At 45.4% G+C, this 67,633-nt stretch overlaps 1 protein-coding gene and 2 long non-coding RNA genes across 5 annotated transcripts; 1 reads left to right on the top strand and 2 right to left on the bottom strand.

The window, feature by feature from the left end:
* The first annotated feature begins 16,000 nt into the window (after positions 1-16,000).
* LOC135291788 (uncharacterized) lies at positions 16,001-25,203 on the top strand. The gene is made up of 3 exons (XR_010354493.1): positions 16,001-17,716; positions 18,879-19,561; positions 22,304-25,203. It is a non-coding gene; the product is annotated as an uncharacterized LOC135291788 (long non-coding RNA).
* A 585-nt stretch (positions 25,204-25,788) lies between these two features.
* On the bottom strand, positions 25,789-35,607 carry LOC135291789 (serine/threonine-protein kinase PAK 3-like). Of its 2 annotated transcripts, XM_064406050.1 has the most exons (13): positions 35,415-35,607; positions 34,482-34,519; positions 33,958-34,080; positions 33,318-33,440; positions 32,924-33,104; positions 31,906-31,969; positions 30,052-30,100; positions 28,795-28,907; positions 28,154-28,271; positions 27,416-27,515; positions 26,786-26,982; positions 26,098-26,235; positions 25,789-25,949 (listed from the first exon to the last, which is right to left on the bottom strand). In XM_064406050.1, exons 1-13 carry the CDS (start codon positions 35,488-35,490, stop codon positions 25,860-25,862), a joined length of 1,410 nt encoding a protein of 469 aa, XP_064262120.1. In that variant the 5' UTR covers positions 35,491-35,607; the 3' UTR covers positions 25,789-25,859. The 2 variants fall into 2 exon arrangements, with proteins under 2 accessions (XP_064262120.1, XP_064262119.1); XM_064406049.1 differs by lacking the exon at positions 35,415-35,607 and having other exon boundaries at positions 34,482-35,298.
* A 12,417-nt stretch (positions 35,608-48,024) lies between these two features.
* LOC135291787 (uncharacterized) lies at positions 48,025-61,746 on the bottom strand. Of its 2 annotated transcripts, XR_010354492.1 has the most exons (4): positions 61,211-61,746; positions 59,810-59,982; positions 54,337-54,398; positions 48,025-54,097 (listed from the first exon to the last, which is right to left on the bottom strand). It is a non-coding gene; the product is annotated as an uncharacterized LOC135291787 (long non-coding RNA). The 2 variants fall into 2 exon arrangements; XR_010354491.1 differs by having other exon boundaries at positions 59,810-61,742.
* Between the last annotated feature and the right edge of the window lie 5,887 nt (positions 61,747-67,633).

Below are 67,633 nucleotides of genomic sequence, written 5' to 3'. Positions count from 1 at the left end.
ATGAGAAAAAGAATGAGAAAAAGAAAAAGAAAGAAATGAGGAAAAAACACCAAAGCAATGCCCAAGCAGTTCTGCTTGCTTTTCTCTTTATTAACCAAGGCACATCAATTTTCCTCCATTCTGTAGTATCTTTTCCAAATCCTGCAGGTCTTCAAAACTTTCAGGCTTTCAAATCGTCTGTACATTTGGGTGGCCTGGAGAAGTTTAGGATGTGTTTTGCTCTGACTGCAGCTGGAATTGTATGCCAACCCTTGGCTGTTTCTTGGTGCTTTAACAAGTTGGTGAGCTTGCAGCCAGGTGCCTGGGCTGGGATCCACCGTGGGCAGTCGGCGCCGGTGCTGTGTTTCTGCAGCACAGGAGCAGGGCCATCCCTGGGCTGCACAGTTCTAATGGCAGTGAGGACTCCAGCTGCCCACCGTGTCCAGTGGCTGAGCTCAGCTGCAGAGGGACAGGATAAAACCCTCTTTTTGACCTCTGGTGGCGTGGGAAAAGTGAAGGAAATTTTCCTCTGGGTTGAACAAGAAACTCACAAAGTCTCTTTGGTCACCATCTGTTTCAGTGCCACCAGCACAGAGCTCTTACTATGGTGGCAGGCACTTTCATGGAGACTCCAAGGCCTCTTTCCATTGTTATTGCTGTCTATTTTAGATGGATTCTGCTTCTGCATTTTTTAAAAGAGGAGAAAAAAAAACCTTGATGATTTTTGTTTTATGGCAGCTGTGCTTAAGGGACCAATAAGCACTGCAGAGATTCTTTTCATGTAATAATCCTTGGAAATAGTATAGATAGAGCAAACCTCCCCTTCCAAATTGCCTGTCAGGTGTGTGTGAATCCTCAGAGAAACAAAACATGCTTTTGGTGATGTAGTTCCCACTGAGTAGGTCAGTCAATGAAATCAGCTGCCAAGGCAAGATCTGCTGAATGTTGGAAAAGCTGTGGCTGCATTGGGGTTTGGGTGTTTGGTTGGTAAAGGAAAGGCATCTCTGGGTCTCTGCCAGGGCAGAAACTGCCACTGAAGAACAGGGGTTAAACAGTGGGATCTGGGAGAGCAGTTACAGATGTGAAAGCAGCAGGTGGAGACTCGTGTTTCCTTTTCCCCAGCCTCGACTCGTGATAGCCAGACGAGGGATACCAAAGCTGCTGCAGCCCAACCTGTTTTCACCTTGGCTGTGTGACTTCCTGAGCTGCTGCCTGCAGACAGACAAGGAGCAGCGCTGGTCTGCCAAGGAGCTCCTGCAGGTAAAATGCAAAGGGGCTGCAGGTGAAACAGGGTGCGAGGGATGGGCTCCTCCTCCACGGAAGTCCAAGGGCATCAGATGAGCCCCCTTCCTCCTCACCTCCACTCTTGGTGCTCTTCAAATGAAAATGGCGAGGAGTCCTAGACTGGGCTGGGCTGGCAGGGCCCTGTAAAGGTCATCTGGTGCAAGTGTCCTGCAATGCGCAGGGACATCTTTAAAGAGATCAGGTTGCTCAGAGCCCCTTCCCACCTACCATGGAATGTTTGCCCCATCCCTGCCCAGGGATGGGGCACCTGCCATCTCTAAGGGCAACCTGTGTCAGGGTTGCATCATGTTCCAAGTAAACAAGATCTTCCTTAGACCTAATCTGACTCAATCCCCATTATATATTATAAATATTATCTCATGTCCTATTGCAACTGTTAAAAAAGGTGCCCCCTACTTCCTGAGAATCCCCTTTGAAATACTGGAACATAGCAATGAAGTCTCCCTGGGGCCTGTTCTCCTCTAGGCTGAATAACTCCAGGTGTCTCGGCTTGTCCTCAGAAGAGACGTGCTCTGTCCTCTGACTGCTTCTGTTGCCCTGTTTTGTAATTTGGTGGTGTGCTCCATTTTATCCAATGGCAAAAGAATTGAAGTAGAGCAATGCAGGGCACAGAGACATGCAAAGGTGATGCAGGAACCCAAGGAAGCCAGGCTGGCTGAGTGGTCAGAGATTTGGCTGTGGGCAGGAGGGGCTGTGGGGGGCTCACTGTGAGCCTCTGAGGGGCCCTGGTTTGTGCCCCCACCCCACCCTTCGAGGCTTCTGGCACGCAAACAGGGAGAGCTGAGAGGGACTTGTCCCAGCCCCATCTGCTGCCTGGCACGCTCAAGCAGACAGGAACTGCCCCAGGGTTACTGCCAGCTCGTGTGGCAGAGAGGGAAGTGCAGCAGCCAGTGCCACTGGGCTGTCCCTGCTGGGAAGGAAGGTGCCATCCAGCACAGGAGGGGCAGGGCATGGAAAGGTAGACACTGCTCTGTCTCCCTGTGGGAATCAGCACAGTGCCTGTCTTTCAAAGACAGGGACCAATGTGAGGCTTTGGAGTTTCCTGAAAAGAAGAAACTCCAAGGACAGAAAGCACAATTTCTAGAGCACTGGCAGGGCAAAAATCCCAGCAAGATGAAGACACCTGGTTAAATGGATGAGTGGGAGTCTGGGCCAGGTTTGCCTGTGATGGCAAGGTCCTGCACATAAAGATGGAGGTGCAGATGGTCCATCTTTCTGGATCTTTCTAGGAGCCCTGTGAATCCTGTGAAGCACTGAGCTCGGAAAGTCATGGTTCATTGATTTTTGTTGATTTTCTTTTTTCCTTTGGGCAGCATCCATTTGTAAGATTTGCTGAGCCTGTGTCCAGCCTGGTGCCACTGATTGTTTCAGTGAAGAAGAGGAATGACCAAAGAAACTGAAAATCACATCAGGACCATTTACTTCTCAACCGGCACAGGGCAGGATTGTAGGTTCGGACAAGGGTTAGGGTTAGGGTTAGAGTTGGGGTTAGGGTTAGGGTTGGGGTTAGGGTTAGGGTTGGGGTTAGGGTTAGGGTTGGGGTCAGGGTGAGGGTTAGGACTAGAGTTAGGACGAGGGTTAGGACTAGGATTAAGGTACAGGTTAGGGTTTAGGAGTAGGCTTAGGTTTCGGTTATGATTGTCTAATAGGCCTGCTGATTAGAAATTAATAAAGTTTCTGAAACCAAAACTCTCCCTGAAATTTCCTTCCTTCTCACTCTTTGAATAAGCTCTTGATTTCCTTGTAAATTTTCTTTTGTTTCTTAAAGGTGGAAGTCACCCATACAGTGTCTTTGCTATGGTGTCAAATTGGGGAATGCTCATCCTCATTTATGCTCTCCAGACCATGCTGCTTTTGGAATGTAACCCACTGGCTGGAAGGAGGCCCTTGGAGCTGCAGGAGGCAGCAGCCGGGCCCTGGGTGCCTCTTCCTGGCAGCGGGCGAATCCTCCGCTCTCAGAGCCCAGGTGGCAGCTGGCTGCTCCCGAGGGGAAGCGTAGCCGTGCTGGGCACAGCCCAGACGGGAGGCATTGGCCGTCTGGAGTCTGCCCAGGAGCAGAGGAAGGCCAGGGGCAGCCCAGGGCCGGTGGCCTGGCTGAGGATTCCTACTCTTGTGCTGGCTGCCCTGTGACTCCTGGCAAAGGGCAGCAGTGTGTGCAGCACTCTGGGCAGCGGCGCAGGGAGCCGGGCTGCTGGGCAGGCTGGAGCACAGGGCAGCGTCCTTCAGGCACGGCACTTCTGCCAGGGCAAGCCAGGCCAGCCTGAGGCACTGACAGCTTGGCAGCTCACATCTGCAGGAGCCAGTGCCTCCCACAGCTCTGCCAGGAAGCGCCTGCAGGCCTGCAGTTCTGCCCTGAGCCACAGCAAAGGTGTGAAATGCAGAGGGTTCTGCAGAAATATTCAGGCCCACCAGGCCAGCCTGCTTTGTGCTCTCTGGAGCACAGCAAGCACTGTGCAATGCAGCTCTGAGCTGCTCGGAGAGAGGTGTTAGAAATAAACAAACTCTTAGTTACCATTAAGTGGAGACAAAGTCATTAAAGCAAACAAGAACCTTCTTCTTAGTAAGGATTCAACTGAGCCCGCTGTGTATCTCTGTCTCCTGAGAGCTGAACATAGACACACACCAACACAATGCTGTTTTTCATTGCTTTTCACAGCCTTGGGTGATCCCTGTCCCCTTCCCCTTTGGCTGGGTGCTAGGCAAGTTACATTCTCTCCTGACAGCCTACTTTTCTGTCCCCTCTCCTCTTCTCCTACCTCTCTTTTATTCTGGTGTTCAACCCTGCCCCTTTTCCAACTCACAGCAACACCCAAGAAATGAACTGGAACAAATGCAAACCAGAACTAACACCACCTAGCACCAACAGCTTTCATTCTTTTTTCTAATAACCTTTTGGCTGCAGCAAAACATTATCTCCTAGCTCCCTGAGGGAATCACGAGCCTAATTTCAACATGTTTTTGGGATGATGATGCATCTTCAGTGAATAGGTTTTCTTTTGGGAAGTGTATAAGCACATGAGTTCAAGGCTGCAGGGCAAACCAGTTTTTGTTAGTTAGAAGTTTTCGTTATGACCTTCCCATGCATAGTTTTTTAACCTTTCTGTAATATCAAATGACCTCAGTTCTGTGATTATTACATCTGCAAAGGCCAAGAGTGTTGAAACACACAGCCCCTGGGGGAGGCATCAGGGTATTTATTGTAGCAGCTTCTCCCTGTAAATAACCCCCTGCCAGGCTCAATTTGAGAGAAATTCTCAAATAATAGCCAACCATCAGCTTCTTTTTGGGTGGGATGAGGAACACCCATTAGCCCACTCCAGCCCTGGAAATATTTCAATGCAATGAAGAAGCAGTGCCTACAGGAGAGAGACTCTTTGGCTCTGGGCTCTCTCTGGCACTTTCTGCTGCAAGGACATTCCCCTCTGGAGCATTCCTACCCACAGCAGCCCACAGGGGCTGGGAGGCAGAGGCACAGGCTGGGGGTGCTCCCCTCTGGCCAGCCCTGCGGGAAGTAGGCATGGGAAAGGCCCAAACCCAGCCAAGTGCTGCTTCTGGAGGTGCTGGGAGCAGCCAGGGAGGCGGCACCAAACAGACACATCTGAAGGTCTCTTCTGCCCCGGATGAATCCGGGACTCAGGAATTGCTCCGGGCCAGGTGCAGCACCTGGCGCTTGGCCTTGTGGGACCTCATGAAGCTGTCAGATGAGGTTGTCTCCCACTTCTCAAGCTTGTCCAGGTTCCTGTGCATGGCCATATCCTGCCATGGTGCCCCTGCCCGTCTCAGCTCCCCCATCCCCTGCAAACGTGCTGAGGGGGAGATTGATCCACTGCCTGTGCCATTGGGGAAGCCACAAAAGAGCCCCAGGGCCAAGGCAGAGCCCTGAGGGACACCCCCCATCCCCAGCCTGCAGCTGCACATGGAGCCACTGCCCACAAGTCCCTGGCTGTGTCCATCTGGCCAATGGCTGGTGCCCAGAGCAGCCCACTCTCCAAAGCCAGGGCTCTGCAGGGGGCACGTCAGGCTGTCAAGTGGGACCATGGCACAGTGGGCACACTGTGGGACTGCGGGAGGGGCCTGGGCACACCAAGGACTACAAGTGCCCAAGTCCGGGGGCTCCTCCATGCAGTTTCCAGTGGGCTCCGCTGCGGATGGGGCGCTGGGTGTGACCCTTTGTGACACAGGGCCCTTGATGATGCTGGACATGACGGTGCCCACAGACCATTGTGACATCAGAGGGCCCTTGATGATGTGGGACATGACAGTGCCCACAGACCATTGTGACATCAGAGGGCCCTTGATGATGCGGGACATGACGGTGCCCACAGACCATTGTGGCATCAGAGGGCCCTTGATGATGCAGGACATGACAGTGCCCACAGACCATTGTGACATCAGAGGGCCCCACCATAGCTGGGGGTATATAAGGGGTGCAGAGCCCTGGGGTGCCCAGTCCCGTGAGAGCCACTCTTGCAGAAGGAAGCGGCTCCCGGGATCTGTCCGTACTACAGGACTGCAGAGATGGAAGTGAACAAGATAAACCTCAACTGCTTCCCCTCACCCAGCCCCCTGCCCAGCTGGGGGCAAGACCAGGCCCTCAGCGGGCACCTGGTGGGGGCAGTGGGTGCCTCAGCCTGGCCACAGTCAGGCACTGAGGAGGAGGAGAAGCCCTTTGTCATCATGGAAGACGAGAACAAACCTGACACAGATGACAAGTGGGGAGACACTGGGGCTCGAGAGTATCGCCTTTGGGAAGGAGCGACAGGCTGTGAATTGTACCAGTTGGTACAAGTAATGGCAGCGAAGGCAGCGCCGCCACGCAGAGCTGGGAGTCCCCAAGAGTTGCACCAGTGGGAGGGGGCTGTGAGGGCGGCCTGGGGAGACAGGGCACAGCAAGAGCTGTACCAGCTGGCTCAGAGAGAGAGTGAGGACTGGACCTCAGATGGGGATGATGAAGACTGGGAACACTACCCCCAGACTGAGCTTTCCCAAGAATATCAAGGTGAGGCAGAGCCAGAGCTGTCCCAAGGAGAGGTCAGCAGCTCTTCCGAGTGGGAAGACTGTAGCGAGCCAGAGCTCAAAGCCCTCCAAGACGTTTCCACGGAGGAAGACAACAGCAGCGGCGCAGACCTCACCCAGGACAGCCATGAAAGCATGAGCAACTTTAGCTTCAGGCCCACTCCCTTCCTGAGGGAGGACTACGAGGACGACTGGGACGAAGTCAGCGTCCTCGAGCCGTACGAAGCAAAAGGCAGCGCCCAAAGGCTGTCAGCTTCTGAGGCAGACGAGCTGCCAGTGCCCCTCCCTCTGGAGGCCTGGGTTGAGAGCCAGGCACCGGAGTCACTCTGTGCCTCGCTTCCCTCCCTGTACAGCGAAGCCTCCGAGGGCCAGCAGGGCTCCGAGGCAGGGCCGCAGAGCCCGGAGCCTGCCCCGCTCAGCCCTCTCGAGGCCTCAGCTCCCCAGCCGGGAGCGCAGGCCCCCAGGCAGCAGCCGGCTGCCCTCAGCAAGCGGCCCGGCCGCCTCAGGCGGGCGCTGCGGGCGCTGCGGGCGCTGTTCCGCTGCCACTGCCTGGCGCCGCAGCCGCAGGAGTAGCGCCCGCGCCTGCCCAGCCCGGGGCTGCAGATGGCGGCTGGCCCGGGGCCCAGGGAGCCCTGGACATGGCCCCGCAGCCTCAGCTGCCCCAGCAGCCCTGGAGTGGCCCGGGGCCATCTCCCCAACACCCACAGTCACCACAGTGGCCAGCCCCACACAGCACGCGTGGGACACGACTGGAGCCAGGGCGCTCAGCAGTGAATCCCACAGAGTCATCAAGGTGGGAAGAGACCCTGATGGTCATCCAGGGCCACTGGCACCCTGGCAGCACCACCATCGCCGCAAAACCACGTCCCCAAGGGCCACATCTGCACAACTCTTCAACGCCTCAGAGACAGTGGCTCCTCCACCTCCCTGGGCAGCTTCTTCCAAAGCCCCTCTGTCAGAGAAAAATTGCTTCAGATATTGAATTGGAACCTCCCCTGGAAATCAATGGCCATTTCCTCTCACCCCGAAAGGACTCCATGCTGGTCTTTTGGGATTGTATCCCTGAAGAATGCCACAAACAAGAGATGTTGCTCCATGGATGTGACTGCAGGACTTGGACTGATACCATTATTCCCATTTAAGAAATAGTTTAAGAGTTTAATAAATAGTAGTAGTAAAAAAAAAAAAAAAAAGGATAAGAAGATGAAGAAGAAGTAGTAGTAGTAGATAAGAGGAAGACAAAGGAGCAGGATAAAAATAGTAAGTTTAATAAGAAGAATGAGAATAGGAATAAGAAGATGAAGATGAAAAAATAGTAATTAATATAAGAATATTAAAACATAAAATTATAGTAAGCATAAGAAGTGAATAAGATTAATTAGAATGAGAATAAGAAGAATATTATAAAGAAGATGAAGAAGAAGAAAGAAGAGTAGCATTTAAGAAGAAGGGGAAGAAGAAAGAAGGGAAAGAAGAAGGAATAGTAATAAGAATATTAAATAAAAATATACATCCGCACATCTTCTAGAATCTCAGAAGGCAGGAGAGGACTTCAAAAAGTATCTACTTCCAACTGATCATCTTTTCAGCTCTCGCTCTCCAAGACCTCTTTCTTATTTCTAGCTCCCTAACTCCCATTTCTTGTTCAATAAAATCCATGTCAAATAAAATCTGGTTTTGTTCTCCTATGGTCTCATTTGTGCCTTCACTGAGGGACAGACACCTCTCCCTCATGGCATCTTAACCCTGGATGGAACCACGGGCAGGGTCCCTTCCAGCCACAAGCCTTCCAGAATTCAGGGACTCCCTTCCCTTCTTCCCTCTGCTTCCAGCTGGAGAATGTGCAGCAAAGCCACCTTTCCTTTGCTGTCTGCTCTGGGAGCCCCCCTGCTGCTGGAGCTTGACTCTGCCAAAATGCACAGACCCACCTGGGGATGCTGCTGTCAGCCCCTATGCTCTGCAGAACCTCTTCTACCCATTTCAGGCTTCAATATTAAACACTAAGCAAAAGCAAATGTGTCAGATACTGCAAAGGCCATCTCTTGCAATTTCTCCTTGGCTGACGTTTGTGCAGGTGCTTCATCCTGGTGGAGGGGAGGCTGTTGCTGAGTATTCTTCCTCCTGAGCCCCTCAAGTGACAGGAATTTCAGTTGGGTTCACAGCTGTTCACAGCTACCAAATCGGCTGTCACAGACCTGACAAAGTATTGGGGCAGGACACAGCAAGTTTCACACAAAAGACATTACAATCTCACAACATAAGAAGCCACATATGGACAAAAAAAAAAAATAAAAATCAAATTTAAACACTGTAATGAGCTTTAAAATAACAAAGTTGCGACAGATGCTCATTTAATGAAATAGCAGCAATCTTGCACATTTTCAAGTGTCTATTTAATCATAACACAGGTTCATCCTCACCACCATCCACTAGATTTCCACAGACATATTGCAGCTTCCTGCAAACGTCATCTAATCACTTCCTCCTCAATTCCAATTAATTTCCCATAGCAAAGCACGAGGAAGCTGTGGCTGCTGCTTTGTTTGCTGAAGTTCAAATGTATCCAACTCTGCCCATGGTTACAGGTGTTGTTTGTCACTGAATTACAGAACCAGGGACTGGGTTAGGGGGACCTTAAAGCCCATCCCGTGCCACCCCTGTCATGGAAGGGACACCTTCCACTGTCCCAGGTTGCTCCAAGCCCCATCCAAACTGGCCTTGGACACTGCCAGGGATCCAGGGGTAGCCACAGCTTCTCTGGACAAAGCATAAGGAAAGTGGTTGTGCTTCTCCACAGATGTAAGTCAACCACAGTGGCAATAAAACCCTGGGCATAAGGATGTACTTAAAAACATCAGAGATGGTCCTTGTGCTTTTGTAGGTAAAAGAAATCAAATGTTATATGAAAACAGTTGAAGGAGTGTAGGGGGATGCCCCCAATGAGAGAGGGACAAACTAGCCTTTGTCCCCCAAAAAAGGAAGGAAGCCCAGAAGTTTCTCCCAACGATCAGGTGAAAAGACACCTTATAGGACCCCAGAGACTTCACTAAAACCTTGGGGTCACCTAATTGGATGGAAGCCAAAAGGTCCTGCCTGGGCCATAAGGTAGAAAAGGAGAGGACAAAGAAACCACGAGGCTTTTGTGAAGGTGTTTTTACCAGGGGCAAACCACTGTACCTGGATCGGGTTTTCTGTTTATTGTTTTTCCTTTTATTAAACCTTTTTGTTTCTAACACTGCAGCAGAAGCCATCCTGCTCATTATTTGCCTCCAAAGGTAATAGCTAAGCTATCCTTGGGTGTATTAAGTTCCCTTTTAAGGGCTCATAAAACCCTGGCCCGATAAAACAGAACTTAATAAACAGTCAGGACTTTAATGCGTTCAGAAAGGCCTTTCATGAATGTTAGGCAAGAGGACAGGAATTAGAAAATACCTTCAGCCAAGTAAAACTGGCTCCATTCACTGAAACGATAGTAACCATTGGCTTTTTGTTGCCTCTGTGCTCTTACAATACTGTCCAGAATGACCATGTTCAGAGAAAGTGAACACAGAGCGGGAGGGGGGGGGGAAAGAATTATTGACAGCAGTTCTACAACCCTCCTTTTACTTTGATGCTCTATTTAAATATTCTGGCTGTTTCAAGGGCTTGGTAAAACTGGCTTTTGTAGACTGAACACAAAAAACAAACAGGAGAAAAATGCAGCATTTTCCCTCCTCAGCCAGAATACAGTCAAAGCACAGTGGTTAAGCAAAAGCAGAGTAAGTTAATTACCAAGTATACAGCTGCTGCTACCTGGCAGAAAGCAAAGGAAAAAAAAAATCCTATCAGTCATCAAATGCAGTTCCTAAATCTGGAAAAGCCTTACAAAAATAAACTTCCACGAAGAAGGGACCAGCTTCAGAGGAAAAAAGAATGATGCAGATAATAAAGATCATTATTTCAGAACAAAAAACTATTTCCAGTTTGAAAGGAAAAACAATTGTTGGCAAGGCAACTACTAAATATGTCATCTAGTTAAAAACAGCTTCTCTTCTTGTGGTTTGTTGGGGCAGAATGAGCAAAGAGATCTTCTACCAGATTCTTTTTTGATGCCAAACACTGAAAGGGGGTGGGAAGGAGTCATTTCTAACCCCAATTTAGAACAACTTTATTCCTCTGCATGATCATCAGCACTTCTTATATCCACTGTCAACACATACAGAGGTCCAGATATTGACTAAGAACTCAGGGTAAGTTTTATGTCCTGCTTGAAACAGGGATGATAATCCTGACTCCCCAGTTTTGCAGACACACAGGGATATAAATACACAACTGTTGATGCTTTGGCAGAACTTCCATTTTGCAAAGCCCTTACTTGTGTAGTTTCTCATATATTTTAGAAAACAGCAAATGAGTCTCTAAATTACTAGTAGCAAAACAAGAGAATTTGTAGTAAGCATTGCTTGAAATTTTTATTTTTCAGTTTTGTGGCTAACTTTAAAGTTTCCCTGAGTTCTTTTGGGAGTTCTTTCTTGCACTCATGCATGGCTACTGCTGAAATTTTATTACATTGGCCAATACATTTCAAGATATTTAATTTTAAAATTAAATTTAAAAAGAGAGGAGCTGTAAACTTCAAATCAGTGAGCTGTTGGGGGAGAAGGGTGTTGTGAGCTTTCTGTGTGTTGGGTGCCAGAGGAAGCAAGTTCTGACCCACCTGTACTCACACGCTAAATGAGCACTGATTGACACAAGAGACACTGCTGCCCAGCCATTCCCCCACCAAACTCAGGAAGCCAAAACTGCATTTCCTTCAGTTCTCCAAATAGATTTTTTGATTCAAAATTCAAACAGCTTAATTAAAATTATTTTTGAGAAATGCATCAGCTTCACAATCTGATCCCATGAGCTGTTCCATTAGAAGCTGCAAAATATCCTGATCTCAGAAGTCTTTTTCAGCCTAAATTGTTGAGATCGGAAGAAGAAATGCGGCACTCAATATGAGTGATCAGCAAATCTCAAAACTTTATTGATAGGCACACACGTTTATATTGGTGTTAATGAGGCTAATACATATTGCAAAAGACAAGCTCAATATTGGTTAGTTACTTATCAGCTAACTACGCCTACCTTAGCATTCTTGTGGCTACTATGTTGCAGCTGTTCTCATCTTTTCTTCATATTTCTAACTAACGATACTCTCCCCCATCCTGATGTTGCACCAAGGGCACAGTGCCCTTGCCTGATTTAGACACTGACTGCTGGCTCCTATACCTGTCTCCTTCTTCCTTAACTAACGCTATTATGTCAGTGTGACCTTTGTCAGCTAGCTAACTGTCCACAAAATCCTCCACACTTCCCCTGTTTTTCTGTTGCACAAGCATGGTCTGATTAGATGTAGCAAATATCATCCGGAACATGGATGCCAGGGAGAAGAAAGAAGAAGGACAGGGCATGCCCAAATCCTTCCATCTTGGAACCCCTGACCCCCACATACAGAATTCCAAACCCCCTGTACAAGAATCAAAACCCCCCTGTACAGTGCTCCAAAATTTTTCCCTTCACCCTGTGATTGCTACTTAAATTTTGTGACCTGTAATTCTTCATATAAGGTTGGCAATTTGCTCCATGAATTAAGACTGAATTTCCACGGGTCTTTGCCTTCCTGCCAGGGTCTCTGAGCTCCTGTAAGAGCTTTGAGACATCCAGGGCATCCAGAGAGATGTCCTGGGTTCCGACAGCACGGGAGGCTGGCTCTGTCCAAGGGCCCATTCCACATTTCCTGCACTGCAGAACCACAAGGACTCCTGCCGCTGCCACTCCTCTGGCTCTGAGAGGAGCTAGAGCCGGCAAATAGTTCCGTGCAGAACCAAGTGCAAAGCTTTCTCTCCAAGTGGCGGCATTCATCCTGCCCCCTTTCTCAATTGTCTGGTGCCAAATAATGTCACTTGATGTTTCCCCTCCTTTGGCCTGCTGAGCTGGTCTCTCACCTCAACACTCCTTCCCTGAAACTTGGAGAAACGGGATGTTTCTCAGGGCAGCTGATGGGGACACACACACTGGGGCAGCCCACCAGCATTGCTGTAGTCAACAGGTCATGCAGAATTTCTAGGTCTCTCTTTCTGCTGCCTTGAAGAAGGCATTCCACTACTCTGGCATTCCTCTAAGGAAGGAACACCAAGAGAATTTCTTTTCCACACTAATAGCCTTCAGCTTGGTTTCAATACTTAGGTGCCAGATATGGCAAAACCCAGACACTTGTACTGCTTTCCTGCCTAAGGTTTAAGCAAAAGCAAATCTTGCTTCCTTCCCAGCCTGCATGTTACACCCACGCCAGCCACCTGCTGGGAAAACATCTGGAATGAGGCCCACTGCAAGGCAGATACTTTGTAGGCTCCAGATCCCACCTGCACTGGCTCCAGCAGGCAAGGGCAAGCTTTGGTCACTTCCCAGAAGCAGCCTGGCCATTCCCCCCTGCCTCGCCCCCTCGCCATCCTCTACAGCCCCTGCTGCCAAAGCCTTGCTAGGCAGAGCCATTTGCTGGGCTCGGTAAAAGAGTGACTTGGATTCTTCTTTGGTGCAAATACCAAAGCTGTGAGAAGTGAGAGGATCAGGTTCACAGCTGCTCTGCTTTAGCTGAGGACATTACTGGAGGCTCAGAGCCTGGTCCTTTAAAGCGAAACTGAATCTGAACTCCTGGTGTCTTTGTGGTGCATGTGGATATTTCTTTTCTAGAATCAGAGAGGTTAGAAAAGTCCTCCAGGGTGCTCAAGTCCATCTGTCCCCCAAAATGAAACAAAGTTATGTTGCTGGGCAACAAAAAGGCCTCAAGCCCCTACTTTTATCCCAGCAAGTACAGTGAGACAAGAGCACTCCTTTAGATCCAATGCATTGAATTCAGCAAAGCCTCCCCAGCCACTCCCAGCTGAGATGTTCAGGAATCAAAGGAGGAAGCTCCACCATGATTTCATTGGCAGTAATGGGGACACGCCTCTGGAAGTGCTGCCAGCTGAGCCAGGGGCTGGGCCTGGGGGGGACTCCTGTGCCCCCATTGCTCTCTCAGGGCAAATGCCGTGCGTGCAACACCAAGGAAATGTAACGAGCACTGCCTCAGGGATTTCATACAGACAAAAAGGCAAAATGGAACAAACTTTGGTTTAATGATAAACACAGATGATATCTCAACAAAGACAAAATATGGAAAGTTGAAGCATAGATACACCAATCCTGTTACATTTACTACTAAATCTAACACTACTAAACATCTTTCGTAATGCTATTGTATCTTAACTAATAAACAGCGAGATTCCTATCACGTAAAATAATAGAAGAAGAAACAATTCTAAAAACTTGAAAAACAATATTATTTCTATCTAGTCCTCTTGATCCCTAACTCTTGCTAGCCTAGGGCAAATGCAGGGCTAATTTGGCCTTTTCTTCTTGGGGAGAGGCTGTATATCCTTGCGTGGGCGATGTCTTCTCCTGTGCTTGTTCCTCCCCTTGATGGTTGCAAACTCCCTGGAAGACAGGAAACAAACCATCCATTGTTAACTCCATACACACCGAGCTCAAGTGTGTATGAAGTGCATACAAGTGTCGGGATCTCCATTTTTGAATGAATTTTTGTCTTTTCTGGCTGTGGCACATTTGTAAATCGATCAGCACCGTGAGTCTGATCTTGCTGGTTTCAACTCTTTGATATGTCTTCCTCCTTTTGCTTCATCCTAGGTTTAATTGGATCAGCAGCATCAAAGCAAGCTTTGATGCATGTGTTCCTGCTTGTATGAACTGTGTCTTGTTGGGGCATGGCAAGGTTTCACTGGGAATGCTGGGTTTGAACGAAGCTGTTTGGGTTCCAAGTGGGCTGTAAGCTTGAGCAGGGCTGCCAGGGGTGATCCTGCAAGTGGCCTCAGCTTGCCCTGTGGTGCCTTTGGAAAGGGTCAGCGTGCTTTAGGCCAAAGGGGCAGGTGGGAGCAGAAGGAGGAGGAGCTTGCGCACCATTGGCACTGCCCGCACGGAAAGGGGCCTCCCGCCGGCTGGGGCGGCTGGCGCGGTTGGCAGCAGGGACACTCCCCGCTGCCAGCCCGCTTGCGGCTTCTCTTCCCTGTCTCCCCTGTCTCCTTCCTGGGAGGCCTTTTGCTCCTCTTCCGTTTGCCCACAGTCTGAAAATCAAAGAATCCTTATCAGTGCTTCCTTCCTCTCAGAAAGCTGGAATTCACAGCGTCCACACCAAAATTCTATTGGCCTAAGCAAATTCTTCCAAACCCTGCGGAGCTGAGAAAAGGGCTGGATATGGCAGTGGGCTGCGGCAGGCTGCCAACCCAGCACTTGCAGGAAAATACTCCTCTTTACCACAGCTCTAAGGGGGTGGGATAAATACGTGGCTATCTCTAGTTGTACACGTCTTATTTCTACCTCTATGCCTAGCATCCTCTTATCTCTGGTTTTCCTCCTCACATGTCTAGGGCACGGCTTTTACATTCAGTCAAACTAGTGAAGACACATGGTTACCCATTTTCTGCTACCCAAAATAATCTCTCTCTCTCCCTCTCTCTGTCTCTCTCTGTGAAGCAAATTGCTCTTTGCCGGTAAGGAAAGTATTAAAGGTGCCATAGCAGCGGCAGCTCCTTCTTGGGGATACGCTGGGGTGCTACAAAAGATCTCTAAAATTCGGCAGCATCTCCATGAAGGCGGCCCGGATGGCTGATGTTATCAGGCAGAGGGGAATGAAAGGTCTGATTGGAATCTGAGGGTGCCAGCCCTTGACAAACCGATTTGTAGAGAGTCAAAGCCCATTTTGATGGTGCTGCTGCTTTGTTGGGTCAATGTTATGCTCCAGAATTCCGTATTTTAGGGCAGCAGCACAACAAAGCCTTGGGCAGCATCTGCTGCACCTTTCCCAGTACATGGGACTGTGATTGGTGTTACCAGTCACAGCTAGAAGATCTGCCTTCTGATTCCCCAGTAGGAGACAAGCCATACCAACTTGCAGAGCAAGCCAAATAATTGTTGATTAGACACTTCTTTTAGCATGGAGTTTTCTGCCCTTTTAGCTGTCCTGGCAATATAGGCCAAATCGGTTACTAGATTAAAAGGTTGTTGGAATTTTTTAAATGCTCTGACATCAGCAACCAACTCAGGAATTTGCGGAGTTCCTTCAACGACTTGAACATCCTACTCCCACTTCTGAGTTTTCGGATCCTTCCAAGTGATAACCAATTCGTTTGATTTTCCAGAGCCATCTGTAAAAACTGTGAGGGCTTTAAGAGGAACCTTACCTTTTAGAGAATTTGGGACGAGATGGAATGTATCTTTTAGTAGCTTGTGTTTTGGATAATGAATAGAGACTTGTTTGGGATAGCTGTCTAAAGCAAACTGAAGGTGTTCATTTGTCTGTAATAGGGATTCTAATTTGTGTAGCTGAAATGCTAGACAAATGTATGTTGGGTCACATGCTGCAGGGATTCGGAGGCGGTTCCTGCCTTAATGATTAATTGAGCTAAAAGCTCTTCAGGGATTGTAATAGTTTTTTTGGTGTGGCAAAAATACCCATTCTACAATTAACAATTGTTCTGTAGAAGACGGGTCCCACTGAAAAAGCAGTGCCTGGAAATGTGGGGATTTACCAAGAATAGCAAACTGGGAGGTTAGAGAGCGGTCAACGCGGTGTGCTTTTCGAAATGAGATAGCAGGTGCTACCTTTCGCAGCACGTCGTGGGCATCTGGAGTTAAGATGCGCTGGGAAGTCAGGTCATGGCTCCCCTTCAGTAGGCTGAACAAAGGGCACAGCTCTTCTCTCGTGAGTCCAAGCAGTGGTCGGATCCAGGTGATGGAGCCACACAACGGCTGTAAGTCCCTTAGCGTTTGAGCCTTATCTTTGATGGAGATACTTTGGGAAATAATGGCTGGCTCACTGATTAGGAATCCAAGGTATTTCCATGGGGAGGTCTACTGGGTTTTTCAGGAGCAATATCAAAACCTGCATCTTCAACTGCTGTCATAGTCTTTCTGATCACTGTGTTAAGGTAAGTCTTGGCTTGGGAGCAAATTAAAATGTCGTCCATATTTTGCCGAATTATAGCTTCAGGGAAGGCTTTCCTGATTGGAGATATAATCCCAGCCACAAACATTTGACATAAAGCAGGGGAAGTTTTCATTCCCTGTGGCAATGTGACCTAATGATATCTTTTAAAGGGTTCTTGACAGTTGATGATCGGTATGGAAAATGTGAATTTGGGAGTGCGGGACGGAGAGGGATGTTGAATAAGCAGACTTTGATATCAAGGATTGTGAGCTGCCAGTCCCTGGGAAGCACAGAAGGTGAGGGGAGGCCTGGTTGCAAGGGGCCCATGTCTTCTAAAACATCATTTACTTTCCAAAAGTCTTGTAATAACCTCCATCTGTCTTTGCCAGGTTTTTTATAAAAAGACAGGGGTCAGGGGCTAGTTGATGGTACAATGTGTCCTTTTAATAATTGTTCTCACACTAGGGCGTGGTGTGCTTCTAATTTGTCATTTGGAAGGCCCAATGATCCACCCACACAGGATCATACCCACAGGGAGGGATCATACCTTTTCCCACAGATGGACAACAGCCATATTGAGTGGTTTAGTTTTCATTTCTTTTTAATTCCCAAGTTTCATTTTTAACATTGTAATACAGCATCTCTATTCAAATCATTATACTCACCTTGGTTAATTAAATATTTATTAATTTATTTTCCCCCCATAATATCAGACAAAAGCATAGGACAAAAGCATAGGAAGAACAACAAGCAATTACAGAAATACAGTATCTTCCCTGAGAATCCCTTGGAAACCATGGTAAAACAATGGGAAGAATATCAACTTACTAAAGATAAAGACCCACAGCTCAAGATTGTAAATTGCATGTTTGAATGGCCAAAGAAGAAATTAAAACAAGGTCTGCGCTGGCTGAAGCATGGGTCTACCAGGATGTGGATTTGCAAAGTACTTTACAATTACGTCCAAAATAAATTAAATGCAGACTTGGATTGCAGTATGTGGAGGTCTGGTTTAAATATTAGAACAGCGAAAAGGAAGTAGAAACAGATAAAACAAACCAAATTCTCTCTGTAATGATCAATGATAAAGACACAACAAGGAAAACCAATCAACCAAGGTGGGACTCATTAAATTTCGTCCCCCCTACTGCACCTCCTAACGAACCAGCTGCAACTGCAGGTGAGTCATTGGAGGCTTCAACGACTCATGTAACTGAGAGGGCTGAAGAAGTTGAAAGTAGCAGTGGGACATCAGAAGAAAGGTATATTCTATCATCATCCTCCAGGCAAATTACAAATTCAGCCATGCAGGAAGTTCCATCCAATCAAGAAGGTCCAGGCTTCTTCACTTGAAGGAGAACCCTAGCAGTACAAAAATGTTCCTCCTGCTCCAGCAGTAAAGATAAAACAAAGGTGCCACCCCTCAGAGAGGTCCCAATGGGGGGGGGGGGGGGGGAGTGCACAAGGTGGAATAGGATATGGAAATGCACCCCTCACCTCTTCAGAAGTGAGGCATTTTAAAAAGGAAATGGAGATATCATTCAGTGACCCAGTAGGTTTGTCAGAAAAAGTTTACCAGTTCTTAGGCCCTAGGATTTACCCTAGGGGCAAATGAAATTCAAAAATGCAAACCCTTTTCTCTCCAGAGAAGAGAAAAGTTATTTAGACTGCAGGGATCAATATATGGGACAGAGAACATAATTTAGGAACAACTGGAGAGAAGAAATTACCGTTAACAGATGCAGAATGGAACCCTAACTCAGATGAGGGAAGAAAAAGTATAGCAGAATACAGCACCCAAATTGTAAGGGGAATAAAAGAGGCAGTCCCCAGAGTTAATAACATGAAGAAAGCCTTTGGTAGTGAACAAGAAAAAGATGAGAGCCCAACTGACTGTATAACTCGCCTAAAGAATAATATCCAATTATATTTAGAAAGAGATTTAGATAGTGAAGGAGGGAAGACAATGTTCTAGGTCCACTTTGTGTTACATTCTTGGCCTGACATAAAATGGAAATTAGAGAAATTAGATGGCCAGAAAGGAGTTTAGATGAGTTATTAGCTGAAGCACAGTAAGTTTATGCCAGGTGAAATGAAGAGAAAATGAAGACTAAAGCTAAGATGATGGCTGCTGTCCAAATTCCTAAACCAATTAGGCAGGATGGGGAGAATATTCAATTAAAGAAACCTATTTGCTTTTATTGTAAGAAAGAAGACCATATGCAATCCTGCTGTTTTAAGACATTGAGGGACTTAAGAGATTCTCCAAGTGGAGAATCAACCCTCAGAGAACTGAGGGGGTCAGGGGCGCTTCTTCTAGGGGCACAAAAACCACCTTCAAGAGCCCTTGATAAAATCAAGGATAGGACCCCTAGAACAATTAATGGAATTTTTAGTAGACACAGAAGCAGAGACAACTTGTGTAACTGAAAAACCAAATGCATGTGCCATAAGCAAAGACACATTCAGTATTTGTGCTGTTAAAGGGGAATCCTTCCCCATTCCCATCATTATGAATGTCACTATAAAGGGTAATGGACTAACCAAAAAGGGAGATTTGTTTTTCTACCTCCAGCAGGTAACAACTTACTTGGTCGGGATCTCCAGATACCTTTGAAAGTTGGAGTAGTTCCACAAGAAGGAAGGATGAAGGTCAAATTGTTTACTTTATCCACACAAGATGAACAGCTGATTATTCCCACAGTGTAGGCCCGAACAGGTAGCCAGGATAAAATGAACTTTACGCCCATTCTAATTAATCTCCTTCCAGGCATTAAACCAGCAAAAGTACCCCAGCACCCCCTTACAAAGACCAAAAGGTATGGGCTAAAACCCATAATAACTGAACTGTGACATGATAATATACTAGAGCCATGTACTTCCCCATACAACACCCCATTCTTGCTATTAAAAAGCCTGACAATAGCTACAGGCTAGTTCAAGACCTACGTGAAGTAAATAAAAGAGTGCAAGCTCTGTGCCTGTTAGTACAAAACCCTTACACCTTGTTAAGTTATCACCTATGCACTCTTGGTTCTCAGTAACTGACCTGGAGGATGCATTTTGGTCATGCCCTGTAGATTCTCCTTCTAGACACCTGTTTGCCTTCACCTGGGAAGATCCAGACACTGGAAGGAAACAGCAGCTCACCTGGACCTGGCGACTGCAAGGGTACATGGAGTCTCCCACACTCTTCGGTCAGGCCTTGAAGAGCCTGTTCATTTCCTTTTCTCCACCCTCAGGAATACAAGTAACACAGTATGTAGATGACATACTACTCTCCAGAGAGCAAGAATCCACTGTAAAATTAGGCAGCATTCAATTACTGAACCTTCTAGGAGAGAATGGACTAATAGTATCTAAATCCAAATTACAATTTGTTAAACCAGAAGTAAAATATTTCACACATGTAATTGGTCATGGTACCAGAAAACTGAGTACTGAAAGGATAGAAGGAATTTTAAATTTACAACCTCCACAAAAAAAGAGCGAGGTTAGACAATTATTAGGCTTAAGGAGGTATTGTAGAATATGGATTGATGAATACACACAAAGTGTCACAATTTTATATGAAAAATTAACTACATCAGAACCTATTAATTGGACCCAAGAGGATAATAAAAACTTAGACAATTTAAAGCAAAACATGATTCAGACCCCAGTTCTCTTTCTTCCTTCACTAGAAGAAGATTTTCACCTATATATTAAACCTATATAGGAATTACTTACGGGGTCTTGGCCCAAGAGTGGTCAGGATTTCATAAACCTGTAGCCTACTTGTCCATATTGATGGTCCCTGTGTCCCAAGGATGGCAAACATGCATCCAATCAATCGCTGCAGCAGCCATCCTAGTAACAGCCAGCCAAAAACTTATATTTGAGAGAAATCTGATAGAATACACACCACACACCATCCAAACCATTCTTAAACAACGAGCAGCCGAATGGCTAACAGACTCTCATATTACACAATATGGGAGCACCCTCATCCATTCCACAAATGTAACCCTGAAAACAACCACCCACACCAATCCCACACAGTTCCTATGTGGAATTCCCCAAAAACAAGATCTCATGCACAACTGCATAGTTTTTATAAACCCGCAAACAAAAATTCAAGAAGACCTCCTAGAGAGCCCATTAGATGAAGGAGAAATCCTGTTCATCGACGGATCATCTAGAGTAGTAAATGGAAAGAGGTGCTCTGGATACTCCATCAGAGATGGAAAAGAACTGTACAGGTTAGAAAAGGAAAACTACCACCTTCTTGGTCTACCCAGGTGTGTGAATTAGATGCTTTGGAAAAAGCATTGCACAGACTAGACAGAGCTATTGGAACCATTTATACTGACTCTAAATATGCATATGGAGTATTCCACACCTTCGGGAAAAGCTGGGCTGAAAGAGGGTTTCTCAGATCTAAGGGCAAAGACATTTTACACAAAGAACTTATATTAAAAATTCTAGAGGCACTTAAGTTACCGAAAGAAATTGCAATGGTACGTGTTCCAGGTCATCAAAAGGGAACTCTGGAGAAACCAGAGGAAACATCCTAGCAGACCATGCTGCAAAGGAGGCTGCTTTTGAGGGGAAATAAAGGTATACAGATTTTATCCAAGAGACACACCCGAGAGTACACTGGACAACACTCTTCCCATCCCTGTTTTTAAAGACAATGAAAAACAGAAACTCATATCACTAGGTGGAAAGGAAGATTCTGAGGGACGGTGGCATCTTCCTGATGGCCACCAAATGTTAAATAAAGAGCTCACTCGAGAAATTTTACAGAACCTCCACCAATCCACACACTGGGGATCTAAAGCTTTAGCAGATCACTTTCTTCAAAATTTTGGATGTCGGGGAATTGATGAATTAGCTAATCAAATTACCATAGGTTGGATAATTTGCCAAAAAGTCAATAGAAAATTAATGAGGAGAACGAGACCTGGAAGAATTGAAATTGCAATTAGACCCTTCCAAAGTATTCAAATTGATTTCACAGAAATGCCCCATGTCCAAAGATGGAAGTATTTCTTAGTGATTGTAGATCACCTTACCAATGGGGTTGAAGCATTTCCAATTGTTAATGCCACTGCTCAAACAGTAAGTAAGGTAATCCTAGAACAGATAGTCCCAAGATATGGAATTATAAATAACATTGATTCAGACCAAGGTACCCATTTTACATCATTAATATTGCAACAGTTGGCTCAACAATTTGGAATAACTTGGAAATTACATACCCCTGGCACCCTCAAAGTTTGGGAAGGGTAGAACGCATGAATCAGACTATTAGAACAACCTGGACCAAACTGATGTTAGAAATGAGGTCGACTTGGATAAAGTGCCTACCCCTTGCCCTTCTCAGAATCCAGAGCCAACCCAGAGCTGACTTAGGTTGTTCCCCATGTGAAATGTTATACGGGCTTCCCTATTTAGCCACCCCGCATCAAGTAACTGCCAAAGAGTGAGGAAATATAAATGTGCAAAGGTATATTCAAATGATTGCCCAGAATCTAAAAGACTTAAAGCAGAGAGGTCTTGTACCCCAGAACATTCCTTTAGACTTCTATTTACATAAGATATGCCCCGGAGACTAGGTACTTATTAAATGCTGGAAGGAACAATCCCTGACTCCATCAGGGGAAGGTCCTTTCCAAGTTCAACTGACCACAGAGACAGCCATCCGAGCACAGGAAAAAGGGTGCACTTCCGTCAGCCGAGTACAAGGTCCAGTAACACCACCACAAGATAACGAGAAACCTCCATGAACTACTGTCTACAACAGTCCTCCTCGGTGTTATCCCTGAAATTAATTTATCAATTGTTATTCTCTCACTGCTTTACAGCAGAGAATCTAATGGATGTTGTAGTTACTATTTAACAAGTTATTATGAATTTTCAATTCCATTTCTCCACCAGTGAAGAGTATCATTTCCCTGAGAAATTACCTTTCCTCTCCAATAACTATGTCTTTTTTTTTTTTTTTAATTTCCTTAGGAGAAACAACATGAATAGAACCAAGGCCAGTTCCAGGCAGGACTTTCCTGCATTTAGGTCCCTTCCTGCATCCAGGTACACTCCCATGACAACCAAGGGGTTCGAACCCAGGTCTGCACCACCTATCAGAGAGTACCACGGCACTTCAATCTTCCCATTGACCCCTAGGGAAGGGGAGGTGCGCCCTACTCCTCATACTCTCCCTCTGGATCCAGTAGATCCCCCTTGTCAGAGCCTGCGTCCGCTGCCACCAATGCTAACATACTGTGTACCTGACCAAAGGGAACTCCTACCTCATAAAACACTCATTCCAGGCACATACTTTTGTAAATCCCTTTTGTTATAATATGATGACACTGAGTAGATACTGACAATCAGGCAAAAATCAGTGGATTGGTAGAAATATTGGAAATACAAACCAGAAAACGAATGGAGAGTGCCCTGATCAAGAGATTTGGCTATATGTCAAATTTAATTATACAACGAAAAAGAAGGATTTGTGGAAAAGGAAAACTTATGATGTTGATTTGATTTGAGAAATTGTAATAACTGAAAGGGGGAAACAAAAGGGGGACAATCCATTAGCTACCGATAAAAACTTATTTATTGTTTTAGCAGAACAAATTAGTAAAAATCAAAATATAACCAATTGTTGGGTTTGTGGAGGCACCTTCAAATCAGAAGCCTGGCCTCAGCAAGGAGTCAGTACTGGACCCCTCAAATGACTTAAACTAAATTATTTCCCCTCCCAAACTCCAAGAGATCAAGACAATTGGCTATTGAGGGACACAGTTCTTGGAGAAGAATGTATCTGGAGAAAAGGAAAAAGATACACTGAGGATGTTGTAGAAACTACCTGTAAAAGATATTTATTAACTGAGGATCACAAGACGTGGTGGATACTGAGCGAACCAGATACCTTTTGGTCAAAGAAGAAAATCAGAAACAAGAACTGCATATTACATCCCAATGAACAACTTTATCAGTGCTGGAACCCTAAAAGTCAGCCTTATTCAGTATTACCCCAAGTTTCTAAGTATTGGACCTCCACTTTTATCACGCTTTCACATTTTTGGGAGGCTCCCCAAGGTTTACACTGGAATTGTGGGAAAAGAGCATATTCTAAACTCCCTTCTCACTGGTGTGGCAATTGTACCTTAGGAGCAATACGACCTAGTCCCTTTCTACTATCAGAAGCAGCTGGAAACCAGCTAGAAGTTTGCCTAGATGATAAATTTAAGAGACAAAAAGATGTGAAATAGGGGGAATGCAACAATGGGGCAAGGAAGGGTGGCCATCAGAGAGAATTTTAGAAACTTATGGACCTGCCACTTGGGCTCAGGACGGGAGCTGGGGCTATCAAACTCCCATTTACATGCTAAATTGCATTGTTAGACTACAAGCCCTGATTCAAGTCATATCTAATCAGGCCAAGAGTGCAACTGATCTTTTCAACGCCCATCAGAAGCAAATGAAAACAGCTGTATTTCAAAACTCTTTAGCCCTAGATTATTTATTAGCCAAAGAGGGTGGAATATGTGGCAATTTCAACACATCAGACTGTTGCCTGCATAGTGATGACCATGGTGAAACTATTACTAAAATTACCCAAAACATCAGAAAGCTTACACATGTTCCAGTCCGGTTTTCCCTCACTACACCTGAAAAGTAGAAAACTATGTTCTCTGGGGAGTGGTGGAAAAAAGCCTTAATTATTTTTGAAGTTTCCTTAGTTAGCCTTCTCTTTCTCCCCTGCTTAATCCCATGTTTCATTCATCTAATTACCTCACTAGTACAAAGCATTCCCGCTATTCAAAATCTTCAAATGAGCCAACATTCTACCCCTCCTGTCAAGAGAATCATGAATCTCAACCCAATCAAAAAGATAGGAAAATGGGTAAAAAGGCCCAGGAAGTTTAGGTTAATTCTAAACAATTAAACACTATCAACGAAAAACTATCCACATTTGTGTAAATGCAAAAGCCAATTATTAACATAAGGGGAAAAGGGAGACATTGCAATTTATAAAACCCCTTAAATGGCTTCTGCATTAGTGACTGGTTTACATTTGTAACCGTTAATTAGCTTTTGCATTTATAACTGTTTAAAGTTACTAGTTTGATCAAATAAAAGTGTTCAAGTTAATGAAGTAAATATTTTAAAATCATTATAAAGTTATACTAGATATTCAGTACATTCCAATTGAATGTTTAACAGTCCTGTTAAAATAGATAGCAAAATAAGAACCGTATTATTTTTATAATCCTTTGTTCTTCACCTAATTACATTATTTGTAAATTTAATGATCTCTTTTAAGTAGCCTTATACTTTCAAAGGTCCCAGTGCAGTTTCCTCTCACCAACAGCATGCAGCATTTTACAGACAATTCCTAACCCACTCCAGGTTGAACTGGTAACTTGGTGCCATAGCAACTGTGCATACTAATGAGAGAGCTTCCCATCAAAAACCTCAGAGATATCATCCCACCCCAGTGACAGCACACTCTGGGAAAGAAGATCTTACCTCATCATCTACTAGCACCAATCACCTGAGACTGTGGGGGCAGGACTCCAAGTACAGACTGAGGGGACCGAGAACATCAAAGGGGCAGCCTGGCCTGAAGAGCTGTCTTTGCTGTCTTTTACTGTTCCTGGGACTGTGACTTAGCTACAGCAGGGGACCCCACACTGCAGATTTTGGTCAATATCTCTTTTTAGAGACCTTTTTCCAGATTTGAGGGCAGACTAAGTGCATTCACTGAAATGCCCTTGGGTTCTTGCCTTGGGGCCAGACGCCAGTTCGGCTAGAGGTTTCCTCAATCCTTGGGCCTGGGACTTTATCCTTTTTTCTTTCTTTCCTTTCTTCTTTTTCCTTACCTCCCCTTTGTTTTTCCCCTTTAAATAAACACTCTATTTTTGTTCAAATTGCCAAAGCTGTATCTTTTTACCACATTCAGCAAATTTTCAGACTTCTTGCCAGCTCCTCGGAGCAAAGTATGAAATTACTCCACCAAGGCAAGTCTGTGTAGTACTCCCTTGTGTTGGCATCAGTTCCTGTGGCAGAACTTGCCTTCCCACTTGACACTCACCTGCGCCTGAGCCTGTGGAGAAGCCCGGCTCCCTCCCCCTCTGCCCACAGCAACACAGACACTCCCAACCTTTCCCAAGAGCTGCAACACAACCACAGGCACAGCAGCATCCCCAGCAGTGACACCACTGCTCTGCTCCATTCTGCCCTGCTCTGCTCCTCTAGTCACAGCTGCAAGCCTGTATCTCCACAAGAGGCTGTGGCCTGGAGGTGAGGAAGGAAGAAGATCTTTGCTCACAAACAAACCGTGCCACAAACCCCATCCATGGGTCTTCCCACACAGAAGAAACACCTGACCATTCAGAAGCAAATTTAGAGCTTATTCACAGGGTGAGAACAAAGAGAAGCTTCCAACACAGCGAAGGGTTTATTTATTATAGTATTTATTCTGACTCTAAACAAACTACAAACTACAAGCTATAAACTACAAACTACAAACTACAAACAGAAACAAAGGCCTCTTCCAGGGCTAGTATCTCCTGTTGGCCATGAACTGCTGCGTGGCCATGATCAGAGGCGTCAGGGTGGAGACTGGCTTGGCTGACGTTACAAACGGATGCTGCCCAAAGAGAAAAAGAAGCAATGAACTTCTACTTTCCCCACAGCCTGAAGCAGGCTTTCTCTGGCTACCAGAAAGATACAGAAAGGAGGGCATTCTGTGCAATGCTGTCTCCACATCCAGGACCTGCAGCCGCTTTGTCTTTTACCTGCAGAAGTTCCTGGGCAGACCAGCGCCTGTCCTCGTCCCTCTCCAGGCAGCAGTGCAGAAAGTCTCGCAGCCACGCCGACTGTTGCCTGGGCTTCTGCAGCTTCGGGGGGGCCCCGGTGCTTATCAGCTGTTGAACCTAGAGAAGAAGGAAATGCCACACTCTACCTGTCTCCTTCGCACCCCAAACTGCTCACACAGAGCCCACTGGACAAGCTCCACTCTGCAGTGGCACTTTACTCCCTGCCACAGGGTGGCAGATACCTTTCCTACCCCTACTAAAACAACCAAAGCCAGAGGCAGCCATAGCCAGTCCAGTCTGCAAAGGCTCTTGCCTTGACCCCTGATTTCACTGGATGATGGAATCAGCAGCAACTCCCTCAGCAAAAGCACACTTTGCTTCACACAGCCTCTACAAGTGATATGGAAGACTGACTTTCGTCTAACTCTTCTATTTCCAAGGAATATTCCATATATATGGAGGCGAAGCTTCAGCCAAGCAAAAGGCATCCTGATTTTTAGGTCCTGTTCATGCACAAAAATGGCAAGGGGATGATCTGGCCAAGAAGCACGAGAGACTGTGCAGCCTGGAACCTATCATTTTCAGGTGTTGGCAAGCTTCCCAGGCAGAAGAATGGGAGCAGATTTTGTTGGGGTGACAGCAGTGTCTGAGAGCAGCTGCAGCGTACCGTGCGGGAGGTTTTCATCAGGTACGGAGGCGCTCCTTCCACCATCTCGATCCCCACAATGCCAAAGGACCAGATGTCCACTTTGGGGCCGTAGGGCTTCCTGGTGAAAATTTCTGGCGCCATCCAGTAAGTAGTCCCAACAGCTGATCTCCGTTTGCTCTGCTCGGTGGTAAGCTGAGCAGCAAGGCCAAAATCAGCTGAGGAGGAAAAACCACTCTGATCAAGACAGCGTGACTTAGGAAAGCAAACAAAAGAAATCCCCACTGTACCAACGTCCAAGAAGGCAGTGTGGAACCCAGCTGTAAAGGGGCCATGCTGCCATTCCTCGGACCTGCAGCCGAGGAAATACGGAATTGGCCACTTAGCAAAAGCCCCCAGTTTCAGGCAGTGGATTTTAGTCCCCTGAAGCTATTAGACTGTAACTGCCTTGCTTGGGAAGGGACACACACAACCCAAAGCCTCTCCTGAGCCCTTCTTCCGAGTAACACCTCCCTGCACCTTGTGGCTGTGCTCTGTGCTTGCAGCAGGGCAGCCTGCACTGTCACAGGCCCCACTGCAGGGAACTGGAGCCACCCAAAGGCAGCCCCACACCGCAGCCTGCCACGGCTGAGCCTGGCCAGCAACACCCACCCAACTTGACTGATCCATCCAAGCCCAGGAGAATGTTGTGGCTTTTGATATCTCGGTGGATCACTTGCTTGGAGTGAAGGAAATCCAGGCCTTGCAGGCACTGAGAGAGGAAAAAGAAACACGAGCCTAAGTGGACTTCATCCCACAGGCACAAAAGTGGCACATCTGCAACACTGACTTCCTGGGAGATGGTGAGCCATGGCAGGACAGGCTGCTGGCAAGGGCAGGAGCCTACTGCTCCACCACGAGAACAGCAGTTCCTTTCTAAGTGAGGGTGTGTTTGCTTCTGAAAGAGAAAGGGCAATTGTTCCTCTGTCCAGTGCCCTGCAAACACAGGCTGAAGGAGCCCTGCTGCAGTGGCTGTGCTCTCTGCAGCCAGACAGCAGTGGATGCTTTTGCAAACACCACTTTGGGTGCAAGGCTCTCCTTTGAGGATGAGTTCTGGGAGACTCCTGTGAGTATCTCTTTGTCTTTGCCCCTTGCTTCACTTTGCGCCACCAGTGCCTTTGCCCTTACAGGGAAGGAATGGAGCACATACAGGCTCCAGGCAAGTGTTTAGAGAGGCAAAGACAAACACACTAGAAGAAGGGCAGGGACACTGGCAGGCACTTCTGATGCTCTTGCTACTGCCAAGGACATAAGAGAAAGGCTTGGAAGATGAAATCTCTCCTCTCCTTGTCACCCATTTGGAAGGACCATCCCGACCAAGCCATGGGAAGCACAAGTGACATCCCTTACCTCCCGAGAGACAGCTGCTATCTCTCCTTCTGCCATGCGAGTCTCCCTGATGACATCGTGTAAAGAACCTCCGTCCATGTATTCCATCACCAGCCAGAGTTCCTCATCCACCAGGTAGCTGAAAGGAGGAAACAACAGCATGGAGATGAACGCAGGCACTTACACAACCTGATGGATTCTTGTTTCTGTGTCTCTCTCAGAGGAACACAGGAGGAAGTGAGTAGCCATTCACTACGCTCTGCAGGGCTTGAACTCTGTGCAGTTTAAAAGACTGCTCGGTATCCACACCAATGCAACAGGCCAAGGGAAATACAATAGACAGTGCTTTGTCAGCACTTCAGACCCAGGGGAAAAATCAACCCCCAAACCCAACAAAACAATGTGGAGAGAGGACAGGAACTTGGAGGCTGTTGGCTCAGTAAGACAGGGCCCAGTCCTGTCTTTGAAAGCACCCTTCAAGCAAGGTATGCCAGGAAAGATGAATGCAGCCCCAATGCAATCTCCTCCCAAGATGCTGTAAATTAGCCCAGAAACAGGAATTAACAGCTCCATCCTCTTTTGCCAGCGCCCAAAGGAGTGGTTGAACCTCTGGCTTGCAGGATGTGAATGACCTTTCATGGCAGGACAGCAGAACCACTCACCTGTCTACATAGTTCACAAGGTTGGCATTCTTACTGCCACGCATGACCTGGATTTCATTCAGGCACAGCTCGCTGCTGCTCTCTTGCAGAAGACTAATTTTCTTGATGGCCACCTAAAACAACATGGACAGCCATGAACCAAAGAAGTCTGTGGCACAGGAGCACAAGGGGAACATGGAGACAGTGATTATGGGATGACAGCAGCCCCAGCTGGGCTGGGCCAAACTGCCTTGTGACTGGACATCAGACCCCGTGCTTAGACACCTCCCAGGACAGAGTGACAAATACCCTTTGCCTTGTAAACCTGGGAGAAACAGAGTCTAAGCTCTGCACCACAAAGCTCTAACAACACTCACTGTGCCCACTGTCTTCCCCCAGGGCCTTACTTTATCATCCCCATTGTCATTGACACACCTCTTGCAAGCAGGAAGCCATTTTTGTGCTGGTAAAAATGGAGCAAAACTGCTGGGAAACCTTGGGCACTTCTAGGGGGCTTGATCATTACTCCAGCAACCACTGGCATTCTCCATTGCACAACTACAAAGAAACTTTTACAGACATGACAGATAAAATGGTGTCCTATGAAAATCATGAGAGTTATTCCCCCTAAGAAATACAACCCTACATATTTCATGGAAAAAATGCTGTGATGATGAAAACATCATTAAGGACACCTCCAAAAAACACAATCCTAGCACTTCCTCACTTCAGGAATTTGCATTTTATTCCACTAAAATACTTTACTTCACACCACTAATATTAGCAATTACTGCCTGACTGTAAAAAGAAATAAGCCATGCCTTGATCCTCTAGGGATATATCCCAGGCTCTGAGCAGGGCTTAGGCCCTTGACAGACTCCTTGCACACCTCTCTCTCTAAGCACAGATCCCAAGGGCAGCACTGCAGGTGGCTGCAGAACTACCAGCACCATTCCCATGTATTGGCTAACAGCCAGAAATGAGAATTCAGGAATGCTGCAGCCCCAAAGAGCAGTGCCATGCTCTGAGACACCACCTGGGCACTTAGACCCAGCCCTGTGTCCTCCTCTGAACAATACCGCTTGGCCTCCTTGCATCCCCTGGGGCAGCTGAGAAGGACAAAAACTGTCCCCATTGTATTTGGCAGGCAGACACTGCTCTGCACTCCATTTGTCTTTGCAGCAAAGCTCTGCTGGCGAGCCAAAGCTCAGCCACAGCTCACAGCAGAGGGGAGGGCACTCGAGAGCTGCAGAAGCTGCAGCGCTGCTTGAGGCTTACCTCTTCTCCTGTGACAGTCTCCACTGCCATGCACACAGTGCCGAAACCCCTAGAAACAAAACAGCAGTGGAGAAAGAAATCATTTAGTCCCTGCAAGTGCAAAACACTGCAGCCCAACGGGAAAAAAGTCCTGGGGAAAACAGTAAATGGAACACCACAGATTCTTCTATGGGTCTTTTCTCCCTTTTCTCTTTCTCTAGCTGTGCATGTGTCTGATTCTTCCAGGAATTTGCCGGTTGGGTCTCCTTACACCTCTCCTTGGAGTCTGTCTGCCAAACTCAAGCAGACACAGATCCCTTTTCCAGCTTGCAAGGACAATAGTGTCCAGCCACAGCCAGAGCAGGCAAAGCCTTCCATTGCTGCACACACAAATGGAGAAGTCCTCAAAACACAGGATCCTTAGGCAGCTGTGTTCTGGGTCCAGAGCCATTGGCAGCTGCTTCTCTTCAGTGCACCAGACACTGGAAGGACTCCACTTTTCTGGTGAGTTCTTGTACATTTGGCCTCTGTTCTGGGGTGACATTATGATGCTTGTTTCCCCAGTCACTTGTTCTGTTTATACTGGATGTTATATTCTGTGCCTCCAAGACTGGATCAGACAGTAGGGGCCGGGAGAAGAGGGAGCACAGAGTTTTGTTATCAGCTGCACTCTCCCCCGCAGTCTGCTGGAACACAGAACTCCAGTGTTGTTGTCTGGGCACAGACGGGGCTGAACACCATACTCCTTTTGCTTTTTAGTTAGTTAGATAGTTTAGCTAGCTAAGGCAGTCTGAGTTTTCCCTTTACTGTTTTTCTTTCCCTTTTCTTGGAACCATTCGAACCTGCTCCAGACTGGGACACGGCAAAACACTGAGAGCTCACACTTTGTAGCCCACCAGGGCCTACTCTGCAGCCTTTCCCAGCACTGGAGAATGACAACCCCCAGGAGAGACTTTCTGAACTTGCCATCTCTTCAGAGCAGGAAATGAGTTTTGTCATCCATGATTGTTCATTTTGTATGCTGGGAAGTGCTTTGCCTGTTAAACAAACAACTTCTTTCCACTTCTCTCCAAGGAAATTGTTCCCTAATCGGCTGGGGGAAGTGGCCACGTGGGTTTGCTTTCTGGAGGTTTCCTGCCAAATTCGCCCTGAATCAGGACAGCTTACCCAGAGAAAATGCTGCAAGTCAATCCCATCTACAGTCAGCAGAGCTGGCTTTCAAAGGGAACAGCTTGGTGGATTCTTTGCAGCAAAGGCCTAAAGCTCACAGGATCCACGAGGGGTCTGCCATCAGGCAGATGATGCCTTTTCCTCTAGGGTGCATTGGCACTGGGCATTCCCCTGAATCTTTGTCTTTTGCCATCTCAGCCACAAAAGAGAGCTGCTGCTTTCGTTTCTGCTTTTGGCTTCTAGACTAGGTGGTGGTCATCCTGACCACTGAATCTTGTTTTCAGCAAAATACTGGAAAGAAATGTTACTGAGAGCTGTTCCCTGAAAGCTGTCAGCTGCTAACTTGACCTTTGAGGCAATGAGGTTTCTCCACACTTCATTCCCACGTATTCTGTACTGTTTCAAGACACTCAAAAATTATTTCTCCTACGAAAAGCGGCAAACAGGTGCAAACACACTTGAGGGACAGGAGATCTGCCAGGTGCTGCTCTTTACCGCAGACATGGCATTGCCAGCATCCAGGTGCCTCTGCTGTGCCTTTGGACCACAGCTATAAATGCTGGCCAGCACTGAGAGATCACCTGGCATCACCTTAATGCAGTGTCTGAACAGCTTTGGAGCTTGCCTGATGTCACTCTGGGGAGATGGGACACCAGCAAAACACACTGCCCCTCTCTTTGAAGAAGGAACTGTGGCTGCACTCACCCTTTGCCAATAGTCTCCACTTCTGTGTATTTAGCCTCAGGATCTCCCTCGCTCACCAGCATCTCTGTAAAAATCCCAAGGAAAGATGCTCACTTCAAAAGAGATCCCACCCTGCAGCAGGTCACAAAGGCAGCCCCACTCTCCGGGACACTGGGCCCTTTCAACTCAGTCAGTCGGGAAACAACAACACCACCGCACCAGCACCACCTCAAAAACAGCAGAAGCAAGACAAGCAGCCCTGCAGCACAGATGGCCTGCACAAAACTAAAAGTCTAAAGTAAAATCTAAGCACACAGAGAAACAGTCAGAGGAGACAGGGATCAGAAAACCCTAACCAAGAGAAGTGATTGTTGTCTATAAACATTAAGGGCAGCAGGAAAAACAAAACCTTCCTGTTCTTGGCAATGAACACTCTGCGACATTCAACACAAGCTTTCATCCTTGCAAACATCAAAGGCATCTTGGGTTCTGGAATCAATTTTTGTCATCAGCTGCCCTCTCCAGAACAGGAAGAATATTGCAAAGTGCTTCCAGCAGAGCCCAGATCTCCAGCTTTAAGCAGGATTTTGCCTAAACAATGCCCTTCAGCCTTTCAGGAGCAGCAGCTCATGTTATAAGCTACTGTGATGGCCTCAGGAATGAGGTCCCTCAGCCTTTAGGACAGGCTGAGTGCTGAAGATGACCTTGGCCGTGCCCACAGCAGCTGGGCCCCGCAGGAGCTCCTTGAGGCCTACTCATTCACGAGGTCACAGCCTCCTGCTCAGCCAGAAACAATCTCTGCCTGGCCTTTTGCCTACAGGGAAGCTCAGGCAAAGCCAAACCAGGCCGAGCTGCTCTCAGAGGCGGGAGCAACACCCCGCTGATCCCTCACCACCTCAGAGCACAACAACAGGGCCTGTGTGGAGGAGGCCTCAGGACCTGGCACTCAGCTGAGCAGGAGCAGGAGGTGGGACAGCTCATGCCGACACACGCGCACACAAGGCACTGCTCCGGCACACAAGGATCACAAAGGACCTACTCAGCATGGCCAGGCACTTGTCCTCTGTCCTCTCTCGCTGCTGCTCTCTGCTGCCAGACGAGCTGGTCGTGCTCCAGGTGCACGAGCTGCTCGTGCTTGAGCTTCCAGCCTGGGCACTGGAGCCTTCTCCCGAGCCTTCAGCTGCAGCTCGTGCAGGTGCCAGGACAGAGGAGGTGGAGCTCTGGGACAAGAAATGAATTTGGGTCACAAATGTGCCTGGCGGAGATGCTCCTCCCATCCCATTTCAAATGCAAGCCCCTAGGAAGATGCTGCTGGCCACACCCAGGGCTCTTCACCTCTCAGCTTGTGCAGCCCGCTTCAACAGCTCAAGGCACAAAATCCAAAGGCTGCTTTTACATGACGGACGAAATGACACCAAAGATGCCGCACTTACTGGTGTTGTTTGCTCCGGCCGTGGGCTGACAGCAGGGCCAGGTTCATTGGCACCTTCCTCCTCTTCAGCCTCTTCCTCGGGTACAGAGGCAGCCAGAGCAGGTGCTGACGCTGCCCTTGTGCTCTGTGGACAGACAGCAGCATGAGGGACAGGAAGAACCTGTCATTCACCACCTCACCTATATTCAGCTACAGGCCCTGCTGCAGCTCAGCTCTTCCTTTAGCTACTGACTTTAGCTGCTCTGTGGGGAGGGCCAGGTCCCTGCTGGGGACAGTGCCTCCTCATGTCCTGCAAGCTTGTGAACTGCATCTTTGCACTGCTCTCCTCACAGGGGACAGGGAGCCTGCACAGCCACTGGCCACCAAGGGCCTCACTTGTACCCCAGGAGCATCCAAAGACATCCTAATGCTACCTCTTGTCTCTTGCTAAGACAAATTCACAGTCCCTTTCAGAACAGCAGGAAGGTGATGCCTAAACAATCCCAGTTCCACTCCCCTTTTCCAGGCCCCACTGACTGGGGGAAGGGCTGGAAAGATTCTGGCCCCCAGCATCTTCAGCCAGGCACAGGAGGTGCTGTCTGATCAGAAACTTGCAGCTATGCTTTGCTCCAGGCACAGCACTACCCAGAGCTGCCACTTACTGATGCTGGATGCTCAGGCCCTGCAGTGGCAGCAGGCACAGTTTGGGGAGCATCTTCCTCCCCTTTGGACTCTTCTGCAAGAAGACACGCAGCCAGAGGAGCCTCTGAGGTTGGTGTTGGGCTCTGCAGACAGAGAGCAGTGTGAGGGACTTTATATTCTTTATATTCAGCTCTAGACCCAGATGCACTAAGGAGAAATCATCTGCAGTGAAATGGGATTCTAAGTTGTTCCAGCTCAAGTAAAATGGGACAATTAGAAGGAACTGCACTCTCTTGTGCAGGGGAAATTCCGTCATGGCTTAAAGCAGCAAGCAATCCCACTTTCAGCTTCTTAAAAGCTCTGAAAAGGAACTGGAGAAAACAGCCTGGGCTCCTCCTGCTGCTGCTGCTCTTGCTGCAAAGGGTTTGGACTGTAGTTTCATTCATCCAACCAGGCTGGCACTGGACTGCAACACGCCCAGCTCACAGCTTGCTCCACAATTGTCAAATGCTACCACAAGGCCAGAGGCTCCTTTCCCACTCACCCAAAGACCGGATTCTCTCCAGGCACGGGTGATGTGACCTGCAACACACAAGGGAAAAACAACCAGATGCTGTAAGAAAACTGCCTGTGCTGGGCAAGCCCACAAAAAGTCAACCCAAAGACAGAGCATTCTGCTTTCACTACATCACTCCAGCTGCAACCCCTGTGTCACACAGCAAGCAAGGCAACAGCACAGAATACTTCCTTGTCCTCCGTGGCCACTCAACCCATAGAAACTTGAGACTCAGAAAGGCCCAGTGGTTCTGTAACAATCATTGCTTCTGCCCCACCCCACCCAGCAGGAGCTACAGCTCCTCCCTTTCCTGTGCTTCAGTTTTCTCAAGAGATTGCATGCAGCAATTGCTATGAGCTCACTGAAAACCTTTCCCCAGAAAAGCTTCAGCCAAGTGCCCCTTAGCCAGGGTGGCAGTTCTATCGTGACACAGCACGGGAACAGCTCTAGGGTTCGGGAGCATACAAGAACTCCTCTGAAATATCTATCTCAGAGGCCTTTTCCAAGCTGATTCTGTGACTTCATCACAGAACAAATGGCTCTTTTAGTGTGCAGGAAGTGTCAAGGTCCACAGGCACATGCTGGGATGAGGGAATATAGACAAGAAGACTTGAACTGAGAGACTTTCCCTTAGTCCTGGAGAGCAGTGCACAGCTTTTACAAGGACTCCTGACAAGCTCTCCCACTCTTCCTATCCTGAAAGTTGTCTTCCTTGAGCCAGCAAACTGAGGAGACTAAACTCCATAGCCACAGGCTGTGCCACGGGAGGAGTGAAGCCCCTGCAGGCCACATTAAAAATGCTGCCCACTCCTCACTGGCTAGAGACACCCCCTTCTTGGCTGGAGCTGTTGACAGCGGCTTTACCCAACCAAAGGCCTCTTTGTGGCATTTTGGTTTCCATATGCTGCAACATCTACTTACGTGCCAGGTGGGTGAGAAAGTACCCAGAATAAGCCACGGAAAAAGCCGTGCAAACTGCAGCACACACTCCCTCCATGGCTCGAGCAGCGCTGCTCAAGTCTGTACCAGACAACGCCTGTGGGAAAAAAAAATACTCTGAGTCCTGCTGGCAGAGACCTCGTCGATCAGCAGGTTCCGCCTGCAGTGATCGTGCCACAGAGCTGCTCTGCACACTGAGCCCTTCCGGGCCTCGGCACAGCAACTTTGCCTTGACAACGCCGGGATGCGGCCGCTGACATCACAATAGCAGCGCCCTAGGCTGGATTGTGAATTCATGCATAGAACCAGACCTGCTCTACACCTAATGCCAAAAAAAGCCTGCAAAGTTCTCCTCTGCTACAAAGCAACACAAAAAGCGCTCCTGTTCCATCACTTGTTGCTCAAGGCATGTAAGAGTAGAAACACACTGAGCCCCTAGAGCCCACACTGAGAAGCTGAGCACTGAGAAGGGACCAGGATGTGAGGAGCCGCAGTAGTGGTCTTTGACCACTATTTCTGCTGAGCAAAAACCAGAAAGCTTGTTCCTTTGTTCTAGAAATCAGAAAACAAGGAGAAGCACTGCTTTAATTACATTTAGAGGTTTTTCCTAGGTACAGAGACATAGTCATGGATCTTTCTGTATATATATTTTATTTATATATACACATATATATATCTATATATATGTATATGTATTATATTATTGAATACTATATATTCAAAACATTTTACATCATAGCCATGGGAAATGGCATTCCCACAGCAGGGAAATGCCGTGACAGAAAATGCAAGGAGGATCGTTCTGTCTGACTCACTCTAGCAGGGAGGCCTTGGGACCAAAGCACCACCACCATTTTCCCCCCCATTTTTCTCCTTCCACAATATTGCTCAGGAGGCGGGGCTGAGATGGGTGTCACGGAAGTGGCAGCTCTGACACACAGCTGAAACTATCAGGGCCAGGGTGGCATGTGGGACTGTTTTTCCACTGCAGCAGAACCAGGCAAGCCAGAGTGGTGACACTGATCCCAAGTGAGTCCAGCCAAGGCAAGTGGAGCCCAGCAGGGTGGTAGGAAGAGGCAGCAAAGTGGCAGATCCATTCCCACACACATGCCCAGCATGGCAGACTGATGGCAGGGGCAGTGCCAAACAGAGCTCTGCAGGGACAGAGAGACACCCATCACCATCGCCACTGCCACCATCCCTGCTGCAGAGGGGGAGCAGGAAACTGCCACTGCAGGTGCACAGCTGCTCCAGGCAGCACCAGCAGCCCCCATCTACCATCAGAACCATTCTGTAAGCCCTCGCCATCCTGTCTTTGTTCCAGGGGCCCCATGTGACACTTCACCTTTGTTGCTTAAGCCATTACTCCTTTTGCACTATTTTCTTCTTATTGTTGTGCACTGCTTTTTATTTCCTCACTACATTATAACTCTAATAGTTTTAACCTCTCATTTATTGTTTTCTCCATTGTCCCTTTCCATTGTCATGAAGAAGGAGAGAGAGGAGAGGCTTTACAAGGACTACCTCAAGAAGAGGACATAGAATGGAGGGAAGGCCTTAGAAAGAATAAACAACCCTCATGCTGCCGCTTTTGCAAGGAATAAATATCCAAGTTTCTTAATATCCAGCCACAAATCTGTGGAGTCTTGACAGCCAAGAAGCACAGGAACCTGGACACCTTGTTGTGAGAGACTAGAGGAGATTGCTGGCTCAACACTTTTCAGGGGCTTGTATGTGGGGAAGGGGGCAGATCAAGGCTTGCTCTGGTGAGGCGATGCCCCACTCTGCACGCCCCACACCCCCAGGCCTGTATCCCAGCCCAGCAGCGGCCACTGATCCCTGGCACACCAGAGGCAATGCCCCACACCTGTGTCTGGAGCCCCTAACCCAGCTCCTAAATGGCCAGGTGAGTGGGAGCCCCATGTGGGGGAAGGCCCCAGGAGAGCCAAAGGCTATTTACCTTGGGATATGTGGCCACCACATGTCTTGACCCTACCTCTTCTTGGAATTTCTATCAGCTGAACACCACTGGAACCAGGAGTGATAGCTTTGTTGGTTCTTTTATGTCATTCTCTCTTTCTCTTTCTTCTCCCTTTTCCCTCCTCTCAGATTTTTGAATAACTTAAAATGTAACAGGTTTAGTAATCTAAATGTAAATTAACTTGCAGAGATTATAAATTGAATGGGCTAAATTAATGCTTCATGGAATGTTTTATGTTGATTGAATCCTGCTCTAAATTATTTTTGCCTTTCAAGTTCTCTGATTTTCAAACGTTGCCAATGAAGGGTTTTTATGTTGTTCCGAACTCTTGAGAACATCTCATCAGTATTTCTCCTGCTTTTCTAACTTACAGTACATGAACAAGTTTAAATCCTTTTAAAGTATCTCATAGAGCAATGTTTTTGGAGGCTTGCATTTTAATTGGCACAGCAAGCAGGGTACTCTTGAGGTGATATGGGCCTTTTATACAGCATTAACTGTTCATGACATAATAAAGGAGAATAAATTTTCAGTCAAAGCTGCTCTTTTCTGGCAGAAAAGTAATAGAATCCCACGCAGAAACTGATCTGAACTGCTCTCCAGTGACGCACTTGCTAAAAGCTTATATAGAAAGCTTGTCCAGCCCTAAAGAGAGATGGGGATGGAGAGAAACTAGCACCATCCACAGTTACTTGTGGAGAAACATGAAATTTGGTAGAAGAAAATTAAAAACTCCAAGTAAAGGACCATGCCTGGTATCCATATGCATGGAGGTTTGACTCAGAGCTGTATGGTGCCCATCAGCTGGAAAAGGAGCTGCATCAGCTGCAAATTGCTGAGCCTGAAACAATAGCCAGCCTCAGGCCAGAGTAGGAATTGAATGCCAGGATGAAGCCAGCCCCCAAACCATGAGAAACCAGTGAAACACGCTCCTCCAAAGCCAAAGAGCTTTAGAGTTGCAATTTAACACTGCTGGGGAAGGCCTGGAAGCAGTGTTTTCCATAGCCCAGGAACAGCCAGGCCTTCCTGACTGCAAGGTCAGCCCCACAGCCCTTGGGAGGGCTTTAGTGCCTCAAAGTCCAACCCCGCCCCTAACCCTTAACTCTCCCCACCCCTATAAAATACAGAGGCAGGATGCCCCGAAGATGATGTCACCTTCCTCTGCTCCCTGGAGGAGAGGTTCAGCTCTGCAAAGCCAATCTTCTTCCCTCCTCATCCCAAGGCCTGCTCACTGATAAAGAAGGAATTGGCTTATCAGGATGCAGTGTCTGCAGTGATACCTCATTCTGCAGCAGAAGTGGTTGAACTACACGGGAAAATAAGCAATGATCGCAAAGAAAGGGAAATGGAGAATGTTTTGCGAATTTGGATTTGGGGGAATGAAATAGAACTTTTGGAGAAGGAAGCACATGGTGAAAATCCCTGGTCTTTTGCCTGGGGAACAACCTGTGATGTGACAAGTTTGGACCCCTTACAGGGGAGAGAACCCCAAGCAATGCATGAGAAACAGCTGATGCCCGTTGACCTTCTTCTGTGTTATTGTAAGTTATTTCAACATTCAAGGATCAAAACTGAGAAAACAAAATCTTGGCACCACCTCCAAAAAGTTATGGTTGTTGATAGAAGGTGGTGGATTGAAATATCCCCAGAGGCTCTCTGGAAAGAAAATGGGGATTAAATGGGGACTCAGTTTCCCTGGATTCTTAATGAAGCTTTGCAAACTGCTCCTGCCCTGCCTCCTTCTGGCAGCCCTGGCTATTGAGCCTTCTCTGCCACCAAAGGCTGGAAGCCAAAATGCTGCTGCTAAAGCATAACCCTTAGGAGAAAATGATTTTATCATCGTGCAAGTTTGTTGTTTTGGTCTCACTAATAAGCCTGAATGTTCAAGAATGTCCTCACTAGTCAGGAGACTGGGTGTACATCCAGACCCAGAAAGGAGAGCCACTTAACCAGAAGTGGAAAGGACTTTTGATCCCATGGCTGTGAGATTTACAGCTGGACACTCCTAAATTATGTGATTAAAGTTAGCTCTGGACACATGGAATTGTATTGGACAGTCCAGTAAATGTAACTCTGCTGCAAATAAAGCTGCAATGGAACATTTCTAAAGTGAAAAACATTAAATGGTTTCTCTTTCTGCCCATTTCCAGAGCAGTGTCCCTGGTATGGCAGCATGGCTGTTTGTTCCTGAATTAGTCAACCATCCTAGCAGGACCATGTACCTAATGACTACAATAGCAAGTATGGCTTTGAGTGCCAGAGGGGTAAGAGACCAAGAAAGAAAAGAGAGCCATGTCTGTAGGAGTGTGCACCCTAATGGCAGAGTGGCAAAACTAGCCTTTGTCCCCCAGAAAAGGAAAGAAGGCCAGTAGTTTCTCTCAAGGATTAGGTGAAAAGCCACCTCATGGGACCTCAGGGACTTCACCAAATACTTGAGGACATCTAATTGGATAGAAGCCAAAAAGTGCCGCTTGATCCATCAGGGAGAAAAAGAAGAGAAGAAAAGAGCTAAGTGCTTTTGTGAAGTGTTTTTACCAGGAGCAGACTGCTGCACCTGGCTCGAGTTTTTCTCTTTGTTATTATACCTTTTATTCAACCTTTTTGTTTCTAACACTGCAGCAGAAGTCATCCTGCTAACTTTATGCCCCCAGAGTAATAGATAAGCTGTTCTTGGGTGTATTATATTTCTTTTGAGGGCTTATGAGACCTGGCTAAGAAAAAGAAACATAATAGAGCAGAGCTGGGCAGCAGTTGGGGGTACTACAGTGCACTCACAGCCACCTGCCAACGCAGCTGGCCAAAACTAAAACAAGCAAACAGAAGCAAAACCAAACAGACCAACCCTCAAATAATTTTTAAAAATTAAAAAAAAACAACAAACCAACAACCAAAAACCCAAACACTACAGGTGCTTGGCCTAAAGGCCTGGTTACTGATAACATAAGAAAACAACTATTAAAGATGACACCTGGGACACCAGCTGGCCAGAGCCAATTCCCAGCTATCCCATAATTTGCCTTTCTGTGCAAGCACAGAAGTTTCAGTTGCCCATCTTTCAGAGAGAGGAGCCTGCCAGACCAGGTTGAACATTCAGCAATGTCTACTTCAATGATCTCAAGCTTTCAATCCAAGCCCAAGCTTATGAAATGTGATTCTTCCTTTAATTTCCTAGATTCAAAACTGATTCTTCAGATCTACGCATGAGACAGTTCTCCAGATCTACTGAGGACATGGAATGGTTTGGAAAGCAAACTAAGGAACAAGGCACAAACCCAAATTTTATAGGGCCAGGGAGAAAATGATAAGAGGAAAAAGAGCAATTGTGTTTTTATTCCATCCTTATTAGCTATAACTTGCAATTGCTGTGGGGTAATTAAGAGTTTATTCAGGTTGACAACTTGAGTCAAAAGTTTATTTCATTCCTGAAGCTGCAGACTTGAAATGCTTCAAGTTCTTCCATCCCAGGGGAATCCTGTATGCAAAATACTTGAAAACACATTTTTTATCAGAAAGAAAAAGAGATTTAAGCATTGTTGCAAGTGTTTTATATATTCATAGAAATATCAAACTACTAGGTTAATTCCTGAGACTATTTTTATCTTTTGCTCTTGTGCTTATTGTTGTCTTATTCCATATTCTCTTACTGCTTGTAACCTACATTAATCCTATCTCAATGCATGCAATAATAAAGCAAAGAATTACCTAAGGGATGAAAAGAACGCATTCCTCACTATCTTGCATAAGGATGAAAACGGAACATTTCAAAGACTTCAACAACTCATTTCTCTGAATAGGACCAAAGAAATAAAAGGCAGCAAGCTTTAACCACTCCACAAATTCCAGCTCAAGTAAGAAGCTCACAAAGGGCACTAAGGCAGGGAGACGTGGACACGTGCACACCATCACCTCATCTGACAAAAATGAACCTGTTTCACAGCACCAGGCAGTTCATAGAGCCAAACTCCTTCCCCAGCCCCATGGGAAAGCAGTGTCAAGGCACAGGAACTGGGAAGTGTCCCAGGGTGCAGAGATAATGCTGGCAGCATTTGAGCCTGCAGCACTGGCTCAGACACACTGAAGTTCAGCTGTTGCTGTGCAGCAGTTTCTTCACACTGCTAAGTTTCATGGGGGTGGCTGTATTTTTTACAACAGCCACTTCAGTACAGGATGGGCGTAGTGAAAGGCACCGCAAGCTCCTTTGCCCTCGGTGGATGTTTGCCATGGAAGAGCATACTCAAGCTGGCTCTTCTAAATCCCAGGGTCCTTGCTCCCTTCAGTGTGCTCAGCACGACCCTCAACTCCACGGTGCTGTGCAACTGGAGCAGCAGGACAGGGACCTCTGCAGCCTGAGCTGCCCTTGTTCCTCTCTGCCCGTGCAGAGACGATGGCGTGGAAGAGAACGGCAGCAGGGCCCTGCGTGTCCCCGGGCTCAGGATTTGTGCTGCTTCAGCTCCACGGAGGGAACCACGGGTGAAGTGAAAAAGCCAAAATGTTTATTAAGGGAAGGCAAAGCAAAGGGGTGAACTGGGAGGGAAAAACGTGGATGGGCAGGGTGTGGGGGCTGGAAGGAGGGAGCTGCGAAAAGGGAGGGAGATGGCAGGAGCTCCTGGAGCTTGCCACAGGCTCAGCTGTGACCAGCAGGAGCTGGGCTTGGAGCTGCAGCTGGTCCCCTCTGCTCTGCAGGTGGTCCCATCTTCAGTGGGAACTGGGAGTGACCAAAGGACACTGGATCTTCTGAGCCTGCAGATGAAGTTTGGCAGATCCTGTGCTGAACATCAGCTGGACAAATTGCTTTGTGAAGGAGGGGCACTCATATTCGCTCAGGGCTTGAAGGGCTGGAAAAGGGAGGAACAGAAAATAAAAAGTCTTGACTAGCATTGATTTGTTTGTTGTTTGTTTTTTAAAATTTTCTCGTCTCTTGATAGCTTAAGAGTTCCAGTCTATCTATTTTTTACATTTCTTTTTTTCGGTTATTTGTTTTTCTGATCTACGGAAATCTATAATATCTTCTCAGCTTTTTTTTTGTTGTTGTTGTTTGTTTGTTTTGTTTGTTTGTTTGTTATTTACATCATGACTGCCATGGTAAGTTACTACCAGACAACAAAAACTTTATGCACTTTGTGTTTGCACTGCTGGAACCTGTGTCAGCTGTGTCATGCTCTTTGTGTGCCCATAAGGTGTGACAAGGAGCAGCTGTAGTGGATGTCAAAGGAGTGCAAGGAGGGGTGGAGGAATCAATTTGCATTCCTTAGAAAGAAGAGAAACAGAAGTACTGAGATGGCTTTACACTACTTCTGCGATGGATTTCTGGCATATTGTAATACAATTATCTACAAGCAGGAAATCAGCAGGCTGCTGAAAGAACTACAGCAGAGAGCTGAATATCCCTAGTGCTGAAGGGCAAGGGATTTAATTTGTCCCTAAGTTGGTAGGGATCTCATTGTGTGATAAAGTAAATAAACAAATTGTGGGTAAAATAAATCTGCGCACATCCATGTTGAGACACTCTGACTGGCGAGGTGTCTGGATGTTGTGTGCATAAAAATCTCTAACCAAATACCAAATTCTAATTGACTTTCACAAGTGAATTCATACTGGATTTCACAAAGGCAGTTGTCAATGCTCTGCAGTTGAACAGCTTCTTGAATTAGGAGAAACTTGCTCACTATTCTGAGCAGACTGCATTCTGAAAGTGCAGGTGAAAGAGTTAAAAAATCCCATCAAATATGACTTAGCAGAGAAAGGATTTCTAAAAATTGCATTGTAAATAGAAGCATATTTTTCTGATTTTACTTTCATTGTTCTGTAAAATTAGGATGACTTTTATGAATACAAGATTTTCTGTTTATTGAACAAAACAAATTCTTTTTTTCTTTACAAATGTTTGCATAAATTAAATACTATTTCTATATTTCAGAAAGCTGTGGGAGAGCTGTGGAGAGTTCTGTTTAAATCACCCCAAGTGATTTCTAAATCACTTCTAAATTGTTTAAATCATCTCCAGCCTATAAGATAGGAAACTCTTTTTGTTAGAGAAGCAGCTAACCCTGTCTCTTCATACTTGAAATATCTGATGCTTTGAATAATACATGACATTTGAATGCTGATTTTGCATTTGGGACCCAGATCATCTATTAATCTTTAGGGATATTGAGACCTGATATCCATCTTGGCAGCTTGCTTTATGCAGTAACCAGCTGCAAGCAACTTAAAGAACATCAGCTGTGAGAGTCACTTCTAAAACTTCCTGTCTCCAAGGTTAAATTATTTAAACAAATACTATAGGTTTTTAATAAGATGTAAAATGTATAAGGAAGCTTTCAGAATGGCTTAGTGAGGTATAAATGGACTGTGATTGACTGGAAATACACCTAGGTGCTGTGATGGTTCCTTTTTGCTATGGAAGTGTGAGCCTGCTGTTACTCCGGAATGACAGACTTCATTGTCAGGAAAACAAGAGGTTGCATAGAGCAAGGAGTTTCCAACAGTGCAAACCAGCACCAATCATTTTGCAAGTCAGGACAGCCTTCAATCACGTTTCTTTCCAAGTTTCATATTGGATGCTCTCGTGACTGTTTTCTGTTCACAGACTCATCTGGAAAATGTGAAGATCCTGAGCTGTTTACACTGACTAATCCCTCAGGCTAGGAAATAGAACAGAAAACAATGCATGTGACAGACTCCTTAATTCTTTTATGATATCCATCTTTAATAGGCATCCTGATGGCACACAAGAAACCTGACTGCAGAGTGGTCATGCATACAGAGCACATGTCACTAGTTGCTCAAAAGTGGGCCTGTGGGTATTTCAGGCTGAGTGGGTGGGTGTTTTCTATATCACATGCATGTGACAGCTCTCTTCATGTAGTAGGTGAATGTAGTAACTGATGTTCCACCACTAACATTTGTTTAATGCAATCAAAGAAAAGGGTTTTTTCTTTACATTATTTGTTTATATATATCCAACTCTGTATCATAATGGATTCTGAAAGCCATAGTGACTTTTTCATCTGCTGGGTTTTTGTTGGTTTGTTTTTTTTTTTTTTAAAGAGGTCTAATAGCACAGTTAACACAGTTGAATTATTTCTCCATGTAAGAAATTTCACTCCATTTTCCGCTTTCCACATTTATTTAGTTTATTTTCATCAGGTGCCAGCTTGCTCTCTGGCAAACCAATCTCATTCTATATTAGTTTGTGATGAGGCCACAGGGCAAAACAAAGCAAAAAGAATAGGAAAAAAGTAGCCAAGAAAAGATAAGCCCTTGACCTCCTTCCTTGATGTGGCAGCCTCGTTTGGCTGAAAGATAAGTGTTGTAGTATAGATGAAAGTAATTCCTCTAATACAAGAAGTATAAATTTATTTCTAGCTCCTCTCAGTGTGGAATTTGTGTGCTAGATTTGGATAGTTAACACTTTGTGACAGGAGTCATGATTCAGCAGAAAATATTTTCTATTTGAAAAACTCGCATGACTGATAGCTGGTGAAAACCCAACACAAGCAGAAAGTTGGTTTGGCCACCCTGTCTTAAGAGCCTCACTCCTGAGTGAAATTGGCAAAATGAAGCCAAGATCTTTCCAAAGGCTTGGGCCTATTTATTGAAAGTCAAGACAAGCGCAGAGGAGAGCCCAGGGTGAGCCTGGGACCTGGGCGGCAAGTCTGAGTTCCAAGCTAACAATGCTGCGTGCTGCACAGGGTGTTTCCTTGGGCACGGGCTGGGCAGAAGGACCCAGGTGCTCAGCACCCGGGGCTTTTAAAGTCTCTTAAAGCCACAGGAGTGATGCGCTCTCAATCCACCTGTTGCATGCTCCTTGTCTTGGTTGTTGGTTGCTCCATAAGATGGTGCATCTCTGGCCAATCATTCCAGAGTTCTGAGGCTTCATTGGCTCGCTGCTCTTGCAATCATGTTTCATATTAATGTCATAATCTCCTGAGGCAGTTTTCTAGCAAATTCCCTCACCCAGATCTCACCACCCCCTCTCTAGTGGGCATGCATTCCTATTTCAGCACATTTAATTCCGTAACTTATTACTCTATAACTTATTACCTAAATTAAGTATAACAATTGATTGCATTAATTAACAATTCATGACCCCGCCTACAAAAGCTAACTTTATTTATAATCCTACTGCCAAGAATTTGGAGCTCTGTTCCTGCGCCTCTCTTGGCAGGGCTCCTGGGGCAGCTGGTTACTGTGCCAACACTACCTGTTCTTCTGTATCAGATACAGGAGTGATGAGAGAAAAAAAGAAAACACAGTCTAAAGCAGGGCTCCTTGGGCAGCTGGTTACTATGCCAACACTACCTGTTCTTCTGTGTCAGATACAGGAGTGATGAGAGAAAAAAAGAAAACACAGTCTAAAGCAGAGCTCCTGAAGAAGGGACAGCCACAGTGTGTCCTTTTGTTGTTCAGAAGCTTCTCACCGTCAGGGAAGGAAGCAAACCACATCAAAACCTACCACTTTAAACCTGAACTGGAAACCCAATGGTCCTCTTGTGGTATTCACATATTCTGTGGACAGAAAGAGACTTCATTCTCTGCCAGGATTTTCCTGAGAAGCTGTGAGAAAGCTCAGAGAAAACAATTCTTCTCTTAATCTCTGCACCTGTTGTTGTGCACATGTGGAATGTGTTCTGGAGGTTGTTTACCAAAAGGTAGTTTCCTAATTGGACTCTGGTGCTGGTGTTGGATTCCTTGCCCAATTGGATCCAGTGTGTTGGACTGCCTGGCAATGGAGATGGGTTTTTCCTAGTAGTATAGTGCAGTAGTGTAATATAATACAGCATAGCTTAATAAAGCAATTCTTCAGCCTATACTATACTATAATATAGTATAGCTCGATAAAGCAATTGCTCAGCCTTCTGCAATCAGGGAGTCAATGCACATTATTCCCCCTGTTTGGGGGCCCCCTGCCACAATAATCCTATAAGGATTGATCAATGGCCTTTAACAGAAAAAATTAAATTAAGAATTGGTAAAGGAGCAATCACAGGACCAAGGTCACATCACACCTGTGAATAGTCCCTGGAATTCACCAGTATTTGTCATCCACAAGAAGACATCGGGCTCCTGGAGGTTGCTTCATGACCTGAGGAAGATGAATGCAGTGACTGAAGACATGGGACCTCTCCGGCCTGGACATCTTTCTTTAAAAATATCACGTTAAAAAATGTGACTTTATGGTCTCATTTTTCAATGGGACCTTTCTGAGAGATATCCTTTGTTGAGAATAGAATGGGTTTTTCTTCCCTACAGGTTTCCAAAGACTAGTTTTACAATGTTAGGGATGATAGCACAAATTGTAATTAAGACCAGAACAAGATTGTTCAGTTTAGCAAGTCAAAAATTTGCAGTTATCTATTTGCGACTGAAAAAAAGATTCTCTTGATTGGGCAATGGAAAATTCTGATGGTTTACAATATGCATTGTTAAATTTTCCAGGTATTTGTTCTGTTCCTTACGTGGCTCACAAATTATTGCAAGCAAAATTGAGTTTTGGATAGGAACCTATGTTAAGTGAGGAAACTTTAAACGCAATAACTCTCTTCACTGATGGATCTGGAAAAAGTCACAAGTTGTAATTTGGTTGAACCAAACATCTAAAACTTGGGAATCAATTTTTCAAATAATAGAAGGATCTCCTCAGATTGTTGAGCTTGCTGCTGTGATTCAGGCTTTTCAGCTCTTCCCACAACCTTTTAATTTAATCAGAGATTCTGTTGCTAATGTGGTTAAAAGATTAGAAAGATCAGTTCTAAAGGATGTTAGTAATGACACTTTATATTGTTGGCTTTCCTGTCTTTATACATCATTGCAATATAGAACTAATCCATATTTTGTTTCTCACATCAGGGCTCATTCTTCACTTCCTGCATTTTTAGTAGAAGGAAACGTGAGAGCAGACAAACTGGGAATGGGTATTTCAAACACTTTGCAAACATCTTTGAACAAGCAAAACTGAGTCATGCCTTTTTTCACTGTAATGCACCAGCACTTGTGCAAACGTTTCAAATTTCTAAAAGTCAGGCTAAAGCTATCATCAGTACTTGCCCTGACTGCCAGCTTGTGCAGCCTCCTGTTTCTACAGGAGAGGTCAACCCGCGGTGTTTGCAGAGCCTGCAGTTGTGGCAAATGGATATCACTAAATACCTTTCCTTTGGTAAATTTAAAAATACTCATGTTTCAGTGGGTATGTTGTCTGGTGCAGTTTTTGCTTCTCTTCACACCGGTGAAACAGGTAATCGTGCTTGTCAACATTTTTTGCAAGCTTTTGCTTCCTTGGGTGTGCCCCAGGAAGTAAAAAACGGTGATGGTCCCGCATATATATCTCAAAAATTGGCCACATTTTTAAAGGATTGGACTGTTCGTCACATCTTTGTTATCCCTCATTCTCCCACAAGTCAAGCAATTGTTGAGATGACACATCAGACATTAAAATGTATTGTTGATCAGCAAAAGCGGGGAGTAGAGGTCATATCACAGATGAGGTTGAACAAAGCTTTATATATTTTTAATTGCTTGAACTGCTCTGTTGCAGAACCTGATCCACCAATTTTTAGGCATTTTTCAAATAACACTCAGGCAAAACGAAAAGAAAATTCCCCTGTTTTAATTAGAAACCCTGGGACAGGACAAATTGAAGGTCCTTTCTGATTAACCACTTGGGGCAAAGGGTATGCTTCTGTCTCTACAGGTGCAGGAATTAAGTGGGTCCCAGTGAAAAGCATCAAACCATATCACACCCCAGAAGGTGTTGATGAGTCCAAGACCGTAGAAGCAAGTACGCAGACGTGAGCTGAACAGAGGGATCACGGGTCACACCTGACATTCCTTGTTCCTTGCTGTGACCTGCAAACTCTGATTTTATGCTGTTTATAAATGTGTCAATTGTTGGTTTTGTAGAGCTCTTTTGGCAAAAGTGTGGTTTTTGTTTTGTGATGTTATAGATCCCCTCTACTGGGTTTTCAAAGGTGAAATTTTTATTAAAGGTCAAAAGCAAAGTTTTTTAATTGAGGAGGATATGGGAGGATCTTTTGTCAAAAATTAGCTCACGAAAAGAATGGAGCAAAATTGAATGATACACTGATGTTGGTTGGTTTTAATTGTTTAACAAACATTTAACAAACTAATGCCACATCCACTGCAATCAGTGATATGCTAACAGATGATAACAGTGTTGGGCATGCTACCCTTTGAAATAGAGCAGCTGTTGATTTTTTTTTTCCTGGCACATGGACATGGTTGTGAGGAATTTGTGGATTGTCTTGCATGAACCTGTCTCATCATTCTGAATCCATCCACAAAAGTATACAAAAGCTGAAAGATTTGACAGCTGAAATTAAAGAAGATGGTGGGTCCTGGTTAGATGATTTGTTCCTAGGATGGAGCTTTGCACCTTGGCAAAGAGAACTTTGTAAGATAGGTCTATATGTGTTGGGTGTTTTGGTAGTGATACTGGAGTAATAACTTGCACGCCTCAGTGTGTGTCACAAATGATGGATAAAACTATCAAAGAAGTGTTTAGCATGTAAGAGACATAGGATTCACAGAGAGTTCTTGAAATCTCACAGAGATGGTGGATGAAGGTATTGACATGGACAAAAGTTTTGAATTAAGACCTTGGAACAGGTGAGACTTTTTTGAACAATGACTTGTAATTGCAATGAGACATGATTTATGCCCTTTGAACTGACTGGACTTCCACAGCATTAAAATTGCTGTGTTGAAAAATAGCAAGGCTTAAGGTGAGCAAAAAGGATGTTTTAAGCAAGTAATAAGCAGATATACTATAGTAAAGCTATGAAATGCAAGGTAGTTAATAAACGACACGGTTATGGAAGGGTTTTTTTAGTCAGACAGAGAGGGAGAATTGTGGGAATCCTTAAAATCAGAAGGTTTGGGGAAAGCTGCAAAAGACAGGGTTCAAAGACATCAGAACTGTGATTAGAGCTAAGCAGCAGCCATAAGATAAGTCAACAGCAAAATTACATAAGATGTAAAAAAGTAAGGACAAATAGAACAATGGTCTTTGTATTAACGCTTGGCTAGAAAAACTCCCTAAGCTAGAGAAAAGTATATCTAGTGAGATATTAGGAACTTCTAAGCTTAATAATGGAGCTCAGTCCATTCTACCTTAAGGCTTGCAAACAGGTATTGTATTCCAAATAAGCAAGCATTGTTTTAACCGAAGGTACCTGTGCTTCTAGGGGTTGGATAGAACTACTGTTAATATGCTTTTGCTTTGTGGGATTGGTCAAAAAGTTTACCTTTTTAAGGTAAGGTAACATTAGGTTTTTGTGTGCTGCCAGGGATGTGAGCTGCTGGCATCTTTCCATTTTCATAACCATGTAATGAGAGTGGAAACCAAACAGCTGGAAAACAAACAGCTCGAGGCACGTTCCTCAGCATTCCTGTCCAGTTCATGGATTGACACAGACCCCCAGCCAGCAATGCTGTCCTCTCAGGAAATGTGGAGGGACATGGAGTTATTCAGCTTTGTGAAGAGCAGGCCCCAGGAAGACTTTAGCTCCACTTTCCAAAATTTCAGAGTGGCTTTGAAGAAAGTGGGAGACAGCTTTTTTAACAGGACCAGTTACAATAGGATGTGGTCTAATATTTTTAGGAATAGATTGTAAACAAATGAAGTTCTTATGTGAGCTGTCCATGAGGTAGGTAGACTTCAGGATGCTTGTCTGTGGTTTCCAGTGTCTACTGAAGTGTATTTTAGGCAGATGAATATCATAGGGTTATTTTACTGTTATATTATTTACTTAAGATTCAAAGATGCCAGTGTACCTTCATGAAAACCCGTTTCCCCCTTTTTCTTTGTATTATAAATAAAAATAAGGACAAAACATGGGTTTTGAGCTCTGCTTGGGTCTCTTCTTCATGATGAGAACTTGAAAAAAACCTCTTCTGGATGAGGCTTTTTTAATTTCTCTCAATGGAAAAAGAGCACCTAGGTTTAATAATATAGTTTTCTTTACCAGCCAAGTTCATGGCTTGATCAGGATCATGAGCTTGGTTGGAGGAGGCTTTTTGTAATTATACTTTAAAAACAAACTTTTACTAATATCTAGTGCACGGAAATTTTAGACATGAATAACAGTGCAAGCAATTCACCCTTTTCCCCTTGTAAAAGATAGACATTTAGTTAGTGATTTAATAGATGACTTTTAACTTTTAAAATGTGTCTTGGTTTGAAAAGACAGGTGTCTGCTAAGGAAGGCAGGAGCCTCCTCTGAAATGGAAAATGTAAAACCCCTCCTTACAAATTGTTATAGTTTTGAAATTAAGGGGGCCTCTCAGGCAAAGATATGGGAGCAGAAATAACAGTTCTTTATTAGGGAAGAAAATAAAAATCAAATAAATAATGTGATAATACAAAACAACACTGCCGGAGTCAGAATACAACCTGACACCTGTCAGTGATGGAGAGAGACGGGGAAGACTGACTTGGTGATCAGAATCCAATTCTATTGTGGGATACAAACACTTACATATTATTGCAGGGAGACTAGTAATGGGTACTACAATGATTAGGTTAAAATCACATACACAAACTTTTACATGTCACAACATCTCTTGCTTGCAGAGTTTAATGGGATTTTCTTTTTCTGATAAACCTGTTTGATTTAATCTTCTTGCAATCTAAGTCTAACTTTCAAAGTTCCGTTTGCTTTTGCCAAGGCATCCTGTTATCAAATCTCTTTTGTTAACCAGGCCCAAAGTCCATAATTTGTCTTGTGTCCCCCAACATTGCAATATCTCCCCCTTTCCTTTCGACCAAAAATACTATTTTAGTGGCCTTGTTAATTAATCTCTGCACACATTGAAAAGTATGATGATTGATACAATAATTATTAAAATTACCACATACATACCTATCCTAAAAGGAATCTTTTAGTTTAAAAACTCCAGCCACTTAAAGGCTCATCACGCTTTATCTTTAAAAACTAAAAACATTCCTGATGGCAGCCGGACTACTGGATTTAGAAAGGCTGCCAGAAGTGTAATTGTATCAAAAGTTTGATTCTTATACACAGGGTGATTGGGAGAAAGATGTTTAGACTCATTCCCTCCTGTGTATTTAAAATTAACACAAAAATCCAGTTTCACAGAACCCAGGAATTCTAATTCTTGGGGCTCCACCAAGGGTGTTTCAGGAGGGCAAGGGATCCAATTTGATATGATTTGGTTTCTTTCAAAAATTTTTAGTGTAAATGTTAGCATAAAATTCTGGAGAGGCTATATTCCTCCCTAATATTTTGGTTTTTAACAACACATGTGCTTCTCATTATGAGCATGAAGATCACACAAAAGCATAACAATATGTAATAAAGCAATAAACTTATACTAAGTAAAAATAAATCAGAGAATAGATACAATCAGTATCTGTTGATAAATAGATGAAAAATAAATGGTGATTTCAAACAATACATTATCAATTTCTTAAGTATTGTACTATTACTTAGAGTCTGTAGTAATTGGCAAGCTTTATTTTTTAAAGTGATGGCTTGGAAAATCATTCCCGGGTAAGATTTCTAAGTTCACTTTAAAAGGAGGTGTAGCTGTTATAAGCCCAAATTTGTTAAGTCAAAATTATTTGAATATAATTTTGGTGGAGAAAATTTTCTCTACTAGTTAAGATCAGGACTTGGCCAGGGTCCAGGCTTTTAACTGGAAGAGTCTTTTTAATATATTTTAATAACCTCTTAGTACTAGTAGTTAGAAAAGTACTATATGTCTTATAAATAGCTGTATAGCCATAAATGAAGGTTTGTGAAGTAGCTGGCTTTCTGATTTATGGTTACTTAGTCAATGGTACCACAGACAAATAGCAAATGAAAAAAGTAATGATTGCTATAAAAAGACAGTGAATTCACACCATAAGATTAATAACATAATCAGGGTGACTAATAGATCAAGAGAAACTGTCTTATGAAATTGAGGTTATATTTTCCTAGACATTTTTGCATATATGACATTAAAGCAAAAAAGTAAAAAAGAAAGCATTCAATAACTCATAACTAATAATGGTCATAATATGGAATTGTTTATCATTCTTTAGTATTACTTATAAAAAATAAAATAGCAAAAATTGTTCTTATTTCTATAACAAAATAGCGTTATCTTGTAGTTTAAATGAGCAAATGTTGACAAAAATTCATTCAGACTTTATGTCATTCACTTGTATAGCAAAGGAATTATATCTTATGGCTCAAACAGGTATGCTTCAACAAAACTTAAAATCAGCTTCACTAAAACTTAACCTTAATAAAGTATCTCTAAAAGAACTTAAAGTTAACATCACCGAGACTAAACAAAGATCAATCTTAACAAGAATTAACTTATTTAAACTCTATTATTATACAAAGGTTAGTGAAAATTTCTCATCTAACAGTTAAACATCAAAATAAACAACATTCAAATAAACAACTGTACTGATATCTTTATAATAAAATTACCTTGTTAGAACTATGGAGTAAAAAGCAAGCACTTAGTAAAGCTGACAATGGAGTTAAGTCTGGAAAAATCACTACAGGTAAAATTCAAGGTTTGTCTTGAATATGAGCTAAAGAATCTTGACTTTAAAATTCTCTAATTCCTCTTAGTGAACTATGTAGTTTTGCTATGTTACTAATATGTAGAGAAACCTCCACCTCTATACCAACACCTTTGAATTCTTCTAGTAACAATCCTATTAAAAATCACAAATCACAAGTTACTAAAATTAGAAGATAAATCTCAACACTGGCTGGTGCCAGGTGGGGCGGGGGGTGGGGGGGGGTACATGCCCTGCAGCAGCTTTAAAGATTGCTTGTAGGATAGGTTTAAGTTTGGCTTAGTAAGAGCAATGGCATATAAACACTGAAGGCTAAACCGAAAAGAGGTGTAGTTACATAGTACTGAATAGTTGTACCAAAAAATTCACAACAAAAGACATTGCTAAAAAACAAGGCAAGTAACTGGAAATTTGACCAGGGCTAGGTGTCCCTCAGGGCTTTAGATCTGTCTGAACTGTGGCTTTTGATAGCTGGGCTGCTCCTTCCAATGCTTCAAAGTGCCTGGGGCACTTCAGCCAGGGACCATTGTGGGGGTGTTGAATGTCCCAAATGACTCCTGTACGAAATCTGAATGCCTAAAAATTCCCCACTGTGTTAACACATCCCTCCCCCACAAAACCATGGGGACAGACAGCACACAAAGTGCAACTGTGGCGATCCACCCATCCCGCCCTATAACGTGCACTGTGTTGGCTTTGCAGGCTTTCATGACTCCCACCCATGCCTGGGAGTACCTGAGGCACAGTCATTAGTGGCCACTCACTGGGCCATTGGCTTTTTGAGACAACAGTCACATCAGCTCCAGTATCAATAAGTCCCATCAGGACTATGTCCTCACCTTTCAGAGGCACTTCGCACTGGTATGCTGGACGCTCAGCTATAATACATTGTGTCCACAAAATCTGTGGGATTCCTGTAGAACAAAAACCACCTCCTCTTTTCTGCTATCAGCTGTGCAGATAAGGGTGCTGCTGGGGAGAAGGTGAGTTGGGCTACATGGCTCCTGGCTGGGACTACACAGGGCAGCTGGAGGGTCCACACTATGAGTCAGAGTCAATAACTCCAGGGGGAACAAACAAAGAAAGTATGTACACGCTGTCCAGGTAGTCCAAAAACTCCTGTGGGAATCAAAGGAACAGATGAATGAAGTTGTGATGGACAATTTTATAAGTTAAGGCCATTGAAAGTGTTACTGTTAATGTGAAGTTGTAATAAATTAAGTGTGTTAATTATGTTGTTGTTAAAATGTAAAACCTTTCATGTTACTGTTGACCTGAAGTTGGAATAAGCAAAGTTATTGTTACAAGGTTAAACCTGTTAGTTACCTCCACTGTTAATCCCCGCATTTCACACCTACCATTGTTACCTCTGTCAAGTGCTGCCTCCACTGCTCTCTAAAATGGCGCCGAGGAAACCTCCCTGGGAAATATGCAAATCAAGGGCAAGTCAAGGGAATCTGACTAAAGACCCTGAAACCGAAAAACTAAACCAAAATTCAAGAAACTAAGTGAATGGCTCTGCTGGCAAAAAGTACTCCTATTCAATTAGTGAGGTTTTAAAAATCACTGTAACCTCAACAGAACAGAGTCAGAGTGAGAACCCTAGACTTTGAGCGAGGCAGTAGACTTCCTAGGCACGCTTGTGAGGACGGAAGCCCCAGTTCTGCTGTGCAGCAAAACTGCGTCACCTCCTCCTCTGCGTCGCTACCGGGAGCAGTGGGGGTGTGCGCGACCCCTCCGGCCCCCACCCAGAGCTGATCATTTAATAAAGGCACTAAAAAGGAGAAAGATCTCCTGCCTGATTCATTTCAGTTGGGGACTTGTCCGGGATAGCCACGCCTGAAGAGGACACCAGGAACGGGACGGCCGCCCGCCCTGGACCTCCAGGACAGCTGGCTACTCGGACCCAAAAGATCAGTCTGGGACCAGCGACATCAAGGAGCGCTGGAGGAGTAAGTAATCCCGGCGGCAGGCGTAGGAGGCATGCGATTGGTGTGTGAGTGAGACGAGGGCCGGCAGCCCGGACCCTCGAAGCGAGTGAGGACCCCCTAGTACCGCAGTTCCGGACTCCCGCCAGGGGGCCGGCCAGGAACGGGGGGAAGCGAGAGGTACTGCTGAGTGAGGCATCTCCTGGGGATAGTGTAGGCTCCCTCCTGGGCGTGCAGGAGATAGCCAGGTGTGAGTGGCAGGCATCAGGGCCTGGTCTCCCTTGGTAAGACCACTGCAGTCTAGGTAGGTCCGGACATGTGGAGTGCCTAGATATTGAGTGAATCACACGCATCACAGGGTGCCCCCAGGCACTGCCAGTACCAGGTGCCCACGAGGGTCCTCGCTTCCCAGGACCGGGCCGGATGTACTGTAGGTGGTGTGCTGCCGCGATTTCAGGGAGGAAATCGTGAACCCACGGCCCTAGAGCACTGGGGTGGGGAGTCTTCAGGTTAAGGCAAGGACAGGCACCACACATTCTTGCACACATCCCTTTCGCCTAGGCTATTCTGCTGGGGAGGGATAGCCAAGCTGGATGGTGGACGGCAAAGGGGTCAGGCCCCGCTTGGGTTGATCCCAGATTCTGGGAAGGGATACCCCCGGGTAACTCCATGGAGTCTCCTGGAACCTTCCTACCTCCGTTCAAAAAAGTGAGGAAGGCAGATACGGTATTAGAACAGGACAGTCTAGTCCGGGGTTAGGACTTGAGGTCCAGCTTGGCAGGTGGCTAGACAAGGGAAGGTCCTGGTGCCCAGGGAGGGGATTCTAATACTAGGGACCCTGGCTGCGTTGAAAAGGGTGCTCAAGAGTCTCTAGGGTAGAGGCGAGGCGCGGGGGTACATTTAGGTGGTGTGAATGCAGTTAGTTTACCTGGGTAAAAGAGAGAGAGAGAGTGAGAGGGAGAGTGATCGAGAAAGGGTATAAGTTATAAAAAGAGGGGAAGAAAGGTTTAAGTTAAAGTTATTTATTCAGTTGAAAAAAAAAAACGAAAAATACTTGATTTACTTGTAGATTTGTGTTGCCTGTCAGTAAATTTCCGTTTGGGTAGGGGCACATTTGGGATCTTAGTTTATTTATTTAAGGATGGGTCAGTGTGTTAGTAAAACAGGGATCCCTTTCAAAGGAAAGAGGAAGATAAAGAGTATTCTGTTAGATAGTCCACTTGGACAGTTATTAGACCATTGGGATTCTCAAGAAGCCACTAAAACCCTTGACCAAGTTAGAATGATTTATTATTGTACAGAGATTTGGCCAAAGCTGAAATTACAAGGAAGGTGGCCATGGTATGGAACTCATGATCCATGGATGTGTTCCCAACTGAACCAGTTTTTGCGAACTCAGGAGAATCCCGATATAGAACAACTAACATATGCTGCCTGTTGGCAGGGTGGGGTTGTGAGTGAAGGGAGCATGAAGATCTGTAAATTAAAAAAAGAGAAGAAGATAAGGAGGAAAGTGAAGGGGAACAAAGAGTCACTAAGACCTGGGATCCCCTAGATCACCTACCACCTCCTCCTCCAATTTACCCAGTCCTAAACCCCAATTCCATACCTGCTCCCCCAACAGTAATTCCACTGCCACCTCCTCCTAACGCTTCTAGGCCAGATCCCAATCCGGTACCTACTCTTCCAGCAGCAAATTTAGTCCCTCCTACAATCTATCCCTCATCCTCAAACGCTCCTTTAACTTCACCTCCTTCCAACATTCCTAACCCTAGACCTGAGCCCTCATCTGTCCCTATGGTTATTCTTTCATCCTCCCCCAGTCGTGATACATGTATGCCACCCTCTGTACATCCTCCATTATTATCCCCAAATATAGCTCCTGATGTTAATACCATGAATTTACCTCCTTCCTCCTCACCCATATCTATTCCTTTATCACCCGCCAATTGGAAACTGAGTTCGTCCCCTTTGTCCAGTAACGAACAAGACTCTTGTTTCCCAGGTGACCACCCAAACTGACCATAGTATTGAAGGCCCTTGGTGTAACACTAGGTCAAAGACATCGAAACCTGAAAAAATGATGCCTCTCAGGGAAGTCCCAATGAGTGGGATGATAGGAGGGGTAGGATTTGTAAATGCACCACTCACAGCTTCGGAAGTCAGAGGTTTCAAGAAAGAGTTAGGAAATTTAGTAGAAGACCCAGTGGGCATTTCAAACCAAGTGGACCAGTTCCTTGGTCCACTTGGTATTTACACCTGGGGAGAACTCAATTCTATACTCAATATCTTGTTTTGTCCTGAGGAGGTCAGGATGATCAGAGCAGCGGGAATAAGGATTTGGGAGAAGGAGAATAGAGTTGGACCCCCTGGAGACCTTAAGATGCCATTAGTACATCCAGGATGGGATCCAAATCGAGAGGAGGGCAGGAGGAATATGAGAGATTACAGGTCTCTGATAATTAAAGGTATAAAGGAGTCTGTCCCTCGTAGTAGTAACACCAAATTGGCTTTTGAGGGTGCTCAAGAGAAAGATGAGACTCCAGCAAGTTGGCTTACTAGACTGAGGAGGAATTTTCAGCTATACTCTAATATAGATCCCGATAGTCCAGAAGGACAAGTACTTTTAAAAGTGCAGTTCGTTACCAAACCTTGGCCCGACATTAGAAGAAAGTTGGAAAAAATTGAGGATTGGCAAGACAAATGTATAAATGACTTGCTAAAAGAGGCTCTGAAGGTTTACTTAAGGAAGGAAGAGGAAAAGGCCAAGTCAAAAGCTAAAATAATGGTAGCGGTGGCTCGGGAAAGCGTCGGGGCGGATAGTAATCCACCGGTACGGTCCCCGGGAATAGACGAAAACAAGCCACTTCCGTCAGTGGGATGATATTGGGAAAAGCCAGGATTTAGAAAGGATGGGGAAAGACCAAGGAAGATAGAAGGAGTACCCAGTGATAGAACATGCTATTATTGCGGGGAGGTTGGACACTTTAGGAGATACTGCAAGAAATTGTGACTAGATGAAGCAATTGCGCAAGAACAGGAAGCATTAGAACGGGTTTTGAGGGGTGATGACTAGGGGTGTCAGGGGCTTTATCTATTAGGGGATCCAATAAGACACCAGGAAGAGCCCCTGGTAAATTTTAATGTGGGTCCCCAAGATGAAGACTTTGAGTTCCTTGTGGATACAGGAGCTGATAGATCAAGTATTAATAAGCTGCCAATGGGGATGACTCCTGGAAATAAGATCTGCGAAATATTAGGAGCAGAAGGGAAACCGTTTTCAGCACCAGTTGTTGAAAATGTAGAAATAAAAGGAAATTCGAGACAAGGTATAGTGGATATTATCTATTTGCCAAGACTAGAAACCAATTTGTTGGGAAGAGATTTACATGTCCTGTTGGGAGTGGGCATTGTACCAGATAATGGAAAGATGGTCGTTAGACTCATGAGGTTAACTCAAAAGGACTTAGAGGAGATTCACCCCGCGGTGTGGGCTGAAGAGGGAAAATATGGATATTTAAACATTCCACCAATAAAGGTAGAAATGCAAAAAGACATTCCTCCCATACGGGTAAAGCAATACACTATATCATCAGAAGGAAGGAAGGGACTGGCACCCGTGGTTGAACACCTATTAAAGGAAGGCATCCTCGAACCCTGCATGTCCCCTCATAATACCCCCATACTAGCCATTAAAAAGACCGAAGGAAAATATAGGTTAGTCCAAGATCTGAGAGAGGTAAATAAGAAGACTATTGCAAGATACCCAGTAGTGCCTAATCCTTACACGTTGCTAAGTCAAACCCCGAGAGAACATGCTTGGTTTACTATCATAGACCTAAAGGATGCTTTTTGGTCTTGTCCCTTGGCAGAGGATTGCCGGGATTGGTTTGCATTTGAGTGGGAACATCCAGATAGAAACCGGAAAATGCAGTTAAGGTGGACACGCCCTAACCTGTTTGGGCAGGCACTAGAAGAACTATTAAATCAATTCCATCTTAACAGAGAAATAAAATTGTTGCAATATGTAGATGATTTATTAATCTCTGGGGAACAGGAAAGCGAAGTCAGAATTGCCAGTATACAACTATTAAATTTTCTAGGGGAAAAGGGGCTGAAGGTATCGCGAGATAAGTTGCAATTTGTAGAATCGGAAGTCACCTATTTAGGACATGTGATTGGAAGGGGGTATAAGAAATTAAGTTCTGAAAGAATTACAGGAATTCTTTCTATCCCAGCTCCAAAAACTAAGAGGGATGTGAGAAAACTCCTGGGATTATTTGGGTATTGTAAATTGTGGATAGATAATTACACGCAGAGAGTAAAATTTTTGTATAATAAATAGATCAAGAACCAATCAAATGGACAATAGATGATGACCGGCAATTACAAGACCTAAAGAATAAATTATCTTCAGCCCCTGTACTAAGTTTGCCCGATCTTAGTAAGGAATTTGATCTATTTGTAAGTGCAGAAGAAGGAATCTCCTATGGGGTACTTACCCAAGAATGGGGAGGATCACGAAAACCTGTAGCATTTCTGTCCAAATTACTAGATCCTGTAGCCCTGGGGTGGCCAACTTGCCTGCAAGTGATTGCAGCTGCAGCAGTCTTGATTGAAGAGGCCCAGAAATTAACATTACAAGGAAAAATTAAAGTGCATACACCGCATGATATCAGAACTGTTCTTAGCCAAAGGGCCCAACAGTGGCTCACGGATTCTAGGATTTTAAAATATGAGATCATCCTGATAGATACTAAGAATCTGGACCTTGCTACCTCTAAGTGCCTTAATCCTGCCCAATTTCTTTTGGGAGAACCCATGGACAATTTAGAGCATGATTGCCTAGAGTTAATACACATGCAAACAAAGGTGAGAGAAGATCTTGGGGATGTACCCTTACCTTATGGGAGAGTCTTGTTCACAGATGGCTCCTCTAGAGTAGTCTCTGGGAAAAGAGCTTCTGGGTATGCGATAATAGATGGTAAAAATATGGAAGTTGTAGAAAAGGGGAAGCTGTCTTTGAATTGGTCAGCACAGTGCTGCGAAGTATTTGCATTAAAAAGAGGACTAGATCTGTTAGAAAAAGATAGCGGCACTATATATACTGACTCGCAATATGCATTTGGCATCGTACACACATTTGGCAAAATCTGGGAAGAGCGTGGATATTTAAATTCTAAAGGGAAAAATCTAGTACATACAGAACTAATAAAGTTAGTATTAAAATCTTTACAAAAGCCAACAGAAATAGCAATAGTGCACATAAAAGGACACCAGAAAGGAGATAATTTTGAAATAAAAGGAAACAAACTTGCTGACCAAAAGGCTAAGGAGGCAGCCTTAGAAATAGGAGAACCAATTAAGATCTTCAAGCTAGAAAGGAAAGCCAGACAACAAGAAGACGAAGTAAGGCCAATCTTTAGTGAGAAGGAACGAAAGGCGATAGAGGAATTGAAATTACACCAAGGGGAACGTGGTGAATGGTTAACTCAAGATGGGAGGAGGTTTCTAAACCAGGCATTAGCACGGAAGGTATTAACAGAAATCCACGAATTAACACATTGGGGAATCCAGGGACTATGCAACCACTTCTTGAGAGAAAACATATGCATCGGAGTGTATGAATTAGCTAGGACAATAACCAAAGGGTGTGTAATCTGTCAAAAAGTTAATCAAAAAGTAATGAGAAGAATAGAACCTGGGGGAAGAGAATTGGCTTTAAGACCATTCCAAAACATACAGACAGATTTCACTGAAATGCCCCTAGCACAGGGATATAAGCATCTATTGGTAATAGTAGATCACCTCACCCATTGGGTGGAAGCTTTCCCCACCAAAAAGGAAACTGCAGAAGTGGTTGCAAAGATAATCCTGGAAGAAATCATTCCCCGGTATGGTTTAGTAAACACGATTGATTCTGATAGAGGGCCTCACTTTGCTGCTCAGGCCTTACAACGAATAATTGAAGCCTTGGAGATGAAATGGAGACTACATACTCCATGGCATCCCCAGAGCCCGGGCAGAGTTGAAAGGATGAATAAAACACTTAAAAATGTGTTGACAAAGTTAATATCTGAGACCAAATTAAATTGGCTAAAGTGCTTGCCCTTAGCCTTATTACGTATTAGAACAAGACCCCGAGCAGACATAGGGGTCTCCCCCTGTGAGATGATGTTTGGGCTTCCCTTCTTATTGTCCCCCTACAGTACTGGAAATTATCTAGATGGAGAAGAAGCTACATGGAAGTATTTAGGAGCAATTGGGAAAACGTTAGAAGCCCTCAGAAAAAAGGGATATATACCTCAAACCTCTCCTCATGATATAAATGTTCATGATATTCATCCTGGGGATTGCGTACTAATTAAATCATGGAACAATACGCTTCTAATGCCTAAGTTTGAAGGTCCCTTTCAGGTGTTGCTGACCACTCACACGGCGATACTGACTCAAGAAAAGGGTTGGACACATATTACTAGAGAGAATGTTATCAAAATTAGAAATACAGCTTTCTGAGATCTTTATATTCCTATAAAAAGAGAGTCCAAACTATTCATCTATGGAACATTAAGTAAGAAGTGAACAAAAGACTGTCAAAATAATTGCTTGGGGAACAAAAAACCCATAAATAAAAAGAAGCTTAAATGTAGATAATAAGTAAACCATCATGCAGAGAAAAAAACCAGACCTGCCAAAACTAAAACCAATAAGGCTGTTTCATCTGTCTCAATTAAAAAAAAAAAAAAAAAAAGAAAATAAAACCTGAAAATAATCAGAGATTCTCAAGGGCATTACTATATATAGAAACTTCCTGGTATTGGGAAAAACATGAAGGAAAGTGTAGCATGCAATTCACAGATGTAACCTAGAATTTGTTAGGGAGGGCCAGGGGTGGCAGTGGCTGCTCAGGGATGGCTTTGGCCCGTGTCCCTGGCAGCAGCCACTGCCCAAGCAGCTGCGCTGCCCCTGGGCTCTCCTCCCGGCCTGCTGGGCTTTGTTGGCTGGCACAGCCTTTTCCCAGGGCCGGCAAGGTGCCTGCAGGCCCCAGCTCTGGGGGAAACAGAGAACGTCCTGCCCGTATCCACCGTGCTGCCAGCTCAGCAGTGCAGCACAGCACGGGCTCACGCTCCCCATTGCTCCCACAGACGTTATCAATGAAACAGGAATATATGCCCCAGATCCAGTGCGCCTCCCAAGAATTATTTGTCCCCAGGATGCGCGCAGGTCCTGCATGTTAGGCACGGTGGTGACAGTGTTCACTGTGCCACTTGTGCTGATAGGCTGCTACCTTGGCATTCGCAAGCTGTACGAGCTCAGACGGTCAGTTGTTGATTTTTCTCCACAGTTTTCTTATAATTCTGCTCTTGGCACGGGTAGCCTGACTGGGAATCATGCTGCTGTGGGATTTTCCATGATTTTCAAAATGGTCTGCTGAGGGTTCTGCTGCTGCCCAGTGCTTCCACTGGCCTCTTAATTGCTGGGCCTTGTCCTGGGGCCCCGCTGGGGCTGCAGCCAGTGCTGGCTTCCACTGAGGCTGCCTGGCCAAGAGCAGCTCCAGGGGCACAGTGTAGGGGCAGAGCAAGTTCTCAACAGTATTTGGGCAGCACAGCTCAGGACAGGACAGGACAGTGCTTAGTTAGTAGCTTGTGTAAAGTTTCATGGTAACAGTGGTGTTGCAGGTCCGGCAAATTTGCTCCAGATCAGTGTTAAACAAATCCAATGTGATGAAGGTTCGGCTTTCGACTTGAGACTTTGCTCTTTGTGTGAGCCCTGCTCTGGATTGATTCCCAATCAGTCTTGGAGCCGCTTTTGGACAAAGGCTCATCCCAGCCCTGAGCCTTGGCAGTTCTCTGGCCTCAAATGGAGAGCTGAGGCTGCACTGCACATGACTGGGGTTCAGGGCTCCATTATCAAAGAGCTTTGAGAAGTTTAAATTACTGTATTCTTACTACATGGTTTTCTTGATGAAATTCATTCAATATTTTTTAAAACTTCGTTGTAATAAAACTTCTTTTCCAGTGCTTTTTCCAGTTATTTGATATAGTCAGTGATGGCCTAATTATCCCATGGCTGAATTAAAAGACTGTAAATATTATAAAATGAAATAATGTTGACACTCTTAGGTCTTTCACAGATTCCTGAAACTTACGTTGGTTTGATGTGACCAACAGAAGAGTTTGGCTCTGTTTTTAACTGAAACAAGCAGCAGAGCTGGAACCTGTTGAAAAGAGTCTCTTCACTTCATAGCTAAAGCCAACTGCCAGGGTTCTTTATTGAGGAATATAATATCTATATTTCATGTATATACTCCTGACAAGTAGCTGATAGAAATGAGGGATTTGGACTCTTTGGGAAGTACTGACCAGTTGGGCATTGGCTCTCTGAAGCTCAGTCTGTAATAACCAATCTTTTTCAATAGAGAATGTTCAGTTTCTTCCTGGCCCTCACACTCTTTCATTTGTGTTCAAAAACACTTCTTGAAAGAAATTTACAACAGTTCTTTGTGGTCCCTTAGTTGACTTTTCTCTCTTTCTCCACAGACGCCAATGAAAACCTGGATCATTCCATTAAAAAAGCTGGAAAGCAGATCCTGGAGAAGAGGGCATACATCTGCTCTCACCCTCTGGACAGGCCCTTCTGATTCCTCCCTGAGAGCAGGCACTCATGAATGTCAGTCAGGGAGGAATTGGCTGCAGTTCCAGTATTTGGCATCTTAAAAGCATCTGCTATTTAATGTCTTTGCTAAATGTAACTGTGTAAAATAAAATTTCTTTCTAACCAAAACTTCATAGGAAAAGGATAAAAAAATATATATTTTTTAAAGCTGCTCATTAATTGAGCAAGGCTGAAAGACTTGGGGAATGAGAACAGTTCTGTTTGGGAGGCACCTCCAGCTCTCTTGTCCAGCAGCACCATCAGGACATTGAGTTCCCAGTGTCCAGGCTGGTTTTGCTGTCGCCCTGAGGGACACCACTGGTCACTGACATCCATTGGGCCTCTGAGCCATTGTCCACAACCCCGTGGATGTGACCAGCCAGGCAATGCCTCATACTCCAAACAGTGTCTCCGTCAGATCCACAGCTCACCAAACGAGGGACAAGGATGCTGGGCAGGGCTGATGTGTCCAGGGCATTACAGAAGTGCAGAGTGGTGGCATCTGTAGCTCTTCCCTTGTGCACTGAGGAAGCCACTCCATCATGGAAGGCCTCTGGCTTGGTCAGGCAGCACAGACCCACCGTGTGCTCCTCAAGGTTTCCTTTGCCATACCAAAGCATTGAAGAGCTCGGATGGTTTCCCCCGCTGTGTTATTGACTAACTGTGTCCTTTGAGGGCCACAAGAGGAAGCAGAGCCTTCAATAGCACATGAAGAGCAAATGGTGAAGGAAAGGCTTCACCTTTCCTATGAAACAAAAGGGCTGTGTGAGCCAGGGTCCTCCCAAGGTGCCAAACTTCCAGCTGGGAAGCTGCTGACAGGAGGGAATGTGGCACTCATCTCCAGCCAGAGATCATTTGCTCCTCAGCATTGTGGGCTGTGACTGACAGTGCCTGAGGAGCTCAGAAATCCTTGGATGTTATCTCCTGGGCCAGTGTGCAGAACACAGAGCAGTGAGCTTGACTGGGGGGACTGGCCCAGCCCTTGGACATAACTGCCAGGCAGGACAAGCTCCCTCCCCAGAAAGGAAAAGTCCAGCCCTGAGATCCATCCCGAGCCAGGCCATGAAGTGACAGAAGGATTGTGAGGTCACAGCAGGATTGTGAGGTCACAGCAGGCTCTGGGGTCACAGAGCCCTGTGGTTCTACAGCACCACAATGTCCCACAAATCCGTCCTTAACAAGTGGTGCTGACGTTGGGACAGCGGTGTCAGGACAGCGGTGGCAGCAAGAACTGCGGGACTGGCAGAGGGCAAGGCACCATGGCCCTTGCTCTGTGCCTCTTCCTCCTGCTGCTCCTGGCCGTGGCCCTGCCTGCCAGGGCTGCCCAGGCTGCTCCGCTGCAAGCGCGGCGAGCAGGTGAGCCGGCAGCCTGGCTGCCCTTTCCTGGCACAGCGCTCCCTGCTCCCTGGGAAGCGCTGGAGATGGTTTTGCCCAGGGCTTTTGGGAGGGTTTCCTCTGTGGGAGGGAGAGAGCCCCCACGGGCCCTGGGTTCCTCCAGCCACCCCTCCCAGGATGTTGCACAGGCCTGCAAAGAGGGTGGAGAGTGGCCAGAGCCATTCCAGAGCTCCCCAGTCCCCTGTGCAGCTTTGGCCTTGTCCACTGACATCTGGCAGCCAAGGCCTTACCTGACCCCCTTGCAGTGCCCAGTTCCCCAAGACACAGGGGGATCCCAGCACACCATGGAAATGGGTCTGGTCTGTGCTCCCTTCTGCTTTGGGATCGTGACATTGCTTATATCAGAAAGCTGGTGAATGACAGTTTGAAGATTCTACAGCATGCTGGAGGCAAATGCTCTGTGTGCATTTCCTGACAAAATAATTGAGGTCCATGTGCCAAGAGCTCACTCATGTGCCCTTTCCTTTAACATCAGCTCCCACTGAGGCTGCCTGGCTAAGAGCACAGGGCAGAGGTAGAGAAACTTCTGTACATCATTTGGGCAGCACAGCTCAGGACAGGACAGGACAGCGCTTTTTTAGTAGCTTGTGTAAAATTTCATGGTAACAGTGGTGTTGCAGTGAAGCAAAATTTGCTCCAGATCAATGTTAAAACAAATCCAATGTGATGAAGGTTCGGCTTTGGCCTTGAGACTTTGCTCTTTGTGTGAGCCCTGCTCTGGATTGATTCCCAATCAGTCCTGGAGCCACTTTTGGACAAAGGCTCATCCCAGTCCTGAGTTCTCTGGCCTCAAAGGGACAGCTGAGGCTGCACTGCACATGACTGGGGTTCAGGGCTCCATTATCAAAGGGCTTTGAGAAGTTTAAATTACTGTATTCTTACTACATGGTTTTCTTAATGAAATTCATTCATTAGTTTTTAAAACTTAGGTGTAAAAAAACTTTTTTCCAGTGCTTTTTCCAGTTATTTGATATAGTCAGTGATGGCCTAATTATCCCATGGCTGAATTAGAAGACTGTAAGTATTATAAAATAAAATAATGTTGACGCTCTTATGTCTTTCACAGACTCCTGATACTTATGTTGGTTTGATGTGACCGACAGAAGAGTTTGGCTCTGCTTTTAATTGAAACAAGCAGCAGAGCTGGAACCTGTTGAAAAGAGTCTCTTCACAGCTAAAGCAAACTGACAGGGTTCTTTTTTTCCAGCTCTGGGTAGGACGATAAAAATTTCTCCACAGTAAATTCTCCTGACAAGTAACTGATATAAACTAGGCATTTGGGCTGTTTGCTGCCTAACCCCTGAGTTCCTCAGAGCTGCAGCTCCCTGTTCTCTTGGCAGACAGGGGCTGGCTATGGATGACAGTCACCTCTCTGGCCTGGTGCACACCAGATCTACACATGAGCTGAGGGATCATTCTTGCACACCCCATCCTGGAAGAGCCCATGTCAGAGATGAGTCTGACACAGTTTGATGCATGGCAGCAAAAGAAGGCAAAATAAAGGCTGGAATTGGTACCATTCTGTAATATGCTTTTGCCACCAACATTATCCAAGTTCCTGTGCTTGTTTTCCTGGAGAATTTGCACTCAACACAGCTTCAGTGCCTTTGATCAAATCAGTCTTAAGAGCAGCTTGGGGCTGGTCAGTCATTTAGATGTGAGCACTGACTGGGGTCCAGGCAACAAAAGAACATTAGCTGCAGGCCACCAATACAGCTTTTCACATTAATGAGCAAGAAGCCTTTATTTTTGCAATCTGAGGGATGTTGGGAGGATTTTTGCACCATCAGGCCAAGGTACAAGGCTCTGGATCTACACAGCACTTTGGTAAGGAGGGGAACACAGGTGGGGACAATCCAGGCTGTTAGCAGTGCCCCCACCCCCTGATTAGGGACAGCACAATTGCTTTTAGAGCTCATCAACCAGATGGTGAAACACTGATCTTCTTTTCTTGCCCCCTGCACACTCACAGGCAAGTTGAACAGAAAATCTCTTTTACATCATGATCTCTGAGCACCAAAGCAAAGACCAAGAAAAAAAAAAGCCAAAAACACCCCAACCAACTAAAATACAAATAATTTTTTGACCCGTCTGGTTTTTTTAAAAGAGCTTTATAAGACTGACTAAGCCAGTGCTGAATTAAGAGTGCCACATATTATGTGCCTTCCATAAAGAGTGGGAAAGCTGCTGCTATGCAAATGTGGGTGCAGGGTCAGACCCTTAACTTCAGACACAGCCCTGCTTTCCTGAGGGACAGCAATTCATCTGTTAGAATCCCTTGGAGCTTCTGGAGCTGCTCTTGGCCCTCCTGTGGATAACTGGGCTGCTGTGGAGCACTGCAGAACTTTCAGCTTGGTTCCTGTTATGTATATTATGGTAATTCGTACTGATAGAACACAAATATATATATATATAAAAGAATAAAATATCATACCTTGAAATCACAGTAGCAAGGGAAGAGGGGATTGCTTCACAGGGTGAGGAAACCGCAGCTGGCAGTCGGGTAGGAGGAGTGTCATTAACACAGGAAGCGAACCTCGCCGGCACAGGAGAATGTCGTTCTCACTGGTGTGAACAGGAGGAGGCCCAGCGATGATGGCCCATGGACATGTTCATCTTAGACAGAGGGGACCATCAAGGACATACATCTGCATACGGGATTCCGGTAACCGAAGAG

This window comes from Passer domesticus, unplaced genomic scaffold, assembly GCF_036417665.1.
Source record: "Passer domesticus isolate bPasDom1 unplaced genomic scaffold, bPasDom1.hap1 HAP1_SCAFFOLD_117, whole genome shotgun sequence".
Taxonomy (NCBI): domain Eukaryota; kingdom Metazoa; phylum Chordata; class Aves; order Passeriformes; family Passeridae; genus Passer; species Passer domesticus.
Note: the sequence above shows the minus strand (reverse complement) of the source record. Positions and strands in the feature narration are given on the sequence as shown.

Bases quoted from the DNA above. Each gene is read 5' to 3' on its own strand.
- LOC135291789 (XM_064406049.1), bottom strand. From the start codon at position 34,610: ATGCTCTGTCTTTGGGTTGACTTTTTGTGGGCTTGCCCAGCACAGGCA. The intron at 28,272-28,794 runs GTGAGTGGTTCT...TCCTCCTTTCAG, and splicing joins CTTGTGAACTATGTAGACAG to CTACCTGGTGGATGAGGAAC. The intron at 26,236-26,785 runs GTACGCTGCAGC...CTTCTTCTCTAG, and splicing joins TGATGAAAACCTCCCGCACG to GTTCAACAGCTGATAAGCAC.